Raw genomic sequence first — 72,089 nt, forward strand, 5'->3', positions numbered from 1 at the left:
CAGAGAATTCTCAACAGAAGGAATTCAAATGGCCAAGGGACCCTTAAGGTCATGCTCAACCAACCTCTTTAGCGATCAGGGAAATGCAAATCAAAACAACGTTGAGTATTTTCTTAAGCGTCTTTTGGTCATTTCTTCTGTTGAGAATTCTCTGTTTGAATCTTTATCCCATTTTTAAATTAGATTGTTTGGATTTTTGATGTCTAGTTTCTTGAGTTCTTTATATACTTTGGAGATCAGTCCTCTGATGTATGGTTGGCAAAGATTTTTTTTTCCCATTTGTAGGCTGCCTTTCTGTCTTATCGACTGTTTCCTTTGCACTACAGAAGTTTCTCAGTTTTAGAAGTCCCATTTATTTATTGTTGCTCTCAGTGTCTATGCTACTAGTTTTACATTTAGAAAGTGGTCACCTGTGCCCATGTATTGAAGGCTAACTCCCACTTTCTCTTTAATGAGATTCAGTATGGCTGGATGTATATTGAGGTCTTTGATCTATTTGGACCTGAGTTTAATGCATGGGGATAGATATGGGCCTTTTTGTATTCTTCTACATGCTGATATCCATTTATGACAGCACCATTTGTTGAAGATGCTTTCTTTTTCCCATTGTATAATTTTAGCTTTTTTGTCCAGAACTAACTGTTCATAGATGTGTGGATTAATATCCGGGTCTTTGATTTGATTCCATTGTTCCACCTATCTGTTTTTATGCTAATACCAAGTATTTTCATTACTTTAGCTCCATAATAGAGCTTGATGTTAGACATGGTGATGTCCCTGGGAGTTCTTTTAGTGTACAAGACTGTTTTGGTTATCTTGGCTTTTTTTGTTTCTCCATCTGAATTGAGTATTATTCTTTCAAGGCCTGGAAACAATTGTTTTGGGATTTTGATGAGTATTCAATTAAATCTATGTATTGCTTTTGGTAGGATTGTCATTTTTGTTATGTTTACCCTACATGTCCAAGACCATACTAGACCTTTCCATTTCCTGATATCTTCTTCAATTTCTTTCTTCAGAGACTTAATGTTCTTGTTGAATAGGTTTTTCAATTCTTTGGCTAGTGTTACCCCAAGATATTTTATGTTATTTGTGGCTATTGTAAATGGTAATGTTTCTCTGATTTCTTTCTCAACCCCTTTATCATTTGTTCATGGGAAGGATACTTATTTTTTTGAGTTGACCTTGTATGCTGACAAATTACTGAAGGCATTTATCATTTCTTCACTCATCTAATTTTTGGTGTTACTTATGTATACTATCATATCATCTTCAAATAGTGAAAGTTTTATCATTTATAATTTGTATGCCTTTAATCTCTTTCAAAAGTCAGAGAGAAAAATCCAAATTAACAAAATCAGAAATGAAAAGGGGACGTTTCCACAGACACTGTAGAAATCCAGAGAATCATTGGGTCATACTTTGGAAAGCTGTACTTCACAAAACTTGAAAATGTAAAAGGAAGGAACAATTTTCTGAATAGTTACCACATACTGAAATTAAATCAAAACCATATAAACAATTTAAATAGATGTATAACCTGTAAGGAAATAGAAGCAGTCACCAATAGCCTTCTAACAAAAAAAAAAAACCCAACCAACCAAACAAACAACAATAACAACAACAACAACAAAACCAGGGCTTGATGATTTCAATGCAGAATTCAAAAAACTTCAAAGAGCTAATACCTATACTTCTCAAATTGTTCCACACAATATAATCAGAAGGAACATTGCCAAACTCTTTCTATGATGCTACAGTTACCCTGATACTGAAACCACATAAAAACTCGACCATGAAAGGATTTACAGGAGAGTCTACATCATGTCCATGCAAAAATACTCAATCAAACATTGGCAAATCAGTTGAAAGAACATATAAAAATATTATCCACCAGGATCTAGTTGACTTCATCCCAGAGATGCAGGGATGTTCTACATACAAAAATCTATCAATGTAATCTACCATATAAAAAATTGTAGGAAGAAACATATAATTATCTTATTAGATGCTTAAAAATAATTTGACAAAATCTAACACCTTTTCATAATAAAGGTCTTAGAGAGATCAGGGATATAAGGAATGTATCTAAACATAATAAAAGCAGTATACAACAAGATGACAGCCAGCATCAAATTAAGTAGAGAAAAACTCAAAGTGATTCTATTAAAATCAGGAACAAGACAAGGTTTTCCATTCTCTTCATATCTTTTCAACATTATACTTGAAGTTCCAGATAGAGAAAATTATATTTTCTATTGACAGCACTTCATGACACTTAATCACCTGTGCTACTGTTAGTAATTTGATCATAGGTATCACCACACTCAAATAATGCATTAGTGTAGTTTCAGGTAGCATGATGTAGTATAGTACGTCTTTCTCTTCTTATAAGAACTCATTGCATGGGAGGAAGCATTCAGGTACGGTCAAGCTCAAGGCCTCTGGGCTCTGAGTCTTAAGTGAACGATGGCCTCAGCTCCAAACAATTAATTTCCTCTTGTGACCTCCAAGGACACCACCTCCACACACATAAACTTTCCTAAACATAAATAATAGCAATAATGTTAAAAAAGGGCCCAGCAGTCATAGTGTACAACTTTAATTCCAGCACTAAGGAGGCTGTAAGTTTGAGGCCATCCTGGTCTACAGAGTTAATTTCATGAAAGCCAGGGCTATACAGAGAAACCCTGTCTCTAAAAGCCTGATAATCCTCAGCTGCCCCAGGAACTAACTGAGGACCTTGCCTTGGGCACCTGGAAGCCCCTCTAGGTCCAAGTCTCTTGCCAACCCTAAGATGGCTCCCTTAATTAAGATATGTGCTTCCCTGCTCCCCTATCCAACCTTCATTTATCCCAATCATCGCGTTGCACCAAGTTCTCCCCATCCTACCCTTCTCACTTTTCTCTCCCCATCTCCCCTTACCCCCCTCCCACCCCACCCTTAAGATCCCGATTTTCGCCTGGCAATCTTGTCTACTTCCCATACCCAGGAGGATAGAGGCAGCTGAGGATAGGGAACCTGAAATGATCCTATCCTATAGCCATACTGATGAATATTTTGCATATCACCATAGAACCTTCATCTGGCGATGGATGGAGATAGAGACAGAGACCCACACTGGAGCACTGGACTGAGCTCCCAAAGTCCCAATGAGGAACAGAAGGAGGGAGAACATGAGCAAAGAAGTCAAGACCACAAGGGGTGCACCCACCCACGGAGACAGTGGGGCTGATCTATTGGAGCTCACCAAGGCCAGCTGGACTGTGACTGAAAAAGCATGGGATAAAACCGTACTCTCTGAATATGGCAGACAATGAGGGCTGCTGAGAAGCCAAGGACAATGGCACTGGGTTTTGATCCTACTTCATGTCCTGGCTTTGTGGGAGCCTAGCCAGTTTGGATGTTCTCCTTCCTAGACCAGGATGGAGGGGGAAGGACTTTGGACTTTCCACAGGGGAGGGAACCCTGACTGCTCTTTGGACTGGAGAGGGAGGGGGAGAGGAGTGGGGGGAGGGGGGAGGAGTGGGAGGCTGGGAGGAGGCAGAAATTTGTTTCCTCAATAAAAAAATATATAAATATTAAAAAAATAAAAAATAAAAGCCTGATAATGATTATTTTAAAAATATGTCATTTATTTCTTCTTTGAAAAATGTCTATTCAGTTCATTTGCTTACTTATTTTTATTACATTATTTTTTGTCTTTAGAGTTTAATTTTTTAGTTTTTTATATAGTATGCATAGTAATCCTTTATAGTATGAATTATGGTGAAGGCTTTTCTCTCACTCTATAGATATCTTTTCACTCTGTAAGCTCTTGCCTTTGCTTTGAAGAAGCTTTCAATTTCATGAAATCCCATTTGTCAATCCTTTCTCTTATTTCCTGCATTTAGGAATATGATTCGGAAAGTCCTTCTTTATGCCTATACTTGAAGAGTTTGCACTTCTTCAATAATTTCAAAGTTTCAGGTAATACAATACATAACTATTTAGTTCTATATGTTTAAGTTGTGTTTGTTGTAATTTTTTTGTTTGAACCATTCTGAATTGATTTTTGTATTGTGTAAGAACTATGGATTCATTGAGATTCATTCTTCCTAATTTACTAAAGATATTGCCCAATCCTCCACTGTATACTTTTGGCATGTTGCAAAAAGTTAAATAGCTTGGCTTTGTGAGCTTATTTCTAAGCCACATATCAGTCAACATTATTATTTTGGCCTGTCACATGCTGTTTGTAATCATGATTCTGTGGTATAATATTAAGTCAGGTGCTATAACATCTGACATTACTTCCTTTACGAAAGATTCGTTTGACTGTTTGGATTAACTTTTTTTTACCTATTAATGTTAGAATCATGTTTTTCTATGTCTGAAATCAATGTTAGCAGAATTCTAAGAGATGCTATGTTGAATGTTTGGCATTTGGTAAATATATATGAAACTAACTTAGCCTGAAGTTGCCTGATTGTAATTCCAGCTCCTGGAAGGCAGGAGTAGAAAAATTGCAGTCAAACACAACCTTAGTCCCTTAGTAGGATCATATTTCAAGCTTTCAATATAAACAAATAAATGGACTATATTGGGAATATATAGCTCAGTGTTAGGGAGAATCTCTAGCATACATAAAACCTTGGCCTTAACTCTTAATACCAAAGGATAAAAGAAACCAAAACAAAATAAAAGTCAATAGCAACACAAAAACAAATGAAAGAAAAGTTTGAAATTGTACATAACATTTTAGCATGGCTATCATCAAATGAACAAAAATATAGATCATGCTCAGTGAAATGGCACTGATTCAGGAGGACTTAAAATGAAAAACATTGTTTTATTGATACAAATTTATGTCCCCAGCTTGTTCCTTGGGCAGCAGAGGAGAGGGTGCCTGAACTGGCTTTATTCCATAGCCACACTGATGAATATCTTGCATATCACCATAGAACCTTCTTCTGGTGATGGATGGAGATAGAGATGGAGACCCACATTGGAGCACTGGACTGATATCCCAATGTCCAAATGAAGAGCAGAAGGAGGGAGAGCATGACCAAGGAAGTCAGGACCACGAGGGGTGCGTCCACCCACGGAGAAGGTGTGTGTGATCTAATGGGAGCTCACCAAGGACAGCTGGACTGGGACTGATGGAGCCTGTGATCAAACAGGACTCTCTGAATGTGGCTAACAATGAGGGCTGCTGACTGAGAAGCCAAGGACAACGGCACTGGGTTTTGATTCTACTGCATGTACTGGCTTTGTAGGAACCTAGTCTGTTTGGATGCTCACCTTCCTAGACCTGGATGGAGCAGAGAGGACCTTGGACTTCCCACAGGGCAGGGAACCCTGACTGCTCTTAGGACTGGAGAGGAAGGAGGAGAGGGATTGGAGGGAGGAGGACAGGGAGTGGCGGGAGGAGGAGGGAAATTGGAGGAGGGGAGGAGGTGAATTTTTTTAATAAATAAATAAATAAATTGTTTTTATAAATAAAAGTAGAAGAAAGTGTAACTGGGAAGAAGAAAGGCACCAGTGGATGCAGAAACAGGCAAATAAGTGACAGAAAGAAGGATGAGTCTGATTAGTATATATTATAGTTATATGAGCAACTTACAACCAAAATCACTACTTTTAACAATTAGTTAGTATACATTTTGCTAAACTGTGAGCCAATGGTGATTCTGGGACAGTGCCAGGCCTTTTCTTCAGTTGAGACCAACTGATGAGATCATAGTGCCCCAGGGATAGTTGCAATCAATGGACACACAGACGGCTATGGGTCATAGCAATGGATCAAAAAGCAAAACAAAAATACATGAATCTGTTTGTGTGTGTATTGTGTGAGTGTGATTTTGTGTGTGGAGAAGGGGCTTGTAAGTATGGGAGGGAAATAAGAGGTCATAGACTTTATCAGATATAATCAGCTTGTTATAGATATTGTCAAATAACATACTTAATAAAATTATTGTGACAGTATAGTTGAGAGTTAAATCTCTAAACACAGTGGAGATAATTTGTTTTGAAAGAGACCAGAACCTACATATATTTACATATCAAAATCTGTGGCCAGGCATGAGCCATTCTTCACTGTAATGTATGATTTTAGAAAAACATGATACAGATATTTGTGTTGTATTGTTGGATAATTTACATTATGACAACCACTTTAACTTATTAGAATATAGATACCATTTGATTTTAGCCATAATATTCAAGAAGTTCTGATTCTCATGTCTATTTAGAAATTAACTAGCCTCCCACCTATTGTAAACATATATACATATTGTAAGGTTAGCATCACATCAGATGATATATAGAATGAATTATAATGAATGCCATATTATCAAGTGTATAATGATTACCTAACTGGCCTTTTCAGTTATGTTACTTCATTATACAACATAAAATCATGATCATACAAATAATTTGTGAACTGAAGAAAGTATATTCAAATATTATAAATAGATTGTTCTTTTGGGTATAGATTAAATATTAAAATTTCTGAATTTATATGAATAGATATGACTTAAAAACTTAAAGAGGTTATAACAATATGAGGCAACTAACATTATGATTTGGTATTTTTAACATTTTAATTTCTAAGTGTATGCAATCTTCACAACAATCTTAAATATCTTCGGTTACAAATAATTAGGTTTAGGGAAGAATGACATATTTTAAAATTTTATGTAATTGATAAGCAATTCAAAGAGAATTTTGTTAATAACAATCTTATTAAGTTAAATCTAAATATAAATCTAACAATTTAATAAACAAAGCTCCATGTATTAATGTGATTGTTATTTTTTTCAACATATCTTCTAATCTTTAACATATACAAGTATTTTTCAGGACTCATTCTACATGGTAAACTATAAGTATTACAATTTCAAAAATATTTTCAAATGGTTATATTAATTACCATAAGCTAAATATAAATTATAGATTCCCAGAAAAAGTTATTGTACAATTAAATTTCCAATAAAATAGGCATAAAATCATGTTTACACAATGAACTTGCTAATTAGAAAAGATGTCAAAAATTAATCCAGAACTCACCTGTGATTTATCAACTTCTTTATGGCATTCTTTATATCTTTATTTCTTAGTGTATAAATGGCTGGATTCAGGAGAGGTGTGATGACTGAGTAAAATACAGCAAGAAACTTATCCAGCCATGTGATACTGACAGGCGACAGATAGATGAAAATGACAGGCACAAATAATAGCACAACCACTATGATATGGGAGGTACAGGTAGAGAGTGCCTTTGATGAACCATCTTTAGAATGAAGCTTAACAGTTATTAGAATGTAAGTGTAAGATATCAGCAAGAAAATGAAGCAAGCTGTTGCTACAACACTACTGTCAGCATTTATCATAATTCTCATAGTATCAGTATTGATGCAGGCTAATTTTATCACCAAAGGAATATCACAGAAAAAGCTGTCTATCACTCTAGGTCCACAAAAAGGTAGCTCCAAAATCAGGATCAGTTGACTAATGCCATGCACAAATCCAATGATCCATGATATCACAACCAGCCAGATGCACTTCTGTCTGTCCATGATGCTGGTGTAGTGGAGTGGCCTGCAGATGGCCACATAGCGGTCATAGGCCATTGTTACAAGAAGCACCATCTCACTCCCTACAAAGAAATGTGCAAAGAGGATCTGGCTCATGCAACCTCCATAGGAAATTATTTTATTTTCTTTAACAAGGTCTATGATCAGTTTGGGGGTAGTAACTGAGGAAATGCATAAGTCAATAAATGAGAGATTGGCTAACAGAAAGTACATGGGGAAATGAAGATGATGATCAGTGATGATTAATATGACCACAAAGATGTTTCCTACCACAGTCATCAGGTAGAGGGTGGAAAATGGCAGCAGGAGGAAGATCTGTAGTTCCCTTGAAGTACAAAGTCCTTGGAAAATGAACTCAGTAACCACAGATTGGTTTACTTCTTCCATTATTTCACTGTGCTCCAGTGGGTTGAGAGAGACAGAGCCTAACAAACCATTACTGAAACAGAAACAGTAACTTAATATTCACAGCCAAGGAAGAAGAAAAGAATACATTTTATATCAACATTGTATTTAGTAAGATTTACAAGAACTGTTTCATGTTGGTATACCCCTTCTAATCATTATATTTTTCTAAATATAGGAAAATTCTATACATCTCAATGATAATATGCATAGGGGTGTAAATGAGTATATTTTCTAAAAATACCAGCAGCTATTACTCTGTTTAAATTTTTAAACCCTTAAATTTATCTTTTTTTTGTGGGATCAGAGGTAATGTTCCTCAATTATTATCTGAGCCATATTTACAGCATCTTCATTGGATTGTCTTTATACCAAAATGATAAGCATTTCACAAATTTTTAACATAAACAGAAACTTTCCAGGTATAAAGTCAATTTTTGACTATGTCTATAGGCAGAATCAAATCCAGAACATTAAAATTTTTGAAAAAATAGTTCATCAAATAAATTGACAATCCACCTGCTGAACACATGTTTTCAGCATTTGAGCTTTGGACTTATCCATTGTAGTATATCTCTGAACAATCATGTATTACTAGGTCATATGCATACAGCCTTTCAACTATAAATCATGATACTTCATACAACAGTTTGAAATATTTGTTCATGAATGTTTTTTTCTCTGCCTCTCTACCTTTCTGTTTCATCTCTCCACTTTTCTGGTTTCTTTTATTGACTGTCTGATTTCAAAGCTTTCTCATAAGTTTTCTTTCCTAATTTTAATGTCTGTAAATTTTCATACTATTTTTAGGCTTAAAATGGGAAGGGTAAATGTTAACAAATTAGGGGATATTTTGTGAGTTTCTTGTTAAGAACTTAAAATATCATATGGTAATAATAATTTTCTGGGCCAATAAACTGCAGGCAGAAGTGATACTGTAGTGAAAAATGAGGTCGGTCTGATTTTGAATCCCCAACATTACTTTTAATTATCAAACAAATGATAGGAATTTCAATTTTGAGAAGTCCAATAAAATTAATGACATTTGTAAAACAAGAGACTTTGCTATTTAAATACAAATACAAATAAGGAAAAAAATGATTAATTTCAGTAGAAAAAATGGTCAGAATTATATAGAATTAATTTTATTGTGTTCAAAATTGAGCATATTTCTTGCTGAATATCAATATTTTTTACACATCTTTTTAAAAAATTTTGTGAATTCTTAGTAAATTATGATTCCTCTAATTTGTGTTACCCTAATTGTACTCAATTTCTAATAACTAATTTTCTAAGATATTGTCTGTATCTTGAGAAACTAGAGAATCTAAACTTCAAAAGTTAATCGGACAACATTAGAGTAAGTTTAGTGGCCTGTGAGAACAAATTTTTCTGTATTTGGAAATTTGGAACTTCTAAAGTTTACCCTAAGTGATCAATAGATGTGAGCATATAAAATTTCTTTATCTTTTCTGATGTCTCAAGGACTAGTTGGAAGAGAAACCTGCAGTATTTTTATCAAGCACAACAATTAAAAATTACACATGCAAGACTCATTGTAACTTGTGAAGGATTTAAAACAATGTGCTACTAAAACAAAAGCATATAAACAAGCAAAGATTAAATGAGTAATTGTGATGGCAATTTAAAACACAACAGTCATTTTGTGATGTACTCACGCTACAACAATCACTTTATTAAACAGCTCTTCCCTTTTGAATGATGTTTCCCTAGAATCTGAAACTCTTAATCATTGTTTCTACTATCACCAATGTCACTCAGTTGTTTCCTTTCAGTGTGGCTTATATACACTGACAAGAGTCATGTCTGCCTTGGAAAGATTCCTATTCTCCACATTAAATAGAACCATGAAATTGGAAAGCCTTTTGCTTTCATAGTCCTTGGGGATTCATAGACTTCAGCTTCTCTTGAATTGAATCCAAGAGCTAAAAAATAAGGAAAACTGATTCTTTAACTTTATAAATATTTTGTAATTATAAGAATATTTTATATATGTTATAACAAGTTACAAGCTAAGATAAATAACATGGGCAATGTGATACCTCAGCAGTGAATGTCATTTGTTGCCAAATCTGATGACTTGAGTTAATCCTAGGGATCCTCAAGGTGGAAGGATAGAAACCACTCACTCAGCTGTCTTCTGATCTCCATACATATGTTACAGGAGAACAAGTACAAATAAATACAGCTGCAGTCATAATACACGGAGCCACATGAATAATTGTAATAGTTAGTTGGAAAATGGATAAAACATAATCTGTAGTTCTAAAGTTCAAATGCTTATTTAGACAATTATCTCTACAACTAGAAATGCCCATGGAGTTATTCTTTCTTTCTCAATCTCTTTTGATACTTTATGACCAATGTCTACGACACCTATGATCAGGCACATGACCTTATTTTAGGTTATTCAGTTTGCCTTTATTTTCAAATATATTTTATTATATATACTTAAAGTGAACATCGTTATGTTTTGATAGACACACCAACAAATTACATATTAGTAGTTTATATAGAAACTGTATGTCGTAAAATAATTTCAAAACTTCTTTTGACTTTTTATCACAAGCTTTTGCTTCATTTCATACAATTTTTTATTTTTATATTATTTAATTAAAAATTTCCACCTCCTCACCTCCTCCCATTTACCTCCCTCTACCCCCATCCTCCTTCCCCTCCCTCTCCAGTCCAAAGAACAGTCAGGGTTCCCTTCCCTGTGGGAAGTCCAAGGTTCTCCCCCTTCCATCCAGTACTAGGAAGGTGGGCATCCTAACAGACTAGGCTCCCACAAAGTCAGTACATACAGTAGGATCAAAACCCAGTGCCATTGTCCTTGGTTTCTCAGTCGTTCCATATATTTTTAAAGGTATCTTTTTTGAACTCTGCATGCAGTTTTCTAGAGTAATATTATTTTATATGAAATTCAGTTTTATAAACAAAGTAATTATAAACTTAAATATGCTTCTAATCTTTCCCATAATAAATCTGTTGCTATAGTTGCTTCTCAAAGTACATTTATTAACTGCACCGTATTATACTTTTGTTATACTTGTAATAATATCAGAAGCCTTACATATATCCATCCATGTTCTCCTTCAATTCCCTGACTTATTTAATCATTAATTGTTATTGCATGCATATATATGTTACATACATACATACATATATACAATTATAATCTCCAATAATATGCTCTGTTTAACGCTATGTGAATGCATGACTTTTCACGTTTGGTTACTGAGAAACCATTAGTTGTACTCTTTCCTGGGAGGGGGTTATGCCTCTATCACTCTCAGATTTGCGCATTTGTGTATATTTTGTGTGTGTGTGTGGGGGGGGGGTGTAGGGATGAGTTAGATGTGGTAGTGCTTTATAGAGGTATCCATTGGGACCGGCCTCTCATGTTTAATGTGAAGTGCTTTTGCTGACCATGCAGCATACTGATAAGCAATAGAATGTGCCTCCGATTTTCTTCAAAAAACCAACATGAATGTTTTGAGAATCAAAGCTCATATATTTCCTCACGCATTAACAACACAAGGATAACGAACCATGGAGGATGTGAAGGAAGAATTCTTATACATGATTTGTTAATGGAAATCATCAAGAAAGATTCTGTCAAGACCACATCCCACAGAGAAGCTACTGCAGCCTTTTATATAAAATACCTCTACATTGACACCTGCCAAAAATCTATTAGTTCTACTTCAACCTGAAGTGATTCTGCAGTTAATCCCTTTAGTCAGAGTTATTGTTTTATATTAACCGATCGTTCTTCTTCAGTTTTGACTTGTAAAATTTTCTTCATACTGTAGATATCTTTGTTGGTAGAGTGTTTGTCTTAGAATGCATGAAGCCCCAAATTTAATCACCAGCAATGCAAAAAACAGAGTGAATGTGGAGACAAAACCAGAATCCTAACACTTGAGACACAGAGGTAGGAGGATGATAATTTTAAAGTCGTATCAGTGATATGATGAGTTTGAGGCTGCATTGGGTTACATGAGACCCTGTACAAAAATAAATGTCAAAGGGTGCCATGCCAGAAAAAATATATGTGTTAGCTAACTTTGTTCTTAAAATGTTGCATTACCATAAAGTAACAATATATATACCAAAACTAGTAGAAATACTCCTCAAAGAACAGCAATACTTCTTTTGAAATAACACTGCAAAAAGAATACAAGTTTAAATCTTAGATGTGCAAAGAATTGAGATCAGGATAAATTACTTTTGCTCTTGTTTGGTTTGTCTAGTATCTTTTGTTTTTTATGTTTGTTAGTCTTGTTCCATTTTAATTAATAATGGAATATCAGTTGTGAAGAAAAAGATAACCATGCAACAATTCACAGATTCACAGGCAAGGTAATTAGGAGGACCCAAGAGGTAACACATGGATCTCACAGAGAAGGGAAAAAGAAGAGCTCCTGTGTGGAAAAAGGCAGATTAGGACAAAAACTTGAGAGAGCCAGTTGCGGCGTGGGCAGAGGGTAGAGAACGTGAAAGAGATGAGTAGAAAGGAGTGCTTTTCAGTGGCAGGTAGAACCCTGATGCAAGGGAAACTGCTATACATCTGTAAAGGTAACCCACAGTAAGACTCCCACCAATAGTGGATATGTAATCTGAGCTTGCCATCTCCTGTGATCAGATTCGTGACAACCCGAATTTTTATCAGAGAGCCTACATCCAGTAACTGATGGAAACAGATGCAGAGATGTACAGCCAAACATAATGCCTAGCTCAGGGAATTCTGTTGAAGAATGGGAGAAAAGGTTATAAGAACCAGAGGGGTCAAGAACATTGTAAGAAAATCCAAAGAAATTAATCTAACTCATAGAAACTTACAAATTATGAACCAACAACTAGAAAGCCTGCATGGGAACTATCTAAGCCCTTACAGATACGTGACAATTGTATAGCTTGGTTTATTGATGTGACTTTTAAAAATGGGAGCAGGGACTGTCCCTCATGTCTTACTGGCTCCTGGGAACCCTTTCCTCATTCTGCATTTCCTTCCCCAGCCTAAATACAATGAGAGGAGAGTAGTCTTACTACAAATTTATATGCCATTCTTTGTTGATACCCAAGAGAAGACTGATCCTTTCTGAACAAAAATATTAGGAATGGACCTTGATGTGATGTAGGGAGGGGATGAGAGAAGAGTAAAAAGGAGAAACTGAAGTTGTGATATAAATAAATAAATAAATAAATAAATAAATAAATAGAAGAAAGAAATTGCAATGATCTCTCTTGATTTGTACTTTCTATAGTCAAATTATTTGTCAACTTATCTGATCTACTAGATACAAATGATAGAATCTCCTCTTTGTATTTTTTCAGGAGGAATTTGTTACCCACAGCAAGGAAAAATTCTCTTTACTTGATCAGTCATTTTTCCTAATGTATCTGCCTCTGAATCAGTCACTATGATATCATCCATATAATGATAAATTTTAGATTGAGGAAATTGTTTATAAATTATTTCTAATGACTATTGTACAAAATATGGATATAGTATTGAGTTGTTTACCTTCCTTGTGGAATAAATTTCTTGATATATTTTAAAAGGCTGAATATTATTATTTGGCACTGTAAAATCAAAATTTTCTTTTCCTTATTCTTGCACAGGTATAATATAAAAGCATATTTTAATCAACCACTGCAAAAGACCATTCCTTTTATCATAAAGAAGGCCAAGGAATTCAAGAATGCAAGATTAATGGCTGAATCACCTTATTTCTGGCTCTTAAATATGTAACAATTCCCCATTATCAGAATTCCTATTAATAAAAATAAAAGAAAAATATTTTAAATGACTTATTCTTCTACATGTTGATTTTAGCTGTTCCTATAGCAATTGTTCTATGACTTTATTTTTGTCTGTTATATTAGGATATTGTTCCAAACACCAAGGTTTATGCATCTTGAAACACAGATTACATAAAATTCTGTCACTGAATTGCTAAAATTTAAATGAATTTATATTCTTAAAAACTACACAGGAAGTAAGAGTTCATTTTATAGTTTAATTATATAGTTTAGCAAGGAGTCCTTACAGTGTTCTTTTGTCATAATGTGACTCTGAGCATGTGAACACAAGGTGTCTCTAGTTTTAAAATAATAAAATCATCCTGAAAAAGAGTGAGGAACAGGTAAGAAAGAATGCCAGAACTGTGAAATGTAATCTTGTAGACATGGGACAGCCATTGCAGTCATGATCCCAAAGTTACCTACTCTGGGCGCCACACAAGAAAATCGTCAGCAAGCAGTCAATCAAAGATCAGAGAGTACCTATGTACTTCTACATCTCCAAGCTAAACTGTGAGCCACTGGTGATTCTGGGACAGTGCCAGGCATTTTCTTCAGCTGACACCTACTGATGAGAGCCTAGTGCCCAAGGGATAGTTGTAGTCAATGGATACACAGATGGCTATGGGTCATAGCAATGAATCAAAAAGCAAAACAAAAATAAAATACATGAACGGAGTTATGTTTGTATGTGTGTTGTGTGAGTGTGATATTTTGTGAATGTACAAAGGGATAGTAAGACTGGGAAACAATAAGAGGGCACAGACTATATCAGATGTAATCATCTTATTGCAGATATTGTCAAATAACATACTTAATAAAAGAGGGTGACAGTATAGTTGAAAATTAAATCTATAAACACATTGGAGATAATTTGTTCTGAAAAAGATACCGGAACTGACACATATGTACACATCAAAGTCTGGCCAGACATGAGCCATCCTTTCCTGTAATCATATGATTTCAGGAGGACATGATACAGATATTTGTTTTGTATTGTAGATAATTTATGTTATGACAACCTCTTTAACTTATTAGAATATACATACCGGCGGATTTTAACCATCAGCTTAAGAAAGGTTGGCAAAAAGTTTGAATTCATATCTGTTTATAAATGAACTAGCCTCCCAGCTTTTGTAAACATGGTTACATACAGTTTATTCAGTAAAGGAAGTATTACATCAAATGATATATAGTATGAATTATAATGAATATCATATTATCAAGTGTTTAATGATTACCTAACTGGCCTCGACAGTTATGTTACTTCATTAAATAATATAAAATCATGATCATGAAAATAATTTGTGAACTGAGAAAAGTATATTTAAATATTATAAACATATTATTCTTTTGGGAGAACAATAAATAGAAAATATTTAGTAAAACATAAATAAAAATATTCTGAATATATAAGAATAGTTAAGACTTGAAAAGTAGAACAGATATAACCATATGAGGCAACTAATGTAACAATTTGATATTTTTAGAATTTTGAGTTCTAAGTGGATGCAATTTCACAAATATCTTTAATATCTTCTTTTATAAAGACAGAGTTAGTATTAACATATAAGTTCATATTTTAAAATATGATACAATTGATAAGCAATTCAAAGAGAATTTTTCTAATGAACATCTTAATAAAGTTAAATAAATTTAAAAGTTAACAATTTAAGAAACACAGCTATGTGTATTAATGTGATCATTATTTTTGAAACATATCTTCTAATCTTTAATATATACAAGTATATTTTGTATAACTCATTCTATGTGTTAAACAATAAGTATTACAATTTCAAATACATTTTCAAATGGTTATCTTAAAGCAAAATACTAATGTCAAATTATAGCTTCCTGGAACGAGTTATTATACAATTAACTTTACACTAAAATGTTCATAAAATCATGTGCATACAATGAATTTGCTGAATAGAGAAGATGTCACCTGGAAGAATCTCAGAAATTTGTTTGAGAACTCACATGTGATTTATCATCTTCTTTATGGCTTTCTTAATATCTTTATTTCTCAGTGTATAGATAGCTGGATTCAGGAGAGGTGTGATGACTGAGTAAAATATAGCAAGAAACTTGTCCATCCATGTGATGCTGACAGGCGACAGATAGATGAAAATGCCAGGAACAAAGAATAGTACAACTACTATGATATGGGAGGTACAGGTAGAGAGTGCCTTTGATGAACCATCTTTAGAGTGAAGCTGAACAGTTATTAGAATGTAAGTGTAAGATATCAGCAAGAAAATAAAGCAAGCTGTTGCAACAACGCCACTGTCAGCATTTATCATAATTACCAGAGTATCAGTATTGATGCAGGCTAATTTCATCACCAAAGGAATATCACAGAAAAAGCTGTCTATCACTCTAGGTCCACAAAAAGGTAGCCCCAAAATCAGGATCAGTTGACTAATGCCATGCACAAATCCAATGATCCATGATATCACAACCAGCCAGATGCACTTCTGTCTGTCCATGATGCTGGTGTAGTGGAGTGGCCTGCAGATGGCCACATAGCGGTCATAGGCCATTGTTACAAGAAGAACCATCTCATCCCCTACAAAGAAATGCACAAACAGGATTTGGCTCATGCAGCCTCCATAGGAAATTATTTTATTTTCTTTAACAAGGTCTATGATCAGTTTGGGGGTAGTAACTGAGGAAATGCATAAGTCAATAAATGAGAGATTGGCTAACAGAAAGTACATGGGAGAATGAAGATGATGATCAGAGATGATTAATATGACCACAAAGATGTTTCCTACCACAGTCATCAGGTAGAGGGTGGAAAATGGCAGCAGGAGGAAGATCTCTAGTTCCCTTGAAGTACAAAGTCCTTGGAAAATGAACTCAGTAACCACAGATTGGTTTACTTCTTCCATTATTTCACTGTGCTCCAATGGGTTGAGAGAGGCAGAGCCTAACAAACCATTACTGAAACAGAAACAGCAACTTAATATTCACAGCCAAGGAAGAAGAAAAGAATACATTTTATATCAACATTGTATTCAGTAAGATTTATAATAACTGTTTCATGTTAGTATATCCTTTCTAATCATTATATTTTTATAAATATAAAAAAATTCTATACATCGCAAAGATAATAATCATGGGGTTATAAATGAGTATATTGTCTAAAAATACCAGTAGCAATTATGCTGTTTACATTTTTCAACCATTTAATAAATCTTTTTGTCTTTGGATCAGTGGTAATATTACTCAATTATTATCCTAGGCATATTTACAGCCTCTTCAATTGATTGTCTTAATACCAGAATGATAAACCATTCATGTATTTTAAACATAAACAGAAAGTTTCTAGACACGAAGTCTTTTTTTGTCTATTTCTATAGGCAGAATCATATCTAGTGTATTAAAATTTGTGAGAAAAATAGCTCATCAAATAAATTGACAATTTATGTGCCAAAAACAAGTTTTTAGCATTGTGTCTTTCCTTGAACTTTGGACTCATCCATTTTATTGTACCTACCTCTGAACAATCATATATTACTAGGTTTCTTGATATTATTTACTGTTATATACTTACAGTCATTCAAATCTAAAACATGATACTTCATACAACAGTTTGAATAATGTGATCATGAATATTCCTTTCTCTGCCTCTCTAACTTTCTCTTTCATTCTCCTTTTTCTTCCTTTACTGTCTGATTTTAATGGTTTCTCAATAGTTTTTTTAATTAATTCAATGTCTGTACATTTTCATACTATTTTTACGTTTGAAATTGGAAGGTTAACATGTTAAGAAAATAGGGGACATTTTGTGAATTTCTTTTAAGAACTTAAAACATTGTATGGTAATAATTATCATGTTTATTGATGTACTAGACCAATAAACTCTATGCAGAAGAAAAACTATAGTGAAAATGAGGTCTGTTTGATTTCAAATCCCCCAAAACACTTCAGTATTATAAAAAGAACATATAAATTTCAATTCTGAGAATTCCAAGAAAATTAATAACATTTATAAAACAAGAGACTTTGCTACTTAAATGCAAGTACAAATAGGAAAAAATAAAAAATTTGAGCAGCAAAACCAGAATTATATAAAATTAATTTTATTATGTTCAAAATTGGGCATATTTCTTGCTTAATACCAATGTCTTTTACACATTTTTTTAAAAAATTTTGTGAATTCTTAGTAAATTATGATTCCTCTAATTTGTGTTACCCTAATTGTACTCAATTTCTAATAACTAATTTTCTAAGATATTGTCTGTATCTTGAGAAACTAGAGAATCTAAACTTCAAAAGTTAATCGGATAACATTAGAGTAAGTTTAGTGGCCTGTGAGTACAAATTTTTCTGTATTTGGAAATTTGGAACTTCTAAAGTTTACCCTAAGTGATCAATAGATGTGAGCATATAAAATTTCTTCATCTTTTCTGATGTCTCAAGGACTAGTTGGAAGAGAAACCTGCAGTATTTTTATCAAGCACAACAATTAAAAATTACACATGCAAGACTCATTGTAACTTGTGAAGGATTTAAAACAATGTGCTACTAAAACAAAAGCATATAAACAAGCAAAGATTAAATGAGTAATTGTGATGGCAATTTAAAACACAACAGTCATTTTGTGATGTACTCACGCTACAACAATCACTTTATTAAACAGATCTTCCCTTTTGAATGATGTTTCCCTAGAATCTGAAACTCTTAATCATTGTTTCTACTATCACCAATGTCACTCAGTTGTTTCCTTTCAGTGTGGCTTATATACACTGACAAGAGTCATGTCTGCCTTGGAAAGATTCCTATTCTCCACATTAAATAGAACCATGAAATTGGAAAGCCTTTTGCTTTCATAGTCCTTGGGGATTCATAGACTTCAGCTTCTCTTGAATTGATTCCAAGAGCTAAAAAATAAAGAAAATTGATTCTTTAACTTTATAAATATTTTGTCATTATGAGTTAATATTTTGTATGTGCTATGACAAGTTACAAGCTAAGATAAATAACATGGGTAATGTGATACCTTAGCAGTGAATGTCATTTGTTGCCAAATCTGATGACTTGAGTTAATCCTAGGGATCCATAGGGTGGAAGGATAGAAACTACTAACTCAGCTATCTTCTGATCTCCATACATATGTTGCAGGAGAACAAGTATATATAAATACAGCTGCAGTCATAATACACGGAGCCACATGAATAATTTGGTTGAAATAGGAATAAAACATATCATCTGTAGTCCTAAAGTTCACATGCTTATTTAGACAATTATCTCTACACCTAGAAATCCCCATAGATTTACTTATTCTTTCTCACTCTCTTTGATACTTTATCACCAATGCTTACCACACCTATGAATCAGGCACATGAACTTATTTTAGGTTGTTCAGTTTGTCTTTATTTTCAAATACATTTCATTATATATACCTAAAGTGAATATAGTTATTTTGATAGACACACGTACAGAGAAATTACATATTAGTAGTTTATATAGAAAGTGTATGTGTTAAAATAATTTCAAAACTTCTTTTGACTTTTCATCACAAGCTTTTGCTTCATTAAATATAGTTTTCATTTTATACAATTCTAAAAGTAATTTATTTTGAACTGTGCATGCATTTTTCCAGAGAAACATTATTGTATATGTAAAGCAATTTTATAAATGAAGTAATTATGGACTTAAATATGTTTCTAATATTTCATATAATAAATCTGTTGCTATAGTTACTTCTCCAAAGTACATTTATTAACTGCAATCTCTTATACTTTTGTTATACTTGTAATAATCTCAGAAGCCTTACATATATCCATTCACGATCTTCTTCAATTCCCTGACTTATTTGTTCATTAATTGCTATTGCAAGCATATGTATACATACATACATGCATGCATATATACAATTATAATCTCCAATAATATCTTCCCTCTCTGTTTAATGCTATGTGTATGCATGATTTTCCATATTTGGTTACTGAGCAACCAACTGGTGTACTCTTTCCTGGAAGGTGTTTATGTCCCTATCACTCCCATATTTGCCCATTTGTATTTATATATATACAAATATGATTTTATATATATATATATATATATATGTGTGTGTGTCTGTGTGTGTGTGTGTGTGTGTGTGTGTAAGACTGAGTTAGGTGTGGTAGTACTTTAGTACTTTATAGACTACCTGGCCTCTTGTATTTAATGTGGAGTGCTTTTGCTGCCCATGCAGCATACCGATAAGGAATAAAATGTGCCCCTGCTCTTCTTTACAAAACCAATATGAAAGTTGAGAGAATCAAAGCATATATGCTTCCTCAAGCATTAACAACACAAAGATAATGAAACAAGGAGATGTAAAGGAAGAATTCTTATACATTATTTGCTAATGGAAACCATCAAGAAAGACTCTGTTAAAACTACAACCCACAGAGATGCTACTGCAGCCTTTTACATAAAGTACCTCTACAGTGACACCTGCCAAAAAAAATATTAATTCCACTTCAACCTGGCATGATTCTGTAGTTAATGCCTTTAGTCAGAGTTATTGTTTTATGTTAAATGATGGCTCTTCCTCAGTTTTGACTTTTGAAATTTTCTTCATACTGAAGATACCTTGGTTGGTAGAGTGGTTGTCTTAGAATGCGTGAAGCCCCAAATTTAGTCACCAGCAATGCAGGAAACAGAGTGAATGTGGAGACAAAAACCAGAATCCTAACACTAGAGACACAGAGGTAGGAGGATGATAATTTCAAAATTGTATCAGCGATATGATGAGTTTGAGGCTGCAGTGGGTTATATGAGACCCTTTACAAAATTAAATGGCAAAAAATATATGTTAGCTAACTTTGTTCTTAAAATATTGCATTACCATAAAGTGACTATATATATATATATATATATATATATATATATATATATATATATATATATACTAGTAAAAATACTCCTCAAAGAACATAATACTTATTTTGAAATAACACTGCAGAGGGAATTCATGTTTAATCCTTAGTTGTAGGAATATTCAAAGAATTGAGGTCAGAATAAATTGCTTTTGTTATTGTTTAGTTTGTCTGTTATCTTTTATTTTTATGTTGGTTTGTTTTGTTTCATTTTAATTTATTATGGGCTATCAGTTGTGAAGAAAAAGATAACTATGCAACAATTCACAGAGTCACAGGCAAAGTCACTAGGAGGACCCAATAGGGAACACATTGATCTCACAGAGAAGGGGAAGAGGAGATCTCCTGGGTGGAAAAATTCAGATCCTGACAGAAACTTGAGAGAGCCAGTTGAGGAGTGAGTGGAGGGAAGTTGAAAGAGATGAGTAGAAAGGAGTGCTTTTCAGTGACAGGTAGAACCCTGATGCAAGGGAAACTGCTATAAGTCTGTAAAGGTAACCCACAGTAAGACTCCCATCAATAGAGGATATGTAATCTGAGCTTGCCATCTCCTGAGATCAGATTGGCAACTATCCAAATTTTTATCAGACAGCCTACATCCAGTAACTTATAGGAAGAGAAACAAAGACCTACAGACAAACATAAGGCTTAGCTCAGGGATTTCTTCTGAAGAGAGGGAGAAAGGGTCATAGGAACCAGAGGGGTTAAGAATTGTAAGAAAATCCACAGAAATTAATCTAACTCATAGAAACTCACAGATTCTGAACCAACAACTTGAGTGCTTGCATGGGACCTAGCTAAGCCCTTCACAGATAGGTGACAGTTGTGTAGATTGGTATATTGATGTGACTCCTAATAACGGGATCAGGGACTGTCTCTTATGCTTTACTGGCTCCTGGGAACCCATTCCTCATTCTGTATTGCCATCCCAAGCCTAAATACATTGAGAGGAGAATAGTCTTTCTTTTCTTGTTTTTTTTTAAATATTGCTTTATAAATAATACCATTCAAAATTTCCACTTCCTCCCCTTTTCCCATTGCATCTTGCTCCCCCACTCACTGTTCCCCCACCCCCTGCAGTCCTAAGATAAGGCACGGTACCCTGCCCTGTGGGAAGTCCAAGAGCAAGGAAGGTTGCATCCAAACAGACTAGGATCCCAAAAAAACCAGTACATGCAGTAGAGACAAATCCCAGTGCCATTAACATTGGCTTCTCAGTCAGCACCCATTGTCAGCTGCATTCAGAGAGTCCGGTTTGATAACATGATAGTCCAGTCCCAGTCCAGCTTTCTTTGCTGAGTTCCCATTAGATCAGACACACTGTCTCACTGGGTGGACACACCCCTCAAGGTCCTAACTTCCTTTTTCATCTTCTCCCTCCCTCTGTTCTTCAACTGAACCTTGGGATTTCAGTCCACTGCTCCCATGTGGTTCTCTGTCTCTATTTCCATCCATTGCCTGATGAAGGTTCTATAGTGATATTCAAGATTTTCATCAGTATGACTATGGGACTAATTCAGTCCAGGCACCCTCTCTTCTACTGCCCAGAGACCTAGCTGGGGACATCTCCATGGACTCCTGGGAACCTCTTTAGAGCCAAGACTCTTGACAACCCTAAAATGGCTTTCTTAATTATCTTCTTCCTTGCTCCTATATCCTCCCTTAATCCATCTCAACAGTCACATTCCCCCAAAATCTCCCCAATCCTCCCCTTCTCCCTTCTCTATCCTCCTGTCCCCTTTTCTTACCTCATTCCCACCCCAATGCTCCCAACTTTTGCCTAGTGATCTTGTCTGCCTCCAATTTCCAGGAGGATCTATATATGTTTTTCTTTGGGTTTACCTTATTATTTAGCTTCTCTAGGATCATGAACTATAAGCTCAATGTCTTTTGTTTATGGCTAGAGACCACTAATGAGTGAGTATATACAATATTCCTCTTTTTGGGTCTGGGTTATTTCACTCAGGATAGTGTTTTCTATTTCCAACCATTTGCATGCAAAATTCAAGATGTCATTGTTTTTACAGCTGAGTAGTACTCTAATGTGTATATGTGCCACACTTTCTTCATCCCTTCTCCATTGAGGTATATCTAGGTTGTTTCCAAATTCTAGCTAATACAAATAATGCTGCTATGAACATAGTTGAACAAATGCTTTTGTAGTATGATTGGGCATCTCTTGGGTATATTCCAAAGAGTGGTATTGGTGGATCTTGAGGTAGGTTTATCCCAATTTCCTGAGAAACCACCACACTGATTTCCAAAGTGGTTGCACAAGTTGCATTCCAACCAGAAATGGATGAATGTTCCCCTTACTCCACATCTTCTCCACCATAGGTTATCATTGTTTTTTTTTTAATTTTAGCCATTCTGACAGGTAATATAGTATCTCAAAGTTGTTTTGATTTGCATTTCCCTTATTGCTAAGGAAGTAGAACATGACTTTAAGTATCTTTTGGCCATTTGAACTTCTTCTGTTGAGAGTTCTCTGTTCAGTTTAGTATCCCACCCATCAAAATCCTAACAAAATTCTTCAGAGACCTTGAGAAAACAATAATCAACTTTATACGGAAAAACAAAAAACCCAGGATAGCTAAAATAATCCTATACAATAAAGGAATTTATGGAGGCATTACCATCCCTGACATCAAATTCTATTACAGAGATACAGTAATGAAAACAGCTTGGTATTGGCATAAAAACAGAGACGTTGACGAATGGAATTGAATCAAAGACCTGGATATTAATCCACAAACTTATGGACATATGATTTTTGACAAAGGAGCTAAAGTTTTAAAATGGAAGAAAAAAAAAGCATCTTTAACAAATGGTGCTGGCATGACTGGATTTCAACCTGAACTGAAGAATGAAAATAAATCCATATCTATCACTATGCACAAAATTCAAGTCCAAATGGATTAAAGACCTCAATGTAAATCCAACCACACTGATCCTGATAGAAGAGAAAGTGGGAAGTATCCTGAAATGCATGGATACAGGAGACCACTTCCTACGCATACCTCTTAGCAAAGACAATAAGAACAACAATGAATAAATGGACCTCCCGAAAGCAAAGAACAAAGTCACTAATACAAAAAGTCAGCCAATTGAATGGGAGAAGATCTTCACCAATCCCACATCAGACAAAGGTCTGATTTCCAAAATATATATAGAACTCAAGAAACTAGACATTAAAATTCTAAATAACCCAATTGAAAAATGAGAGTAGTCTTACCAGAGTTGATACGACATTTTTTGTTGATACCAGAGGGAAGAATGATTGTTCCTAAGCAGAAATAGTAGGAATGGACCTAAAAGCCTAGATGGAAGGTTGGGAGGGAATGAGAAAAGAGGAGGAAGAGAAACTGCAGTTGTGATGCAAATATATAAATAGAAAAAGAGGTTGTAATAGATCTCTCTAGATTTGTAGTTTCTGTGGTCAAATTCTGTCAAACTATCTGATATACTAGATACAATTGATAGAATCCCCTTTTTGTATTTTTTCAGGAGGAATTTGTAACCCACAGCAAGAACAAATTCTCTTCATCAATCATTTTTCCTAATGTATCTGTCCCTGCATCAGCCATTGTTAAATTATCCATATAATGATAAATTTTAGATTGAGGAAATTGTTTGTAAATTATTTCTACTAACTGTTGTACAAAATGTGGATACAGTATTGAGTTGTTTAATATTCCTTGTGGAATAACTTTCTACTGATACCTTTTAGGAATTGAATATTATTATTTGACACTGTAAAGTCAAAATTTTCCTTTCCTTGTTCTTGCACAGGTATAGTATAAAAGCATATTCTTAATCAATCACTGTAAAAGACCATTCCTTACATCATAAAGAAGGCAAGGGAATTCAGGAATGCAAGCTTAATGGTTGAATCACCTTATTTCTGGCTCTTAAATATGTAACCATTCCACATTATTAAAAATTACTATTAATAAAAATAAAGGGAAATTTTATGGAATTATTTATTCTTCTATATGGTTATTAATGCTGTTTCTATAACAATTGTTCTATGCCAGTACTTTTTCAGTTATAATATGATACTGTTCCACCTACGAAAGTTTATGCTTCTTAAAACACAGATTACATAGAATTCTGTCACTGAATTGCTAAAATTTAAATGAAATTTATATTCTTAAAAACTATACAGGAAGTAAGAGGTCATTTTATAGTTTAATTATATAGTTTAGCAAGGAGTCCTTATAGTGTTCTGTTGTCTTAATGTGACTCTGAGCATGTGAGCACAAGGTGTCTCTAGGTTTAAAATAACTTATAAAATAATCTTGAAAAAGAAAAAGGATAGGGTAAGAAAGAATGCAGGAACTGTGAGATGTAATCATGTAGGCATGGGACAGCCATTGCAGTCATGATCCCAAAGTTGCCTACTCTGTGCACCACACAAAAAAATATCGTTAGCAATCAATCAAAGATAAGAGAGTACATATGTACTTCTACACCTCTGTGCTAAAGTGTGAGCCACTGGGGATTCTGGGACAGAGCCAGGCATTTTTTTCAGTTGAGACCCACTGATGAGATCCTAGTGCCCCAGGGATAGTGCAATCACTGGACACACAGATGGCTATGGATCATAGCAATGGATCAAAAAGCAAAACAAAAATACGTGAATGGAGGTCTGTTTGTGTGTGTGTTGTGTGAGTGTGATATTTTGTGAATGTAGAAAGGGATAGTAAGGGTGGGAAACAATAAGAGGGCACAGACTATATCAGATGTAATCATCTTATTGCAGATATTGTAATAAAACATAATTAATAAAAAAGGGTGACTGTACAGTTGAGAGTTAAATCTATAAATATACTGGAGATAATTTGTTCTGAAAAAGATACCGGAACCTACACATATATACACGTTAAAATATGTGGTCACATATTAGCCATCCTTACCCGTAATCATATGATTTCAGGAGAACATGATACAGATATTTGTTTTGTATTGTAGATAATTTATGTTATGACAACCTCTTTAACTTATTAGAATATACATACTGGTGGATTTTAACCATCAGCTTAAGAAAGGTTGGCAAAAAGTTTGAATTCATATCTGTTTAGAAATGAACTAGCCTCCCAGCTTTTGTAAACATGGTTACATACAGTTTATTCAGTAAAGGAAGTATTACATCAAATGATATATAGTATGAATTATAATGAATATCATATTATCAAGTGTTTAATGATTACCTAACTGGCCTCGACAGCTTTGTTACTTCATTAAATAATATAAAATCATGATCATGAAAATAATTTGTAAACTGAGAAAAGTATATTCAAATATTATAAACAGATTGTTTTTAAAGAACAATAAATAGAAAGTACTTAGTAGAACATAAATAAAAATATTCTGAATTTGTATCAATAGTTAAGACTTGAAAAGTAAAAGAGATATAACAATACGAGATGACTAATATTACAATTTGATATTTTTAGAATTTAGAGTTCTAAGTGGATGCAATTTCACGAATGCGTTTAATATCTTCTGTTATAAAGACAGTTAGGATTAACATATAAGCTCATATTTTAAAATATGATACAATTGATAAGCAATTCAAAGAGAATGTTGCTAATAACAATCTTACTAAAGTTAAATAAATAAAAAAAGTTAACAATTTAAGAAACACAGCTTTGAGTTAATGTGATTGTTATTTTTGCAACATATCTTCTAATCTTTAATATATACAAGTATATTTTATAGAACTCATTCTAAGTGTTAAACTGTAAGTATTACAATTTCAAATATATTTTCAAATGGTTATCTTATTAACCATATACTAATTGCAAATTATAAATTCCTAGAACATGTTATTATACAATTAAATTTACACTAAATTGTACATAATATCATGTGTATTCAATGGATTTGCTGAGTAGAGAAGATATCAAAAATTGTTCCAGAACTCACATGTGATTTATCATCTTTTTTATGGCTTTCTGAATATCTTTATTTCTTAGTGTATAAATGGCTGGATTCAGGAGAGGTGTTATGACTGAGTAAAATACAGCAAGAAACTTGTCCAGCCATGTGATGCTGACAGGCGACAGATAGATGAAAATGATAGGCACAAATAATAGCACAACCACTATGATATGGGAGGTGCAGGTAGAGAGTGCCTTTGATGAACCATCTTTAGAGTGAAGCTGAACAGTTATTAGAATGTAAGTGTAAGATATCAGCAAGAAAATAAAACAAGCTGTTGCAACAACGCCACTGTCAGCATTTATCATAATTACCAGAGTATCAGTATTGATGCAGGCTAATTTCATCACCAAAGGAATATCACAGAAAAAGCTGTCTATCACTCTAGGTCCACAAAAAGGTAGCCCCAAAATCAGGATCAGTTGACTAATGCCATGCACAAATCCAATGATCCATGATATCACAACCAGCCAGATGCACTTCTGTCTGTCCATGATGCTGGTGTAGTGGAGTGGCCTGCAGATGGCCACATAGCGGTCATAGGCCATTGTTACAAGAAGAACCATCTCATCCCCTACAAAGAAATGCACAAACAGGATCTGGCTCATGCAACCTCTATAGGAAATTATTTTATTTTCTTTAACAAGGTCTATGATCAGTTTGGGGGTAGTAACTGAGGAAATGCATAAGTCAATAAATGAGAGATTGGCTAACAGAAAGTACATGGGGAAATGAAGATGATGATCAGAGATGATTAATATGACCACAGAGATGTTTCCTACCACAGTCATCAGGTAGAGGGTGGAAAATGGCAGCAGGAGGAAGATCTGTAGTTCCCTTGAGGTACAAAGTCCTTGGAAAGTAAATTCAGTAACCATAGAATGGTTTACTTCTTCCATTTATTTTCTGTGCTCCAATGGATTGAAAGAGATGAAGTCTAAAAAAGCATTGCTGTAACAGAAACAATAACTTATTTTTTTAGTCAAATAAGAAGCAAAGAATACAAACTGTATCAGCATTGTATTCAGTAATATTTATCATAACTATTTCATCTTAGTATATTCTTCCTAATCAAAAAAAATTTTTCTTAAATATAGGAAAATTCTATATATCACAAAGATAATATTCATGGGGTTATAAATGAGTAGATAATCTAAAAATACCAGTAGCAATGACTCTGTTTATATTTTAAACCCTAAAATAAATCTTTTTGTTATTTATTACCTCAGATCAGAGGTAATGTTCTACAATTCTTATCTGAGCCATATTTACAGCCTTTTCATTTGATTGTCTTAATACCAGAATGATAAGCCATTCATGAATTGTAAACATAAACAGAAAATTTCTAGACATAAAGTCTATTTTGTCTATTTCTATAGGCGGAATCAAATCCAGTGTATTAAAATTTGTGAGAAAAATAGTTCATCAAATAAATTGATAATTTATGTGTCAAAAACATGTTTTCAGTTTTATGACTTTCCTTGAACTTTGGACTCATCCGTTTGAGTGTACCTCTGAACAATCATATATCACTAGGTCTTGAGGATATTATTTATTGTCATATACTTACAGCCCTTCAACTCTAAAACATGATACTTCATATAATAGTTTTAATAATTTGTTCATGATTGTTGCTTTCTCTGACTCTCTACCTTTTCTGTTTTATTTTTCCTTTTTTTCTCAATAGTATTTTTTTAACTAATTTAATATCTGTACATCTTCATGCTATTTTTACGTTTGAAATTGGAAGGTTAAAATGTTCATAAATTAGGGAATATTTTTGATTTTCTGTTAAGGACTTAAAACATTATGTTGTAATAATAATCATGTTTATTGATGTCCTAGGTCAATAAACTCTATGTAGAAGTAAATCTATAGTGAAAATGAGGTCTGTTTGATTTCAAATTCCCCAAAACACTTCCAGATTATAAAACAAATTATATGAATTTCAATTCTGAGAAGTCCAAGAAAATTAATGACATTTTTAAAACAAGGTACTTTGCTACTTAAATGCAAGTACAAATAATAAAAAATGAAAAATTTAAGCAGCAAAAATAGATTTATATGGAATTAATTAATTGTGTTCAAAATTGAGTATATTTCTTGTTGAATACCAATGCCATTTTCACACATCTTTTTCAAAAATTTTGTGAAGTCTTAGTGAATTATGATTCTGCTGATATCTGTCACCCCAATTTCACTCCAATTACTACTAACTACTTTCCTAAGGTATTGTTTGTTTCATGAGGAACTGGAGAATCTAAAATTCAAAAGTTATCAGTTAACATTAGTGTAAGTTTGGTGGTTTGTATGTACAACGTTTTTCTGTGTGAGGAAAATTTGGAACTTTTAAAGTTTATACAAAGTGATCATTAGATGTGAGCTTATAAAACTGCTTTATGTTTTCAAATGTCTCAAGGGCTATTTGGAAGGAAAAACTATAGTCTTTTTTTGTCAAGTACAGCAATTAAAAATTACAAAAACATGATTAACTTGTGAATGATTTAAAACAATGTGCTACTAAAACAAAAGCATGTAATAAACAAAGCTTAAATTAATAATTGTGTTGACAATTTAAAGCTGAACAATCATTTTGTGATGTACTCACGCTACAACAATCACTTTATTAAACAGCTCTTCCCTTTTGAATGATGTTTTCCTAGAATCTGAAACATTTAATCAGTGTTTCTACTCTGACCGATGTCACTGAGTTGTTTCCTTTCAATATGGCTTATATACACTGACAAGAGTCATGTCTGCCTTGGAAAGATTCCCATTTTCCACAATCAACAGGACCATGAAATTGGATAACGTTTGGCATTCAGATTCCTTGGGGATTCATAGCCTCTAGCTTCCCTTGAATTGAATCCAAGAGCTCAATAATAAAGAAAATTGATTTTTAATTTTATAAATATTTTAAATATGAGTTAATATTTTGTATGTGCATGACAAGTTTCAAGCTAAGATAAATAACATGGGCAATGTGATACCTTAGCAATTAATGTCACTTGTTGCCAAGTCTGATGACTTGAGTTAATCCTAGGGATCCACAGGGTAGAAGGATAGAAACCACTCACTCAGCTGTCTTCTGATCTCCATATACATTTGTTGCAGGAAAACAAGTCCATATAAATAAAGCTGCATTCATAATATATGGACCCACATGAATAATTGTAATAGTTGGCTGAACAAGGGATAAAACATATCTGTAGTTTTAAATTTCACATGCTTATGTAGACAATTATCTCCACACCTAGAAATGCCAACAGAGATATTTTTCTTCTTTCTCACTCTCTTTTGATACTTTATGATCAACCCCTACAATACCTATGAATCAGGCACATGACTGATTTTAGATGGTTCAGTTTGTCTTTATTTTTAAATTCATTTCATTATATATACTTAAGGTGCATAATGTTATGTTTTGATAGACACACCAACAAACAAATTACATATTAGTAGTTTATATAGAAACTGTGTGTGTTAAAATAATTTTAAATATTCTTTTGATTTTCATCATAAGCTTTGCTTTTTAAATATAGTTTTCATATTATACAGTTCTAAAAGTAATTTATTTTGAATTCTGCATGCAGTTTTCTAGAGAAACATTATTGTATATGAAAATCATTTTTATAAATAAAGTAATTATAGACTTAAATATGCTCCTAATCTTTCATATAATAAATCTGTTGTTATAATTGCTTCTACAAAGTACATATATCAACTGTGCCCTATTATACTTTTGTTATACTTGTAACAACCTCAGAATGCTTACATATAACTATCCATGTTCTCCATCAATTCCCTGATTTTGTTGTTCTTCAATGTTTATTGCATGTATATATATATATATATATATATATATATATATATATATATATATATATACACACACATATATATATATGTACACACACATACACACATGTATATACCAGTAATATCTTACCTGACTGTTTATGGTTAAGTATATGCATATTTTTCACATTTGGTAACTAAGCAACTAATTCGTGTATTCCTTCCTGGATGGGGGGTTATGACTATAGCATTCCCAGATTTAACCATTTTTGTATATATATACAATATATATATATTTATGTGTGTATAGGCTGAGGTCTCATACACTTTTCCCATCTACTTTGACCTCTTTTATTATAGTATTGTAGTATTTTTTCAGCTTATCTTGGACAGTAATGATAAAAAGACGTTAAAGATAAAGGTTGTGATGTTACTTGAGGCACAATCTCATCACAAGTCCCGATTCCCCGGTTCTTGTGATATTTCTGCCCCTTTATTTGCAATTTTCCTTGAGACTTAAATGTAGAAGTGCTTCCTAAAGGTATCCACTGGGACTGACCTCTTCTGTTTAATGTGAAGTGCTTTTACTGCCCCTGAAGCATACTGATAAGCATTAGAATGTGTCCCTGCTGTTCTTCATAAAACCAACATGAAAGTTGTGAAAATCAAAGCAGATATGTTTCCTCCAACATTAACAACACAAAGAAATTGAAACAAGGTGATTGTTAAGGAAGAGTCCTTATACATGATTTGCTAATGAACACAATCAAGAAAGACTTTGTCAAGACCACAACCCACAGAGAAACTACTGCAGCCTTTTACATAAAGTATTGTCCAGTGACACCTGTCAATAAACTATTAGTTCTACTTAAGCCTGAGGTAATTCTGCAGTTAATCCCTTTAGTCAGAATTTTATATTAACTGGTGGCTCTTCCTCAGTTTTGACTTGTAAAATTTTCTTCATACTGTAGATACCTTTGTTGGTAGAGTGGTTGTCTTAGCATGCATGAAGCCCCAAGTTTAATCACCAGCAATACAAGAAACAGAGCGAATGTGGAGACAAAACTATAATCCTAAAACTTGAGAAACAGAGGTAGAAGGATGAGAATTTCAAAGTCGTATGATCAATATGATGAGTTTAAGGCTGCCATGAGTTACATGAGACCCTGTACAAAATTAAAATGAAACAAAACAAACAGCAAAATAAAGCAAAAGACACCAGACAAAGCAAACAATAACCAAAGCCATTTATCATGACCTCAATTCTTTGAATATCCCCACAACTAATGATTAAACATGAATTCCCTTTTCAGTGTTATTACAAAATAAGTTTTGCTGTTCTTTGTTTTGTTTTAGTATCTATAATGTCACTTTACGATAAGGCAACATTTTAAGAACAAATTTAGCTAACGTATATTTTTTGCATGGCACCCTTTGCTGAAGGGCTCACGCTCAAAAACAGGAAGCACAAGTTGAAGGCATGACTGGAAATTTTGCTATCAGGACTGTTTTTCATTAATGCATTAAATCCTTAGATTAATTAATGACAAACTACTGAAAATTTATAAACTCTATTCTGAAATTTCTCCCTCACATCTTCTACTTAAGATGACATTTCTAGTGATGCTCTGTTCATTCACCTTTTAAAATTTTGCAACTTAGTGCGAGCATGCATCATTGTGTGTGTGTGCTTGTGTGTGTATATATATATATATATGTGTGTGTGTTTGTGACTGTATGCTTTTATTTATGTTTGTGTGTCTCTCTGTGTGTTTGTTGTTTGTGTTTATTTTTACTGATTAAAATAGTAAAGTTAATTCTGAATCATCTGGAATAATTTCATGGTTTTCATAATGGAAAATAACTTTTTCTGCATATTGACAGCCAGTAACTATATTAAGAGATTCAGCAAAATTTATTATTACCATAAAAATAGCGTGCAGCTTTGATTTTTGAACTGGATCATGAAGGTTTTCAACTACTTTACTCACTTTTTATGATCTTAAGCTGCATTTCCTGATTTCTTTGCATCAGTATAGAATGTAAGAGCTCTAGAAAATGGTGTCCCCTTTACTATAAAAGGGAGAAACCAATTAGTTTTTTTTATAAACTGAATTCTCTTGCTTTTGGTATATTTGTTGTTAATCTCTCCCTCACAATTTATGCAAGCCGTTTGCTAGTGTTCATTTTTGCCCATAATGAGGCAATTTCAATATTAGTAAGAGTTACCAAAATTTCTGCTGGTACTATAACTGTTATTTTTCAAAGTCATTTTTCCTTTCAGAATCATTTCAGAATCCTTTTCTACATAGGTCTTTAAATTTTTACTCTGCTTGTGTGCTAAAAATAAATATCCATTTCAAAGTATTAACTTTTATCTGTATAATAATTCTTGTGGGAAAATGAATTGAGAGAAAATCAACTAAAATACTTTCAAGCTTTGGATCCAATTGATCAATATATGAATCCTGAATTTTCTTTTATATCAGAGCCAATTCTATTTAAGACTCAGCTAGTAATTTATTGAGTTACTCAATAACCAGAGCCTAGAAATAATCTAGATGTTCATGAACACAAAGAATGGATAAAGAAAATGTTGTATACTTCACAATAGAGTATTATTTAGCAGTTAAAATTAATTACATTCTGAAATTTGAAGGCAAATATATAGCACTAAAAAAATCATCCTGAGTGAGGTAATCTGACCAAGAAAATAAACATGGTATGAATTCATTCATAATGGGATTTCAGTTGTGAAGAAAAAGATAAACATGCAAAAATTCATAGAGTCACAGGCAAGGTAACTAGGAGGATCTAAGAGGGGAATACATGGATCTCACAGAAGAGAGAAAGAGGAGATCTCCTGGGTGGAAAAGGCAGATCAGGACAGAAACTTGAGAGAGACAGTTGGGGAGTGGGCAGACGGTAGAGTACTTGAAAAAGATGAGTAGAAAGGGGTGCTTTTCAGTGGCAGGTAGAACCCTGATGCAAGGGAAACTGCTATACATCTGTAAAGGTAACCCACAGTAAGACTCCCATCAATAGTGGATATGTAATCTGAGCTTGCCATCTCCTGTGATCAGATTCGTGACTACCCTAATTTTTATCAGAGAGCCTACATCCAGTAACTGATGGAAAGAGATGCAGAGATGTACAGCCAAACATAAGGCTTAGCTCAGGGAAGTCTGCTGTAGAGAGGGAGATAGGGTTATAGGAAACAGAGGGGTCAAGGACATTGTAAGAAATAGCTTGGTATATTGATGTGACTCCTAAAAATGGGAGCAAACTCTGTCCTTCATGCTTTCCTGGCTCCTGGGAACTCATTCATCACTCTGCATTGCCTTCCCCAGCCCTAAAACAATGAAAGGAGAGTAGTCTTTCTACAACTTTATATGCTATTCTTTTTTGATACCCAAGGGAAGCCTGATCCTATCTGAACAGAAATAATAGGAATGGACCTAAAAGCCTTGATGGGATGTTGGGAGGGAATAAGAGATGAGGAGGAAGGAGAAACTGCAGTTGTGATGTAAATAAATAAATAGAAAAAAGAGATTGTAATTGATCTGTCTTGATTTGTACTTTCTGTGGTCAAATTCTGTCAACCTATCTGATGTACTAAATACAATCGATAGAATCTCCTCTTATATTTTTTCAGGAGAAATATTTAACCCACAGCAAGGAAAAATTCTCTTTATTTCATCAATTATTTTTCTTAATGTATCTACCTCTGAATCAGCCAGTATGATATCTTCCATATAAGGATAAATTTTAGAATGAGGAAATTATTTCTAATGACTGTTGTACAAAAATGTATAAAGTATTGAGTTGTTTAATATTTAGTGGATTAACTTTCTAAAGATATCTTTTCTTTGTCTGAATATTGTTAGCTGTATCATTTTTTGCTAGTCTCTGCACAATTGGAAAGCGCAGGGCTTCTCTCAAATCCAGTTTCTTTGGCTGGATCTTCTCAACTAGCCACTTTGAAATTGTTCTGAGAAGTTTAGAGTCTAAAGCTCATATTTATGTGGGGTTTTTCAACTTAGTAATGTTATCACAGTCCTGGAAGCATCGTTGTTGTGGCATTCCATCTTCCCTTGGGAGATATCAAAGATCCTTCTTAGGTGTGCTCGTGGTTCACTGTAGACAACTGATAGAGACTCAAGCCCAAAATAATTCATGGGAAGGTGATAAATCCTTTTCAAGAGGTAGTTAGTACTCTATATGACCATTAATTCCATGACATAGTATATGTATATACATATTAATCTTAATAATCTTATACCTTGTATATATACATATATAGATTTATCCTATAAATCTTATACCTTGAGAAAAGGCATTAAAGAGTCAAGATATGAGCCAGGCAGTTGTGGTACATGCCGTTATTCCCAACACTTGAGAGGCAGAGGCAGGTGGATCTCTGTGAGTTTGAGGCTGGCCTGGTCTACAAGAGCTAGTTCTAGGACAAATTCCAAAGCTACAGAGAAACCCTGTCTCAAAAAACCATAAATAATGTGTCACTATAAAAACCAAAGGATTATGAGATTAGGAGCAATAAATTAGTCCTTAAATATTTGTTTTTCTTCTTTTCCATATTAGGTGGCTAACATATGAGAAAGTTTTTGGATTTTATTTTAATAAGCATGTTTGAGTTTAGAGAAAGAGAAAATCATATTCCAAATGCAAAGCTAGCTTCAATCTTAATGGGACTGGGACTACAGAAAGACCATTTATATTATATGTCTTTAGAAAATAGCAGAAACAAATAATTGGGAAGATTTATAGAATCTTAAACCTTTTGGAAATGTGATCTACCAAATAGGCTAATATACTCTTTTTCTTGAGACATTTTTCTGGGTGATTTGTTCTTTATCTTAACATGTCTCATTTGTCCAGTAGCCTTCAGATTCCTCTGCTGGATGTCTTCATTCTCCTGAAAAGCCAAAAACAAAGCCCTTACCCAACCCTAACTTTGGAAAATTTTCTGGAAGTTATGTCTGATCAAATGAAAAGCATTTGATAGTTGTTATTGGTCAGCTTAGATTAAATGGCACCAGTGCTTAATGGACTATCTCTCTTTTAATTAAGAGTCGTCTCTTGTTCAAATGAAATCTTTATCAATAATCTTAGTCTATTTGCTGAACCAAACCCTTCATTGTAATTGTATACCAGGCTCTAAAGCACCTCTGGCCAATTTTATCCAGTTTTTAGTGATAATTCTATGACCATGAGTTTAACATTTGCTACACAAAGTATAAATGCATGCCATATGAGACTATTGCTCCTTGAATTCTCTTAAATCTAACATTGGCACAGGAATCCATCCAGCTGTAAGAGAGTCTCTCATTTGGCAATTTCTGTAAGGTTAGTGGATATGTAAAAGTTGGTTGTTTGAAAACCTTAGGCTATTCTTCACTATTCCTATAATGCAACACTGAAATTAGTTCCTATTAAATTCTTCTTTCTGAATTTGAATATCTTCATGATCTGTTTATTAGATTCTTTTTAAGGTCCATATCTTAGTAGTCAGATTAACCTCCTTTTTTAGTGATAAGATAAAGCATGAAATAATCCCACACCAGTTTGCATTCAAAGGGTTATTTATTTGAGGGGAAAAAACTTACAGAACACTGTCCTACATGACAGCCAGGAAAGGAGTCTAGTCGCTGGAGCAAGAGAGCGAGAGACTGGAGGGCTGCCGCTGCTTTTTAAAGAGAAAGAGACTATGCCCCAGTAGGCTAGTATCTCAGTGGCTATTGGCTTAAGGAGTGGAAAGAGCTCCAGCAGTACACCACCCTTTTATTTAAGTAAGAGAGTTCTAAACCTACTATGAAATTATATACAATAAGAACAAATATCCTATGTGAACTAGCTTAAGTCTTGTATACTAAATAACTTGGCCAACTCTTGAGAGAAAAGTAGCTACATTTATCTAGTATTCAACCCCATCGAAGATCCGAAAAGGGAAATAATTTCACCTGAGTAATTAGGAAGTGCAATCAAACAACTTCCAAAACATGCAACAAATCACAGAGACAAATGGCTACCTGGTCAATCACCCAGAATCACATTTGCAGCATTGAAGCAACAAACTTTAGTTAAGGCCTAAAATAACTGACAGAGAATAAATTGTATGATAAAAATTCAATAAAACAAAAGAAAAAGAAACAAGCAAGCAATAAATTATTTCAATTCCTTGCTTTCTCTGTCCATTCTAATTAGTTCTTTCTTTCCAACTTCTTGTAGGTAAACCATCATTGCCCTTTATTATTTCAAGTATATTTTCTTTTTTACAGATATTTTAGAGAAAAATAATTATAATTCTCAGTAACCCATGAAATAATCACCTTCACTCTTATTTTTATTGACATTATTGCAGAATCTTTTGTTGTTTATCATTGTGATTTTGGTAACTGCTATGGGATAATGCTTTTGTACCTTGTTAAAATTTGTCACTCATATTGGGTCAATAAAATGTTGATTGATCAGGAGTCAGACAGGAAGTATAGGTGGGGTGACTAGACTTGGAAAATTCTGGGAAGAGGAAAACTCAGTCTGCTGTCACCACCCAGGTGCAGAGGAAGCAATATAAAAATGCTGCACTGAGTAAAGGCTAAACATAGATAAGGATTATGGGTTAAGTTGTAAGAGCCAGTTAATAATAATCCTGAGCTAAAAGCCCAAATAGTTTATAATTGATATGAGCCTTTGTGTGTGTCTTTGGGACTGAACAGCTCCAGGACCAGCGGAGACAGAAAAAAAAAGAAATTTCAATCTAGAGTTAACTCTTTAACATTTTTCTTCTTGGTAACTATAAGATTTGTGTCTCTCTTCTACCATCAGCAGAAATTAAAAATTTTCAGATTGTAAGCAGGATTATGTCAATATTTAGTGAATCAAACTTGATTTTTATTATTGAAACAACCTTATATTTTAATCAGGATCACATATTGTTCTTCTTAACAATTATCTATGAATTACATGTATTTACTTTCAAATAACAGTTAAACCAATTCCTTCCTCTGGATTTCAACAGTCAGTCTTTGATTCTCTCTCCATATTTTCTTGACTAACATGTGTGAATGGTATTGCTGTCTCCTATCATCTTGTGTTTATGTTGGTTTTTATGATGCTTAGAGATCAATCTGTATATGTAAATATCAAGGGTGTCAATGTGATTTTTCCACATAATCTTGGGTGTATGTATAATCTTTCTGAAATTCTACAGAATATTTTAAAAACTTCTGATGAAGCAAGGCTAAACGGGTTCCCTTAATTAAGATATATACTTCCCTGCTCCCATATCCATTCTTCCTTTATCACAACCATCCCATTCCCCCAAGCTCTCCCTATTCTCCCCTTCTCACTTTTCTCTCCCCATCTCCCCTTTCCCCCATTCCACCCCACCCCAAGTTCCCAATTTTTGCCTAGCAGTCTTGTTTACTTCCAATATCCAGTAGGATAACTATATGTTTTTCTTTAGGTTCACCTTCTTATTTAGCTTGTCAAGTATCATGAATTATAGGCTCAATGTCCTTTATTTATGGCTAAAAAACAATTATGAGTGAGTACATCCCATGTTCATCTTTTTGGGTCTGGGTTACCTCACTCAGGATAGTGTTTCCTATTTCCATCCATTTGCATGCAAAATTCAAGAAGTCATTGTTTTTTTACCACTAAGTAGTACTCTACAATGTATATATTCCATACTTTCTTCATCCATTCTTCCATTGAAGGGCATCTAGGTTGTTTCCAGGTTCTGGCTATTACATATAATGCTGCCATGAACATAGTTGAACAAATGCTTTTGTCATATGATAGGGCATCTCTTGGGTATATTCCCAAGAGTGGTAATGCTGGGTCCAGGGGTAGGTTGATCCCGAATTTCCTGAGAAACCATCACACTGCTTTCCAAAGTGGTTGCACAAGTTTGCATTCCCACCAGCAATGGATGAGTGTACCCCTTCCTCCACATCCTCTCCAGCAAAGGCTATCCTTGGTGTTTTTGATTTTAGACATTCTGACAGGTGTAAGATGGTATCTCAAAGTTGTTTTGATTTGCACTTTCCTGATCGCTAAGGAGGTTGAGCATGACCTTAAGCGTCATTTGGCCATTTGAACTTCTTCTGTTGAGAATTCTCTGTTCAGTTCCATGCCCCATTTTTTAATTGGGTTAATTAGCATTTTAAAGTCTAGTTTCTTGAGTTCTTTATATATTTTGGAGATCAGACCTTTGTCTGTTGCGGGGTTGGTGAAGATCTTCTCCCAGTCAGAGGGTTGCCTTTGTGTCTTAGTGACAGTGTCCTTTGTTTTACAGAAGCTTCTCAGTTTTAGTAGGTCCCATTTATTCAATGTTGCCCTTAATGTCTGTGCTTCTGGGGTTATACCTAAGAAGCGATCACCTGTGCCCATCTGTTGTAGGGTATTTCCCACTTTCTCTTCTATCAGGTTCAGTTTGTTCAGACTGATATTGAGGTCTTTAATCCATTTGGACTTGAGTTTTGTGCATGGTGATAGATATGGATCTATCTTCATTCTTCTACAGGTTGACAACCAGTTGTGCCAGCACCATTTGTTGAAAATGCTGTCTTTCTTCCATTGTATACTTTTAGCTCGTTTATCGAAAATCAGGTGTTCATAGGTTTGTGGGTTAAAACCCGGGTCTTCTATTCGATTCCATTGGTCAACTTCTCTGTTTTTATGCCAGTATCAAGCTGTTTTCAATACTGTAGCTCTGTAGTAGAGTTTGAAGTCAGGGATGGTAATGCCTCCAGACATTCCTTTTTTGTATAAGAATGTTTTGGCTATCCTGGGTTTTTTGTTTTTCATATAAAGTTGATTATTGTCCTCTCAAGGTCTGTGAAAAATTTCGATGGGATTTTGATGGGGATTGTATTGAATCTATAGATTGCTTTTGGGAGAATTTCTATTTTTACTATGTTGATCCTCCCAATCCAAGAGCAAGGGAGATCCTTCCATTTTCTGGTATCCTCTTCAATTTCTTTCTTCAAAGACTTAAAGTTCTTGTCAAATAGATCTTTCACTTCCTTGGTTAAAGTTACCCCAAGATATTTTATGCTATTTGTGGCTATTGTGAAAGGTGATGATTTTATGATTTCCCTCTCTGCATCCTTATTCTTAGTGTTAGGTGGGCAACTGATTTCTTGGAGTTGATCTTGTATCCTGCCACATTACTAAAGGTGTTTACCAGCCATAGGAGTTCTTTGGTAGAGTTTTTAGGGTCGCTTATGTATACTATCATATCATCTGCAAATAACAAAAGTTTAACTTCTTCCTTTCCAATTCTTATCCCCTTGATCCCTTTATGTTGTCTTATTGCAATTGCTAGAACTTCAAGCACTGTGTTGAAGAGGTATGAAGAGTGGACAGCTTTGTCGTGTTCCTGATTTTAGTGGGATGGCTTTGAGTTTCTCTCCATTTAATTTGATGATAGATGTCAGCTTGCTGTAAATAGCTTTTATTATATTTCAGTATGACCCTTGTATCCCTAATTTCTCCAAGACCTTTATCATAAGGGATGTTTGAATTTTGTCAAATGCTTTTCCAGCATGTAATGAAATGATCATATGGTTTTTTTTCTTTCAGTTTATTTATATGATGGATTGCATTGATAGATTTGCGATTGTTAAACCAGCCCTGCATCTCCGGGATGAATCCTACTTGGTCATAATGGATAATTTTTCTAATATGTTCTTGGATTCAGATTGCCAGTATTTTATTGAGAATTTTTGCATCAATGTTCATGAGTGAGATAGGCCTGTAATTCTCTTTCTTGGTTGGGTCTTTGTGTGGTTTTGATATCAGGGTAACTGTAGCTTCATAAAAGGAATTTGGCAATGACTCTTCTGTTTCTATATTGTGAAATACATTAAGGAGTATAGGTATTATCTCTTCTTGGAAGTTCTGGTAGAATTCTTCATTGAAACCATCTGGTCCTGGGCTTTTCTTTGGAAGGGAGGTTTTTGATAACAGTTTCTAATTCTTTGTGACTAACAGGTCTATTTAGATTATTCACCTGGTCTTGGTTTAACTTTGGTATATGGTACTTATCTAAAAAACATGTCCATTTCCTTTTCATTATCCAGTTTTATGGCATACAGGCTTTTGTAGTAAGATCTAATGATTCTCTGAATTTCCTCTGTGTCTGTAGTTATGTCCCCCTCTTCATTTCTGATCTTATTTGTTTGCATGTTCTCTCTCTGTCCTTTGATTAGTTTGGATAGGGGTTTGTTGATCTTGTTGATTTTCTCCAAAACCAACTTTTTGTTTCATTGATTTTTTGATGTTTTTTTGTGTTTCTATTTTGTTGATTTCAGCCCTCAGTTTGATTATTTCCAGTCTTCTACTCCTCCTGGGTGAGTCTGCTTCTTTTTTTTCTAGAGCTTTCAGGTGGGCTGTTAAGTCTCCGATGTGTGCTTTCTTCGTTTTCTTTATGTGGGCACTTAGTGTTATGAACTTTCCTTTTAGCACTGCTTTCATAGTGTCCCATTGGTTTGAATATGTTGTTTCTTTATTTTCATTGAATTCAAGAAAGACTTTAATTTCTTTCTTTATTTCTTCCTTGATCCTGGTGTGGTTCAGTAGTGAACTGTTCAGTTTTCATGGGTTTTTCGGCTTTCTGGGGGTAGCTTTGTTGTTGAATTCTAACTTTAATCTGTGGTGTTCAGATAAGACACAGGTGGTCACTAAAAATTTTTTGTATCTGTGAAGGTTTGCTTTGGTACCGAGCATGTGGTCAATTTTCAAGAAGGTTCCATGAGCTGAAGAGAAGAAGGTATATTTTTTTTTTCCTATTTGGGTGGAATGTTCTATAGATGTCTGCTAAGTCCATCTGATTCATTACCTCCATTTATTCTCTTATTTCTCTATTAGGTTTCTGTCTGATTGACATGTCCATTGGTGAGAGAGGTGTGTTGAAGTCTCCTACTATTAGTGTGTGTGGTTTGATGTCTGCCTTGAGTTTTAGTAATATTTCTTTTACATAAGTGGGTGCTTTTATATTAGGGGCATAGATATTCAGGATTGAGACTTCATCCTGATGAATTTTTCCTGTTATTAGTATAAAATTACCATCTCGATCTCTTCTGATTGATTTTAGTTTTAAGTCAGATTTGTTAGAAATTAGTATGGCCCACTTGTTTCTTAGGTCCATTTTCCTGAAAAACCTTTTCCCAACCCTTTACTCTAAGTAGATGTCTCTCTTTGTGGTTGAGGTGTGTTTCTTGTAAACAGCAGAATGTTGGATCCTGTTTTCGTATCCAATCTCTTAGCCTGTGCCTTTTTAATAGGTGAATTGAGTCCATTGATATTAACTGATATTAATGACCAGTGGTTGTTGACTCCGGTTGTTATTATTTTTTTTTGGTAGTAGTGTTTGTGTGTTTCTCTTCTTTGAGTTGTGCTGGTGAAGGGTGGCTAAATGTCTGAGTTATTATAGGCAGTGTTGGCAATGTTGGATTCCTTGAGTTGTGATTTTCCTTCTATTACTTTCTGTAAGGCTGGATTTGTGGCTACATATTGTTTAAATTTCTTCTTCTCCTGCAATATTTTGTTTTTTTCCATTGATAGTGAACAATAGCTTGGCTGGGTATAGTATTCTGGGCTTGCATCCATGGTCTCTTAGTTTCTGCAGTACCTCTATCCTTCTGGCTTTCATGGTTTCCATAGAGAAGTCCAGTGTAAGTCTGACAGGTTTACCTTCAAAAGTTACTTGACCCTTTTCCTCTGCAGCTCTTAATATCCTTTTTTTAATCTATATGTTTTGTGTTTTGATTATCATATGGCGAGGGGATTTTTTTTTTATCTAGTCTATTTGGTGTTCTGTATACTTCTTGAATATTCATAGGAATATCTTTCTCTATGTTGGGAAAGTTTTCTTCCATAATTTTGTTAAAAATATTTTCTGGGCCTTTGATCTGTGACTCTTCTCCTTCTTCTATCCCTATTATTCTTAGGTTTTGGTCTTTTTATTGTGTTGCATATTTCCTGAATGTTTTGTGACGAGAATTTGTTGGCTTTGCTGTTTTCTTTGATCAGTGTGCTTATTTTCTCTATGATGTCTTCAGAGTCTGAGATTCTTTCTTCTATCTCCTGTATTCTATTAGTTATGCTTGTTTCTGTAGTCTCTGTTCGTTGACCTAGATTTTCCATATCTAGCTGGCCCTTGGTTTGTGTTTTCTTCCTTACCTCCATTTCAGTTTTCAATTCTTGAACTGCTTCCCTTACCTGTTTGGTTGTTTTTTTTTTCTTGGTTTCACCGGGTATCATTTACGTATTTATTCATTTCTTCAAATTTTTTGTTATACTTCTCATCCATTTCTATAAGGGCATTTTTACATGCTGTTTAAGGGACTCTATCGATTTCAAAATGTCAATTTTTCCCCTTCTTCTGTATTTGGGTGTTCAATACCTTCTGTTGTAAGATGGTCTTCTGGTGTTTTCATGTTGTTTTTCAGATTGGTGGAGGAATTCTTGTTTTGGTGCCTGCCCATTTCTTCCTTCAAATGCTTTCCAATGGATCTTATGGAACAGGATCAGGTTCCCTTGCTGGTCAGGGACCTCGCTGACAAAAGGCCTACCTTGCTGCAGGCAGGCTATTGAAGCAAAGGAACTCCCGCCTACTTCTTGCCCTCAGCACCCAATCCCAGCGCCCAAAAAGGCTAAGCTGGCGGATCTTGTGGCCCCGCAGAAGGGAAGAAGAAGGGAAGAGGTTCCTGGGTGCAAACTGGGATGGATTAGGGAGAGGGAGGCCCCAGCAGAGGGGAGCAGCCCCTGCCAAATGACCGGGGATTGAAGGGGGATGTCCATGCTCTGTTTCTGGGCTCCTGGTGTGGGTCAAGAACACACTCACCACTCTGATGGGTCCCCCAGAACAGGATCAGGTTCCCTTGCTGGCCAGGAACCTCGCTGACAAAAGGCCTACCTTGCTGCAGGCAGGCTTTGGAAGCAAAGCAGCTCCTGCCCGTCCAGTTGCCCCCAGCGCCCAAACAGGCTGAGCTGGGGGATCCCGTGGTCTTGTGGAAGGGAGTAAGAAGGGAGGAGGTTCCTGGTTGCAAACTGGGATGGGTTCGGGAGAGAGAGGCCACAGCAGAGGGGAGCAGCCCCTGCCGAATGACCGAAGAGTCATGAAAGGAATTTTTTGTCAGCTTCTTATTACATGTGGAACATCATCTGGGGTCAGATTTATTGATTCCTGGGAATTTTCATTGCAGCATGTTTCTATTTGACCTTGATATGACTCCACTTTCAAGTTGTACTTTACAGTACTCTCTCTCCACGCCAGCCCTATTTATCCTTCATGTTCCTATGTGCCCACCTGCCCCCAGTCAACTCATGAAATCACTTTCCAGAGATATCTGTGTGTATCCCTTGACCTCTCCTTGTTATTAGGCCTCTTTGGGTCTGTTAGCATGGTTATCCTTCACTTTATAGCTATATCCACTAAAAAGTGAGTACATACCATTTTTGCCTTTCTGTGCCTCATTTAGGTCACCCAAGATGCTTTTTTTCTAGTTCCAATCATTTGTCTTTGAATTTTATGATGTTAATATTTTAAAAAGCTGAGTAATACTCCATTGTGTAAATGTAATGCATTTTCTTTATCCGTTCTACAGCTGAAGAACATCCAGGTTATTTCCAGTTTTTGGCTAATAACAATAAAGCGGTAAAGTGACTGTGAATATAGTTGAGCATGTGTCCTTGTGATATGAACGGAAATCTTTTGGGTATATACACAAGAGTGATATAGCTTGGTCTTGAGGTAGATTGAGTCCCAATTATCTGACAAACACCGTATTGGTTTCCATAGTGTCTTGTACAAGTTTGCACTCCCACTCACAAAGGAAAAGTGTTCCAACTGCTCAGCACAATGCGCTGTCACTTGCACTATTTATCTTAGCCATTATGAGAGGTTTAAGACAGAATTGGAATCTCAAAGTAACTTTGATATGTATTTTTCTGATGTCTAAGGTTGTTTAATATTTCTTTAGTCTTTCTTGGCCACTTGAGCCTCTTCTGTTGAAAATTATGTTCTGATCTGTACTCCAGGTTTTTATTCATATTTTATGTTTAGTTTCTTGAGTTCTTTGTATATTTGGGCAATCAGACCTTTGTCAGAAGTGAGGATAGTGAAGATCTTTTCTCTTTCTGTAGGCTACTTCTTTGTCCTAATAAGAGTTTCAGCTAAGACTCCTAGGAAAAATGAATAAGTAACCTGAACTGACCACTTCCTTTGACCAGGCAAGACTACCAGTGTGGGTATTGGTACACTGACTTAACCACATAACCTTCAACCTACTGTCTAGCCTATGGAATGTGTTCAGGTAAATGTGACATAGAGTTTGTGCTAGTGGTTAACCAATGACTGATTCAGAGTGCCAGGATCCTGAGGTTGAATGGCCCAGATACCTAGGATAGAATCAAACTCTACTGGAAAAAATGCCAATGTAATGATACCTAAAACTATTATTTTATGCTCGTAGATTAGTGCCTCGCCCAATAGTCTTCAGGTAGACTTCATCCAGAAACTAGTGGAAATAGATGCAGAGACTCACAATAACATTAGGTTGATTTTGGAGAATTCCATATAAGACAATGTGGACAGATTGTAGCAGCCAGTGGGATCAAGGACACTGCAAGAGATTACACAGAATCAGCTAACCTGGGCTCATAAGAGCTCACAGAGACGGAAACTACAACCAGGGAGTCAACATGGAGTAGGGCCTCTGCATATACGCAACTGTTGTATAGTTTGATCTTTTTCTGGATCTCCTATCAGTGAATCAAGAGCTGTCTTTGACTTTTTTTGCTGGCATTTGGGAACCTATTCCTCATATTTATTTGCCTTGCTCAGTATAATACAGGCAAAGTTCTAATCTTATTACAATTTGATATTCCATACTTTGTCAATATCAATGGTAGGTCTGCCATTTTGTAAAGAGAAAGAGGGGAAAGAAGGTGTTGGAGGGGGAGTAGGGGTAGAACTTAAGGAGGGGATGAAGGGGAAATTGTTGTCTGTATGTAAAATAAATAAATAAAGAAGAAAAACTAAACAAAACATAAAAAAGAAAACAAATCAAAAAAGTGAAACAGTAAATCAAAAAAGTAAGGTCTTTTTGAGCTATGGATTAACAGTATTTTGTCAAGCAGCCACCAACCTAAGTCATCAAATGCTGTTTAATAGGAAGTAATAAAATTTAGTCATGAACTATTAAATTATATAAATGCCTCCCAAATTAAGGCCAAGGAGAGATATTATAAGTAACAAAATAATTTAAATTACTGAGAAAAGTTTATAACAGTAGATTAGATATGAAAATGACAAACACAGATGAGGCATACATTCTTATAGTATTATAGTATATTTGAAGCTCTGAATAAACTAAGAAATCAAACCATAGTAATGAACACATATCAAAGTTAGGAAACTATCAATTCCCAGAGGACTAACCCGTGAACTAACAGTAGGATTCCTAAAAAGTCCAGGAGATGTGATGGAATAATACATTATGGACAATAAAAAATTTAAAGAAATAAATATTCAATGCTAGAGCAAGAAACAAGAATATATGCAATAGTTTAGAAAGAACCACAAATATGCAATGTTTAAACAATGATGAATTTGCCAAAAATAAAGAAGAATGCACTTGGACAACTTTTTAAAACACATTTCAAATTGTAGTCACACCAGGAAACACAAGGTTAGAAAAATCCCTTTACACACTGATCCATCTTGTCCTCCATATCTAAGGTGATGTACCATGATGGGTACATATAGTAGAGGTTTCGATGCCTTATTCAGAAAACTTTTACTCAGCTGTGCTGATTTAACTCTCAATATTTGAAGTCACCATACTTCTTTTATTTAAATTTGTTCATTGACAATATCTGCAAATATTGATGGATCTCTGATGGCTATACCTAACTTCTTAGTTCTTTCCTACTCATATTGCCCCCAACAGGAGTAACTTTCTACAGTTACGTATTTTTTTCTACATATCTGTGCACTGGGTTTAACCATAGCAATCTGTGTGCCCATTGGTTTGCAGTTATGCCTGGGGAATGGTGAGAACATCTTTAAATCACAAGGACAGAAAATATCTGGCCTTGCTCCAAAATCATCAGGAACTGACAGTTCAGTAAAGAGGTTTGGAGTACATAGGCTACTAATTTTTCTACAGTTGACTTCTATTATCTGTGGGGGGCCCATAGTAGGGAACCTTGAAATCATGACTACGTTGATGTCATGTCAACAAAATAGCATCTCACAGCACTTCTCACTTTTTTAGAGTTCTTTCTTTCTTCCACTTCCTCATAGCCCAAATCGCCATTATTTTATAAGTGATTTGAAACCTACACACTTGTGCTCATCTGTACACACATATAATATTGTTACAGAAAATCTTGAGGACTTCTTGATAAACTATATAATTAGACTATAAAATAAGTTCTTATTACTTATGTGATTTCTAATAACACAATTTCAATTAAATTTCAGCAATTCAATTGAATTTCTTTTAAGTCATTTGTCTTTGAAGAAGAAGCACAAGGGAGGGTGATGGTATTCCTCCTCAGATAAAGGAGCATGAAGCCGAGACAGAGGATCTGAATTCAATCCCCAAACTTCACATATTAAAAGAAGAAACCAACTTCCAATAGTTGATTTTGGAGTTGATTAAAATTGAGAGATTTTGGGGGGGGGTCTCAGAAGAGACTTTAGACTTTTAAACTGTGTTGGTTGAGATTGTGGAAGACTATGGGCGCTAAAGTTGGACTCTGTTTTTTTGCATTATCGTATTGCCAGAACCTATATCACCTTGCTTTTGGAATATCGTGGTTTGAATGAAAATGTCTAGCATAGTCTCCTATCTCAACATTTAGTCTTTAATTAGTAAAATTATTTAAAAAAAATTGGAAGCTATGGCCTAGTTGGAAGAGGTATGACTCTAGGGAGAAGCTTTGGGGTTTTAAAAGTCCATGTCATTTCCAGTTAGCTGTCTCTGTGCCTATTACTTATGGGCGACGTGAAAGTTCTCAAGCACAGCTCCAGTGTATTCCATTCCTGTCTTTCTGCTGCCATGCTTCCTGTCACAATAGCAATGAACTCAATCCTAAGGAACTGTAATATCCCAAAATAATCTCTCTCTTTTACATATTGCCTTGGTTATTGGTGCTTTGTTATGGCAATCGAATAGTAACTAAGAATATTAGAGAAGAATTTGTAAAGGTTGTGTTTATCTAAGCATACAATAAATAAGCTTTAAAAGACTATATTCTGGGTTATTATTTCCAGTCTATCAGCACAGTTGAGTACAAATTTTACACATGAGATATGCTTTCCTGTAGTCATCTGATTTCTGGACAACGCAATGGAGGTATTTTCATGTTTTGTTAGATAATTTGTGACAAGCCTATTTAGCTTATTTGAATACACATACAGATTTATTATAACCACTATCTCATAAATATTAGGACATGATAGTAAAGAAATAATGGCTTCAATATCTAGGCACAAACAAGATTTTCAAATTATTATAAACATGTAAACATATGGTTTTATTCCACAAATGAAATACATTACCAAATGGTACATAGCATGGTTATTACATATAATATTATTTGTAATATATATTATATAATACTTTCAAAACATAATATATATAAAATATATTCAAATATACATACAACATTTTCAATATATGTTTACCTAACTCACCTTGGCAGTTCTATTACTTCATCATACAAAGTAAAATAATGATCATGCCAATAAACTGATGGAAGTACATTAAAAAACTGTAAATACTTCGTTTTTTTCAGATAAGGAATAAAATAAATGGATATTCTTAATTTATATGAATATTTAGGAGTTAATTACAGAGGTTATGTTAAATTGAGACAGCTAGAATTATGATTTTGCTTTTTAATTGTTTTGATTTCTAAGAATATGTAGATTTTTCAAGTTTCTTCAGTATCTTCTGTAGTGAAATTAAAATCAATATTGCCACATAATGCTAAACATAGACATTTTAAAAAATGATATTCATAAGTAATAATAATAATGTATTGTTAATAATTTAGTGATTAATAATAATCTAGTGTTTGCATAGTGTTGGGAGCACTGATAATATCCAGTAAGTTTTTGTTATTACCCTGTTTGTATCATCCTCTAATAATCAGACACAAAAAGGTTTATTATGCAGAAGCATTATTATTTCTAATTTGCAAATCTATTAAGTGTTATACTTTGAATGTATGTTAATAATAGTTATTTTATAGCCATACATTAATATAAGAAAATATGTTGAAGAAATGAAATTGTAAGATTTAATTACTAGTTGAAAGTTGGCTAAATTGTTGAATAATCTGAAATTTCTTATTACATAACAATTCCAAATATTGTTCCTGAATTTACATGTAATTTATCTGCTTCTTTATGGCATTCTTAATGTCTTTATTTCTAAGTGTATAGATGGCTGGATTCAGAAAAGGTGTGATGACTGTATAAAACACACCAAGAAACTTGTCCACCCAAGGGATGCTGACTGGCCACAGATAGATAAAAATGATGGGCCCAAAGAATAGCACAACCACTGTGATATGGGAGGTACAGGTAGAGAGTGCCTTGGCTGAACCATCTTTAGAATAAAGTTGAACAGTTAATAGAATGTAAGTGTAAGATATCAGCAATGGAATGAAACAAGTTGTTGCTAAAATACCACTGTCAGCATTTATCACGATTTCCAGAGTATCAGTATTGGTGCAGGCTAATTTCATCACCAAAGGAATATCACAGAAAAAGCTGTCTATCATTCTAGGTCCACAGAAAGGTAGATCTACAATCAAGAGCAATTGACTAATGCCATGCACAAATCCAATGATCCATGATATCAAAACGAGCCAGATGCACTTCTGTCTGTCCATGATGCTGGTGTAGTGGAGTGGCCTGCAGATGGCCACATAGCGGTCATAGGCCATTGTTACAAGAAGCACCATCTCACTTCCTCCAATGAAATGCACGCAGAGGATCTGGCTCATGCAACCCCCAAAAGAAATAGTTTTATTATCTTTTACAAGGTCTGTGATCAGTTTGGGTGTATTTACTGAAGAAAGGCAGAAGTCAACAAATGAGAGATTGGCTAGAAGAAAGTACATGGGAGAATGGAGATGATGATCAGCGATGATTAATATCACCACAAAGAGGTTGCCTACCACAGTTATCACATAAAGGGTGGAAAATGGCAGCAGGAGAAAGATCTGCAGTTCCTTTGAGGTACAAAGTCCCTGAAAAAAAAACTCAGATACCACAGTCTGGTTATCATCTTCCATTTGGCAAACTTCACTAATGGCTTACACAAAGAGAGCTCAGCCAAGAAATCTTGGAATAGTAAAGATAACTTTCTTAATCAATCAAGTAAGCAGAAATAATGCAGATTGAAATCTCAACAATTTATCCAACCAAAGTTTGAAATACATGTTTCTATATTGTGTCTTAGCGGGGAAGATTCCTTAATGTAGAATGATAGATGGAGAAACAGCATTACACATCTGAAAGACAATATACAGAGTATCAAAATGAATATGTTGATTAAAAATATTAGTAGCAAATAGTATCCTTACATTTTTTAGACCTTAAATATATTTTGTCTTCAAGGAATCAAACATAAGTTTCTTCGGTTAATAACTGAGACATAGTTAGATCCTCTTTATTTGACCATAATACTTACAGATTGACAATCTATTGTCATATTTCAAACATAAACACAAAAGTTCCAGGCATAAGTCTAGTGTTGACTGTGTGTGAACTGACAGAATTGAGCTGATGCTATTAAAAAGTGTGAGAAAATCTTTTCATTGAGTAAACTGAGAACCAGGTGCTAAAGACACATTGTTAGCATTATGTATTTCTTTATTTTTTGACTAACCCTTCAAAGTGTAGTTCCTCACTTTCGTATATTTACATGCCTAAAGATGTTAATTATTGTCATATACTTACTGGTTTTCTAATCTAAATGGTGAGATTTCATGTCATACTTTGAATAATCTCTTCCTGAAAGCTTCTTTCCCTGCCTATAGTTTTTTCTTCCTTACTTTACATTCTTACTTTACTTATTCCTCATCTTAATTTCTCTACTTTCTCATTATATTTTTAGTTTTGAAGTTGGAAAACTAGAAACTCAAGTTAGCAGATATTTTGCAGTTTCTGTCTCAAGTGCTTTAAATACATTATATTTTATTGATTATAATATTATTGATTTTCCTTTGTCAATACGTTCAATCAAGTAGCAAAGTTGTAGTGTAAATGTGTAAACTATGGTCTTTCTCCAATATTTCTTCCAAACTTGAATGTAACTGATAAGAAACTTGATATTAAGTGTTCAAGGCAAAGTGACAATATTTATTAAGCAAGGCACTTTACTCTTCATGATGAAATAAAAATACAGTGTTTACATAAAAGTTAGTGCAATTTCATTGTGTTCACAATTCAATGCTATTAACCTTGAATATCAGTGGCATTTTCACATACCTTTTACTGATTCTGTGAATTAATAAAGAACTATGCTTTCATTAAACCCAATTGTTCTCATCTCCCTTCAATCTCTATTAACTATTTCTTACTGCATTACATATAGCTTGAGAAAATACAGAGTAAGTTTAGTGATCTGTGAACACCATACTTCTCAAAGTTGAGAGATTTAGAACTTGTAAGAATACAGTAAGAAGTCATTAGATATGACCACATAAAACTGTTTTAAGTTCCCAGAAGTCTCAAGTATTTGTTGGAAGGGAAAACATGTACTTTTTTGTCAAACACAGCAATTAAAAATGCAATACTCTGTATAAAATTATAAAGGAGGAAAAAATATACACCACCAAAACAAGCAAACAGACAAATCTTTGATGAGTATTTGAGATTAAAAAAAGGTTGCAACAATCATTTTTGGAAGCACTCACTATACAAGAAACAGGTCTTCCCTTTAGGATGATGTTTCCTCTAAATCTTCCTTGAATCCAAAACCATTCCACTGTAGTTTCTGCTATAACCAGTAATGATTAGGGTATTTCAGCTCAGTGTGGTTTATATACACTGAAAAAAGTTGTGCCTGTCTTGGAAAGTTGCCCATAAACAGGACCTAGTAGTTGCAAAGAGTTTTGCTTTCATTGTCCTTGGGGACCTCTAGCCTTCAACTTTTCTTGAACTGAACAGCTCAATAATAAACAAAATAGTTCCTTTGATTTTATAAATATTTTGTAATTTTACATTGGTATTTTATGTGTTCTGATAACATACATGCTATAGGATAAATCACATAGGCCAGTGAGATTCCATAGCAGATAAAGTCACTTGTTGTCAGGAAAATGATGCATGTTAGTCTCTGTTAGTGGAGAGAGAGACCAAGTCTTTCAAGTTGTCTTCTGACCTCCAGATATTTGCTGTTACATGGTTGAATGTACATATATAGATATGCATATATATGTGTATACATATGCACATATATAAATAAATGTAATACTTTTATTTTTATTTTATTTAATTTATTGTTCATTTCAGAAGCAAATTACACAGTAACATGACAATTCCACCTTGTTCCCAAAGTTATTACTGACTTTTTCCCTTCAGTTATGGCTCATTTCACCACTCATGGCCAGATTCCTGAGATCTAGAATAAATATTCACAAAGGCACATGTGTACCATGACAGACGCAGTACATTCAATACTTCAGAAGCTTCAAATTCAAGAAAATGTCCTCAAAATCAGAGTCATGTGTCATCCTTCCCATACTTGTCATTTTAGGGATTTTGGCTGATTTTGTTTAGCAAGAATTGTCTGAAACTTACTAGTAATGTGGTAACTACATTTTTATAAACTAAGTGGTTTGAAAAAAAAAAATCTCAAACCACTCATTTGATATTACATACTAAGTAAGTTTCACATTTTAAATTTATTTTTTATTAAATTTAGTATTAGTACTCTGCATGCTATTTAGTTTTTATTCTGTATTCTGTATAGAAGTGATTTTTCCAGTTTCTGTCACAGGATAGCAAAAGTTACTTTATCAATTTGTTGTTGTTTTGTTCTTTATAGATTTGCACTACATTAGATTATACAAACCTCATTCTTCACTGGACAACCTGAAGGCTTTCATCTATTTTAAGTTAAATATAAAGATGCATATGTCTTTGGCATTCCATCAACTCTCACATGTACTAACACTCTGCTTGAAGAGGCCAAGACTAATAATGTTTTTAAAAGAGAAAGAATCTTGTTTGTAATTTTACAGTGCAAATAGATATTTAGACAACCATATTAACACCTTCAAATGACACCTGAACCACATTTAATTACTGACAATCTTTAAAACTTTATGATCAACCCATAGCATACTTACAACTAAGGGGAACAATCTTATTATAATTTGTGCAATATGACTTTAGTTTTATATATATTTTATTGATGATAATTATAGTGAACATATTTACACATACATATACATATATATATATACAAATAGTGAAAGTACATAGTAGTACTTTACATAGATACTATGTGTACATTAATGCATCTAAAATTTATTTCAATTTTTCATCCATAATAATTTATTAAGTATACTTTCAATCTGTAAAATAATTACTAGGAATTGTTAGTCATATATAACTGAAAATTTTAAAATTAATATTCTATTTTTTCACCCAGTGTTTCACTTGTGATTACAATTCTATCACTTTCTGTTTAACAACATTTTTAAAGTCTGCATATAACTGAGAGCGTACATCATTGTGTGTAGGGGGCTTCTGGGTATCTGGCTTTCTTCATTTAGCATAATATCTTCCACATTCAACACTGACATTATAGTCTTCTTTTTAAAAATAGTGAAAAAAGCATGATCACGAGTGAAAAAATATATTGACAAGATATAGAGTCCCAGCAACTCAAACTCAAAAATGATGGAGTAATTTATTTGGTTCGTTGACTGAAACAGAGGAGTGGACTTTAAAGCACCTGTTGATAAAACATGACAAAAATCATATTTCATGATGGTAATGTATATCCACATTGATCATAATACTTTGTTCTTGGCCAGAAACATGAAAGTAGACATACTTGAGTTGAATAACAATAAGAAAGTGAAGTGTAGTGATGAGGAGATTATACAAGAAAGAATGGGAAACAGCAGGGTAAAGTCTTTCATGTCTTTAGTCATAGTTTGCACAATGGCGATGCAGGAAACTCATAAGTCAAAAAAACTTCTTGTCTTACAAAATGAGCCTTTAATAAATTATTGAATAAGTAAAGAATGAAAACTACTAATACACTGGATTGAATAAATGCAATGGGCTAATTTTGTTGATATTCTAGAAGCTGATATTCTAGAAGCAGCTGTTTTGTGCTTTATTTACTTTTGATAAACAAAGATGCATTTGCTTCTTTTATGATTTCTTCCTATGAGTTCTCCCACATATATTACAGTAATTTCTGTTATATTTGATATTAATGCTGTTCTTGACCAACTGAACATTTAGCTCGGTTTTCTATGTTTTGTCTTTTGTTTATGTAAGTTACTGTGGATGTCAGATACACATATTGAGGTCTTTCACAACACTTAAATAATGACTTAATAATACAGCCATGAAGTTGTTTATTAATTCATTATTCCGAACAAAGATATAGTATACATACCGAAGTCAAATGTGACACACAATATTAATATCAATATATATCTTCTATTAAATTTTTTTTGCAAAAGGCACTGTTTTTAGTACATTATCTCACTTAAACTTCACAAAATACCCTGTGTTGTATTTTACATACATTTTATGGATTGAGAAATTGAATTTTAGAGGGATTAAGCATCAAAATTAGGTTTTGTATTTGTATAAATAGAATATTATAATTTATACTCCTAATCACTAAACTCTGTTCACAAATGGAAGCCCCTAAATATCTGCTGTGGATCTTCCAAGATCATCAGCTAAATATTACACAATTTCTACTTTACTTAACACTATCCTGAGTGAAGTATCTCAGACCCAAAAAGATGAACATGGGATGTACTCACTCATAATTGGTTTCTAGCCATAAATAGGGGACACGGAGTCTACAATAAGCGAATCTAAAGAAGCTAAGTAAGAAGGTGAACCCAAGGAAAAACATATAGTTATCCTCTTGGATAAGGGAAGTAGACAAAATTGCCGGGGAGAAAAGTGGGATGTTGGGGGTGGGGTGGGATGGGGGTAAGGGGAGATGGGGAGAGAAAAGGTAGAAGGAAAGGAGGGGGGACTTGGGGAAACAGGAGGATCGGGATAAAGGAAGGTTGGAAAGGGGAGCACGGAACCCCATTTCTTAGTTAAAGGACCCACTTTAGGATGGGCAGGAGACTTGACCCTAGAGGGGCTCCCAGGTGCCCAAGCGGAGGCCCCCAGTTAGTTCCTTGGGCAGCTGAGGATAGGGAACCTGAAATGACCCTATCCTAGAGCAATGCTGACGAATATCATGCATATCATCCTAGAACTTTCATCTGGCGATGGATGGAGATGGAGACAGAGACCCACACTGGAGCGCTGGATAGAGCTCCCAAGGTCCCAGGGAGGAGCGGAAGGAGGGAGAACATGAGCAAAGAAGTCGGGACCACGAGGGGTGCACCCACCCACTGAGACAGTGGAGCTGATCTACTGGGAGCTCACCAAGGCCAGCTGGACTGTTACCAAAAAAAGCATGGGATGAAGCTGGACTCTCTGAACATGACGAACAATGAGGGCTGATGAGACGCCAAGGACAATGGCACGCGGTTTTGATCCTACGCAATGTACTGGCTTGGTGGGAGCCTAGCCAGTTTGGATGTTCACCTTCCTGGATATGGACGGAGTGGGGAGGACCTAGGACTTACCACAGGGCAGAAAACCCTGACTGCTCTTTGGACTGGAGAGGGAGGGGGAGAAAAGTGGGGGGAGGGGGAGAGGTGTGGGAGGAGGGGGAGAAGAATGGGAGGAGGGGGAGGGAAATGGGAGGAGGGGGAGGGAAATGGGAGGCTGGGAGGAGGTGGAAATTTGTTTTTTTTTTCCTTTCTTTTCTTTATTCTCCTTTTATCAATAAAAAAAAGATAGTAATATAATGGCTTCTTTTCTGTTGTTTCCATTTGTTGTTATTGCTATTTCTATTTTTAAATCTACATAATTTTTGTTTTACTACTTGGGCAGTGGCAACTGATGATCATAAATTTAGGGTCATTTTTGGATAGATATTGTATTGGAGATCAGCCTTAGTTACAGGAGAAGCAATCCCATTTCTGTATACATGTACCTACAGATTTGTTCATTGCTTAATTATTGTCATAGAAGCTTCGTCTTACAGTAGATAGGAACAATCACAGAGATACATAGCTGGGCAATGTGTGGAAAGCGAGAGACTTTGGAGCACTCAGTCCTAACTGGAAGGTCTTCATCAAGCTTCTCCCCGCAGAGCTTGGAATGGTGTGTGGAAGAGGATACAGAAAGATTTTAATGAATAGAGAGTGGATGGAACCAAGGAAACAGTGTTTTCCAGATAGTATAACTAATACAATATTAACTCAAATAGACTGCAGCAGGCACAGAGCCTACACATTCATTTATATTTTGATATCATCAGGTTCTGATTACAAGTGAAATACTAAAAACAAAAAGTAAAGAAAAGACTTTTGGAACTATGTATTAATAACATTTGTCAAGTAACATGAATCTAAATCATACCAAGCTGTTTTTAAAACGTACCAAAATTTGAGTTATTAATTGCCAAATGACACATTTGCCCCCCAAATTAAGATAAATGAAGAATATTATATATAATAAGATAATTCAAAAAATGTGAAAAGTCTCTAACACTCCATTAGAAATGGAAAATGACATCAAGAACATATAAGATACATGAATTCTCTTAAAATATCTATTTTCTTATATATTTGATGCTCTGAATAAATGAAAAATCAAGTCACTGTAGTAAAAATATCTTATAGTTATAAAACTATCAATTTCCAGTGGAATAGCCCATGGATTAACAGTGAAATTCCAGGACACTATTTTGTGAACGGTGATGTTATTTAATAAAAGAAAATGGACAACATGAAATTTGAAAATAAAAATAATGAACGGTTAAGAAAATATAGTTATATGCCTAGATTGGAATGTGCTTAAACCTTGTAATATTTAAACAATGATAATTTAACTTAAATACAAAATAAGCTACAGACTATGTTTCAAAACATTTTAAATATTGAATGTAACAGGAAACAATGTATCAAAAATTTATTTACCCAATGATTTATCTTGGGTAGTAGAAATTTAATGAAATTCAATTTACCTATATTTTTAAGAAATAAGAAACTGTATTCCTATAGTTTTGTTGTAAAAGTGATGCATTTTTTTCCCCATAGAAGTATTTAGTTCTGCCAGGCTGTGGTGGTGTTTGTCTTTAATCCCAGTAGTTGGGAAACAGAGGTTGGCAGGTGTCTGTGAGTTCAAAGCCAGTCTGGTCTACAAGAGCTAGTTACAGGTTAGGCTCCAAAGCAACAGAGAAACCCTGTCTCAAAAAAATAAGAAAAAGAAAAAGAAATATTTAGTTATTCATGTCCTTCTAACATGGACCATAAGGACCATTTCATCTACTACCACTTTTACACTTTAAACCGTTCCAAGATCATTAAATTTTGTTTCAGGTTTTATCTTACTAGCAGAAGATGAAGACATCCCTCTACAGTTCACAGTAGGGTCTATATCCCAGATGTGCTGACTGAGAGTTTTTAGTCATGCTAGCAAGAAGGCTGATTGTAAGCTGAGAGAAATAGGGTTAGTGGAGGTCTTATGGCTGTTTAGGAGAGATGCAGATCACATAATTAACATATTTCATAATTTGAGATGGACTATCTGAGGTTCATTACATTTTAAACTGAACAGACATCAGTCTGGAGTTACTTGCGCCCCATTTTTTTTCTAAAATTATTTTCAGTTTCTTGCTCTGTTATTATCATTATACATGCTATAGCCTTCCTGCATTAGGAAAGGGTACTTCCTAATGCAAGATAAAATTTATGACCCATAATAAATTGAATTTACTTTCATCTGATTTAGATCTAGGTTTTCAAATTGCAAGATCTGAAATATTTACAAAATGTCTATGAAGCTAATATCTAGTATTCATATGTAATCACAATGTTCTCATTCCAGTTTCACTGTCTTAGTTACCTTTCTATTACTATGACAATACACCATAATAAAAGCAACTCGTAAATAAAAGCATTTAATTTAGACTCATGATTCTAGAGGATTATAGTTCATGGATTTCATGGCAGAGAGTGGAGCAGCAGGGAATCAGACAGTTATGATCCTGGAACAGTAGATGAGAACTCTTATCCAAAAACATGAGGCAGAGGACAGAAAGAACTGGGGAGAGAGAACTGGGAATGGTATTGGATATTGAAAGTTAAAAGTCTATCCCAACTGACACACTTTCTACAACAAAGTCATGCCTAAAACTTCTCAAGCAATTCAACCAACTGCAGAACAATATTTTAAATACATGAACTTATGGAACTATACTTATTAAACAACCACATTCCACTCTCAGAGGTTGGAGCCATATCAAATCCAATGCATTGAGATCAACCTCAAAAGTACTTCTTTCTCCACTATCTCAACACAGTTTAAAACTACAGTCTCTCTCTTCTGAACTCAAGGCAGTCTTTCAATTTTAACCCTCTCAAAAATCAGCCTAAAGAGGATCTATTCTACTTCAAGAAACTGCCATATTGAATTTCAAAGTGCTCTACAAGTTTGCACTTCCACCAGGAATGGAGGGGTGTTCCCCTTGCTCCACATTCTCACAAGTATTAGCTGTCACTTGTACTTTTAATCATAGGCCTTCAGACAGGAATAAGATGGAATCTCAAAATCATTTTGATTTGCATTTCCATGAGGTCTAAGGATATTGAGCATTTCTTTAAGTGTTTCTCAGTAAATTTTGTTTTCCTCTGTTGAGAATTCTCTGCTTAGATCTAAACCCCATTTTAAGTAGTATTATTTAGTTTGTTGGTGTCTAGAAGACACAGCTATACCACTTCAGGGCATATATCCAAAGGATGCTCTGCCCCTACCACAAGAACACTTGCTCAACTATGTTCATAGAATCTTTACTCAAAATAACTATATCTGGAAAAAAATAGATGTCCCTCAACCAAAAAAATGGATAAAGGAAATCTGATATATATATATATATATGATATATATAATGGAGTATCAGTCAACTATTAAAAAATGATATGAAATTTACATGCAAATGAATAAAACTTGAAAAAGTCATCCTGAGTGAAGTAACCCAGACTCAGAAAGACAAATATTTATGTTCTATGATAGGAGTCTACCAGTATTGCCATCAAAGAGAGTATAGAGACTTCATTTAGCAAGTGATGGGTGTAGGTGCAGAGTCCTACAGATAAATATTAGGCACAGCTTAGGGAGTCCTGCACAAAGGTGGTGGTGGGAAAAAGGTTCAGAGGAACTAGAGGGTACAGGGCACCATAAGCACAGAATCAACTGACTGGAACTCATGGGGACTCTCAGAGATCAGGGGGCCTATAGGACTTTGAACCAGATCCTTCGCATGTATGTTTTGACTGAGTAGCATCGCGTTTTATGGAAATCCTAAGCGTGGGAATGGGGTTGTATCTGACTCCTTTTTTCTGCTTGTGGGCTGCTTTTCCTCATACTGGGTTTTCCCGTTCATATCCATTTTGATATGATGGCATTTGCCCAGTATTGTTGTATCATATTATGTCATGCTAATTTTATGTCCTGGGAGGTCTGATATTTTCTCATTACTGAGAAAAATCAATCTGCAGGAGAGGGAAAGTGGGGAAGAGAGACTGGAGTGATGGGACAGGGGAAAAACTGCAGTAAGAATTTAGTATAAGTGAGAAGAATATAAAAGCAACAATAACAATAAAAGAAAAAAATAGCTTAAGGTAGTTGATTTTCTTCCTCTAATATGTAGATTTGGTGCATTGAAGTGAGGTAATTAGGCTTGGCAGCAAACTCCTTTACCCAATGAACTGTCCCACCGGCCTCCATTGTGCTTCTTCTTGAAGCATCAGTTATGTAGAAGTAATATCACTGAATTGCTAAAATAAAATTGAAATCATATCCTTAGAAATCACACAGGCAATAAGCACGTATTTTCCAGTCTAATTATAGTTTAGCAAAAAGTTCTCTTTTGTTCTATATAATGGTATGCCTACAGGCAGCTGAAAGTAAGTTGTGTGTAGGTCTCAAATAGCTTGTAAAATGGCAGTGATTTGAAAAATGAGGAAAGGGGGCAGAAAGAATGCATGCATGATCTCTTCAATCATGAGAGGCATTGTGAAATACAATCTAGTGGGCATGGCACAGCCAATGCAGTCATGATTTGAAGCCTGTCTAGTATTGGTCATGCCCAGTTAACTGTCAATAGTCAATTATAGGTCAGAGTGTAGTCGGTGTTCTCACCTCCTTGCTGAACTCTGAGCTCCTGACAATTCTGTTGCAGGCCTGGATATTTTCTTCAGGTGTGCCCCAATGATGAGCTCACCATGGATAGTTCCAAACCAACACACACAGACACAGAGATAGCTCTGGTTAATCCAAGTGGGCCACAGAGAAAAAAAAAGTAATGTTGAAAGGCACTGGTGTGCATGTGAATGTGGAGGTGGGTAATAGAAGTAGGAGAGAAAGTGGGAAATAAGAGGACAGGGAAATTAGACACATGCAATCAGCTTATTGCAGATATTACCAAAGAACAAATTTCAAAAAAGAAAAAATGGTGTCTTTAAATGGTAGATAGTTAAATCTATAAACACACCTGAGATAATACATTAGAAAAAAAGATACGAAAACTTCCCAATATATTTCCCAAAATCTCAAGGTATGTGGAAAAATATGAGCCTTGCTTATTGCTAATCTGATTTCAGGGAATCATGATACAGGTATTTAAATGTTGTTTTTAGTTTATGAATATATATTTAACTTATTCGAATACACATACAGAGTGATTGCAACCATAATTCATGAAATATTAAGACAGGATAGTCAAGAAATTATGACTTAAATCTCTTTTTAGGATTATACTAGATATCAAACTATTGTAAATGTGTATATGTGGAGCTTCATACAGCAAATGACACGCATTATCAAATGGTAGCTAATATTAAGTCTATACACATACATATAAAAGTAAATGTATATGCATATATACATTATATGTAATATTCTAAACATTTTTTACCAAGCTCTTCTACTTACAGAATATAGAGTAAAATCAAGTTCATAAAAGTAATTGTGAACTGAGGGAATTGTATTCTAATATCATGAACACTGTTGTTTCAATTGTTGTAAAAATAAAGGGGAAAATTATGATTTCATTCGAATAGGTACAAATTGGAAAATGGCAGAGATCATGTCAATGTGAGGCAACTAGCATTAGAATTTGTAAATCATTTTGATCTCTAAGAGGATGCAAAGCTTGAAAATATCTTCAGTATTTTCTATAGTGAAGTTAAAATTAGGATTGGAAGACAATGACATATTTTTAAATTATAATTCTGATAGGTAATTCAATGGGAACTTTGTACATAATAGTCTATCTAAAGTGATATGCACAGTCTTGCGACAATCGTAATGATTAGAAATGATGGTGATTATTATTTTCATAACATTATCTACATCTTCTACTCTTCAGACACAAAGATGTATATGATGCAGTTATTATTCTTTCTAAGTGGTAACAACCTAAGTATTAGACTTTTGAATGTACTTTCATAATAGTTATTTTAAAAACCATATGTTCATGAACTAATACCATGAGGAAATTACTTATATATGCAATTTCATGGTCAAATACAGCTAAAATAGTATGCATACAATACGTTTTTTAATTAGAAAAGTAGTCTAAAAATTATACCCCAATTTACTTGTGATCTTTGAGTTTTTTAATGGCATTTTTAATATCTTTATTTCTTAATGTATAGATTGCTGGATTCAGGAGAGGTGTGATAACTGTATAAAACACAGCAAGAAACTTATCCACCCACATGATGCTGACAGGCCACAGATAGATGAAAATACAGGGTCCAAAGAATAGCACAACCACTATGATATGGGAGGTGCAGGTAGAGAGTGCCTTTGATGAAATATCTTTGGAGTGAAGCTGAACAGTTAGTAGAATGTAAGTGTAAGATATCAGCAACAGAATGAAGCAAGTTGTTGCTAAAACACCACTGTCAGCGTTTATCACGATTCCCAGAGTATCAGTATTGATGCAGGCTAATTTCATCACCAAAGGAATATCACAGAAAAAGCTGTCTATCACTCTAGGTCCACAGAAAGGTAACTCCAAAATCAGAATCAGTTGACTCATGGCATGCACGAATCCAATGATCCATGATATCAAAACAAGCCAGATGCACTTCTGTCTGTCCATGATGCTGGTGTAGTGGAGTGGCCTGCAGATGGCCACATAGCGGTCATAGGCCATTGTTACAAGAAGCACCATCTCACCCCCTCCAAAGAAATGCACGCAGAGGATCTGGCTCATGCAACCTCCAAAGGAAATAGTTTTAATATCTTTTACAAGGTCTGTGATCATTTTGGGGGTAGTAACTGAGGAAAGGCAGAAGTCAACAAATGAGAGATTGGCTAACAGAAAGTACATGGGAGAATGGAGGTGATGATCAGTGATGATTAATATCACCACAAAGAGGTTGCCTACCACAGTCATCAGGTAGAGGATGGAAAATGGCAACAGGAGGAAGATCTGTAGTTCTCTTGAGTTACAAAGTCCCTGAAAAATAAACTCAGACACCACAGTCTGATTAGTTTCTTCCATTTAAATACTGTGCTCTAATGGGTGTTAGAGACAAAGTCTTATAAAGAGTTCCTGAAACAGAAGCAATAACATAATATTCAGAGTTAAGTAAGAAGAAATACAAATATATATTAGCCTGGTATCCAGTCAAATTTTAAAAAAGGAGTCTTGTATTTGTACATTGGTCTAATTAGAAAGGTTTCTAGATGTAGAATGATTGGTTAAAATCTTTGTACATCTAAATGACAATATTTATAGACATGATTTTATCTATATTGTTTAAAAATCACAATTTCACATCTTCTCTTTGAGGTTTTCCAAGCATTAACCTTGTCTTTCTGAATGGAATGAGAAATAATTTTTGATTAAATATCAGAGACATAGCTACAGCCTCTCTATCTGGCAACTTTATTCAAGAATGTGAATTTATTGACATATTTCAAACATGAACAAAAAATTCTCCTGCATAAATCTCTTATTGGCTGTATATAAAAATACAGTATAAAACAAGTCTACTATAAAATGTGAGAAAAATCATTCATCAAATAATTGGAAAAGCCAGGTGCTAAAGATAGATTGTTAATATTATGTTTTTCCTTGAATTTTGACTTATCCATTAGAGTATTTCTGTAAACAATCCTATATTCAGAGACCTTCAATATGTTACTTATTGCCCTATCCTGGCTGGTTTTTGATTTTAAACGGTGATATTTCATTTGCCATTTTGAAACTGATAAATGAAAGCCAGTTTCCCACCTTTTCTACCTTATGTCTCATTCATTCATTCCTTCCTTATATAAAATGTCATTTCAGATCATTTATATTGAATTGTGGGATTTGCAGTGAACTATTATTATTCAAAGCCCCCAGCATTCTCATGTCCATCCCACTCTTTTTACCTGCTTCTCTACTTTATTGTCTCTCAAAAATAGACATAAAAAATTCTAAGATATTAAGACAATTTTAGAGTAATGTAATTTGCCTATCAACAGCATACTTTTTCAGTAGAGTCTTGTAACTTGTCATGTTACATAAATAAGAGTTTATTTTATGTTAACACTACAAAACTGCTTAAAATTTCCAGAAGTCTCAAATCTTATTAGAAGGGTAAACTTATATATTTTGGAAAATAGAACAATTAAAAATGCAGATACAAGATTCTCTGAAGGTCACTAATGAAAAAAAAATGTGCTGCCATTGCAGAAAAAAAGCTTTATAAATGAGTATTTGTGATAAAAATGATAGGAAAACTATTATTTGGGGATGTACTTACACAATAGCAGTCATCTCATTAAACAACTTCTCCCAAGTTGATAATGTTCCCTCTAAATGCTGCTTGAATCTGACACCACGGTATATGGCAATAATGTGATTACTATTGTGAACAGTTTGGGCAAGAATTTCATCTCAGTGTGGCTTATATACACTGACAAAGAATGACTGCATTGGAAATGCTCCTCTTATGTACTTTAAATGCATCCAAACCCTTGGGGATCCTGAATTGGAAGTATCTTCAAATGATGCCCCATTTTTAACACCACGTTCATGTTAAAATTGTAAAATGTAAGAAAAAAATTAAACAAAAGATAAAATATGTTGGCTTAGGTGTGGAAGAACAGAAGTATTGTATATTGTTGTTGACAGTATACAGTGGTATTATACCAAAAAATGATGAGAGATTTCACAAAAAATTAAAACTAATCTAAGCCTACTAGCCAATCATTAGAGATAAATATTAGATGAAAACCATATATCAAGGAACACTTCATTTTCATGGTCTTTGATGTATTATTTATAGCATACATTATCTACTGAAGCATTTAGGGACAGACAGACAAATAGAAAAACTCATATATCACTATCATACAATGGACATGCATGTCCACATATGCACATATACATATATATCCATGTTAATATTATTTAGTTATCAAAAATGTTGTCTTAATAAAAAACACAATGATGTTATTTGTGTCAATGTAAATAAACACTATATATATTCTTCCATAGAAAATAAATGTGTAATTTCTACTTAGGTGAGGAATTTAAAGCAATGACATCGGAAGTAGAGTAAACAATTGTTGTTTCCTGGGACTAGAGTAGGAAGAAAAGAAGACATTCAGTGATAATGTAATTATTTTAAATGAATTAATTTCTACAGATATGTTTCACAACAGAGTGACAATGGCTTATTATGACCTCACTATATAGTAGATCTAGGTAGGGTTGTGTAGTGTTCAGGACTAAAGTGTTTTTACTTAATGAGGAGGAACTGAATTTATACCCCAGAACATACATATATTGTCAACATTGCTATGACAAATGGGAGTTGAAAACAAGGGAATCTTGAGAAGCTAAGGCCAGCTACATCAGGATACATAATAATCAAGAACTAGAGACCCTGTCTCAGTGGGATGGAAAGCAAGGACTGATACCAAATGTTGTCCTTCGTTTCTCACACATGTGTGATGTGGAATGTTCTCTCTCTCTCTCTCTCTCTCTCTCTCTCTCTCTCTCTCTCTCTCTCTCTCTCTCCATCTCTTTGCCTCTCTATCTTTCTCAAAAATGTAAAAAGTAAAAAGAAAATGGAAACTTAGGGAAGGAAATGGAATTTCACATGGAATTTTAGATTTGAAGCTATATCATTGTATACATTAAATGCATGGTTATTGAATATCCATTGTGCCTGAACAATGTTGCTATGTTTAGGAAAGCTGTTAAATAAAAAAATATGTTATTATTGTCCTAAAGAAGAATACAGTGCTCTTTTCTTAGATTTTTATCTTTCATATGGTAAAATTATTTTCAAGATATTTTATTTGTCTCAGCAAATGTTACTTGTTATGTACACATGTAAGTGAAAACCACATTAACATTAGCACACCTTATGATTTTTTTTATTTTTTATTTTTTTTTAATTTTTTTATTAATTTATTTATTTATTAAAGATTTCTGTCTCTTCCCCGCCACCGCCTCCCATTTCCCTCCCCTCCCCCAATTAAGTCTCCCCCCAGCCCGAAAAGCAATCAGGGTTCCCTGTCCTGTGGGAAGTCCAAGGAACCCCCACCTCCATCCAGGTCTAGTAAGTTGAGCATCCAAACTGCCTAGGCTCCCACAAAGCCAGTGCATGCAGTAGGATCAGAAACCCATTGCCATTGTTCTTGAGTTCTCAGTAGTCCTCATTGTCCGCTATGTTCAGAGAGTCCGGTTTTATCCCAGGCTTTTCCAGACCCAGGCCAGCTGGCCTTGGTGAGTTCCCAATAGAACATCCCCATTGTCTCAGTGTGTGGGTGCACCCCTCGCGGTCCTGAGTTCCATGCTCGTGCTAATTGAAGAACTTATGTGACCTATTTCTTCATTTGACTCAAAGGAACATTGTAGTATCACATCATGGTCATAGCTTCCTTCAGTTGAGTTCAGAAAATCAAGTTTAATGTAAAAGTATACTATGGTCATTTCTCTAAATGATTAGAGAATGCTTTCTATTGTATATTAAATAAATAACCTCTTAAAACAAAAAAACACTACGATGATGCCAATAGTTATAAAAATAATTATTTTTATTATTTATATTTATTTTGTAATTGAGCTATCATATCTATATGTGTCATGACAACAAACATGCTATATGTGGAATAACATATTATTGTCATTGAGATGTATTGTTATAGAGATATCATTGAGATGTATTAGATGGTAACATCACTTGTGGCCAAATTTGATAACCCATGTTTGTTGCGGGAGGTCCTCCCACTCCTCCAGCCTATCATCACTGAGATACCAGCCCATTGAGGCGTGGTCTCTCTCCCTTTAAAAAAGCAGCCACTTCCCTCTCCTCTCTCTCTTCACTTCCTGCTCCGCCAGCGACTAGACTCCTTTCCTGGTTGCGTAGAGGGCTGTTGCCTGGGACAGTGATCTGTAAGTTTTTTCCCCTTTAAATAAATACCACCCTATTAATCATAATCCCAAATTGGTGTGGCATTGTTTGTGACTGGGTCCCACATGATGGAGTGCTGTAGGAAGACATTCAGAATGTAAGTACCTGCCTACTGGGGGGTGGCCTCTTATACTATATACGTAAATGAAAAATCCGGGTTCATCCCTTTTCTCCTACCCCTTGCTCCTTTCTGCCCACCGCTCTTTTTGGATTGCGTGATTCAACCAGTCAAGCGACAAATTCTGATTTGTGCCTTTACCCCTAAATAAATATCTGTTTCTCAATTGTGAGTTAGCGTGGGATTTCTTTTAAGCATAAGTTCACCACCTTAATGGAGGGAGAAAACTGACTCCATCATGTTGTCTTCTAATCTGCACACATGTATTGTTGCATGAATACAGGAAAACATGCACACACATGTGTGTGAATGCATACATGAATGCCGGCATATACATATATACGTGTGTGTCAATGCATATGTATATATATAGGCATATGTATATTAATTTATGTCACATATATAAATATAATTTTTATTGAAAAATAAAAAAATCACCTTGTCTGTAGCCCTTACAGTTGTACACACATAATTATGACAGCTGAAAATGCCAATGGAGTAATTTATTTTCTCCCACACTCTCTTTTGGCACTCTATGATCAACCCATATCACACCCAGGATTCAGGAAAAAAAATAATTTATTTTAGTTAGCATGATATTGCTTTAATTTTTAAGTCCATTTATTATATATACTTAAGTTGAACACTATTATATTTTGATATACAGACATATTGGAAAATTGCATATCAGTACTTTACATAGATACTGTGTGTTCATTAAAACATCTAAAAATCTCTTCAATTTTCCATCATTAAGTACCAATCTACTAACTGTAGTTTTAATTTAGTTAGTTAATTTTATAGAATTATTAGACACATATAACTGAACTTAAACATCTTCTATTTTCTTTCTGATATAATATGACTACAGCTCTTTTATTTTCCTGTTAATCCAAATTTTATATCTTTGCCTATACGTGAAAACACATCTTAAATTTCTTGTGTCTGGCTTTTCTTTAGCATAATGTTCTCTATATTCTTCAATGGCATTATATCCCTCTTTTTAGTATTAACAGCATGGCATTGAACTTATTGAACTATACACTATATGCTCCACATATTTGTTTTGTATGTAATAGGATGCATTTCATCCATCACATGTATTTCACCAATTGCCTTTACCTGTTAGTCATTTAAAAAATATTGACACAAGAATTTGCTTTGAATGTTGCCCAGTGTTAAATTAGACTATCTAGCACACGTTTATTTGAAACACATGATCTTGCTTCAACATCCAGAATGTTGAAATCATCTATATTATTACCAACATTGGCTTTACAAGTTTCTATTTATATCAACAATTTAATAATTTTTTCTCCAAATTTTACCATAAAATAGTATATAATTTTTGATACATATCTGAGATGTAAATAACTGAGAAGTTATAAGGTGTCATGTCTTCATGGTTCAGTTGTCATAGTCACATATTATGTTCCCTTTTGATTCAAGGTTTATTCTCTTTGTGCTAGGGATTAAGCCATGCTGTCATATCAGTAATTTAATATTACCACTTTTATTTTACTGTATGCATGTATATTTATTTACTCCCCACTTCAGTATATTAAGGTTGTATCTAATCTATAGCTATTAGGAATACAACAGTGTAAATGTTTCTATGCTTGTCATACACACATATTTATTTTATTCCGGTAAATAGTTAATAGTGAGATTGCTGTGTAAAATGGCTTATTATATACTTAATATTATTTGTCTTTTTATGAATTAGGCTTAGTTCCATGATCCACTTTGTACCAAGCAGCTCAGGCAGGTGAAAGACATCCACAGGGCAGCCTTATGATGAACAAGTATATGGTGGAGAAATGTGAGAGAAAGAGAAGCAGAAAGATTTGTGTGTTATAGTAAGAAGCAGATCTGGTCGAGCGGTGGTGGTGCATGCCTTTAATCCTAGCACTTGGAAGGCAGAGCCGGGGTGATTTCTGGGAGTTCAAGGCAAGTCTTGAATACAGAGCTAGTTCCAGGACAGGTTCCAAAGCTACACAGAAGAACCCTGCCTCAAAAACCAAAAGAAAAGAAAAGAAAAGAATGAAAAGAAAAGAAAAAGGCAGATCTGCAGAAATGAGGGTGGTAAGGAACTGGATAATCTTTGTTAACAGTAGCTGTGAGTACACTTCTCAAGACTACTTCCAGAGTTCAGGTCAGAAGCAGTAGCATGATACAAAGTATTTAGGGATATTTCTAATGTGAGGAGTTAGGGAATAATTCACATACATGTTGTTCAAGTCATGTTCTTTCTTATTCTGTTGGCTCTAATTCTACCTTTGCAGCTTCTAGCTCTCCTTTGTTTCAAATCTCTGCTCAAATTCTCTGTTTCAAATCATTTTACTTCTTTTATTTAGCTAGTCTCAAAAGAACTTTTTACAGGATGTTTAAGGCAATAAAAAAATTACCAGGGTCACATCTCCTTGGTCATAGCACATTCTTTCGGTAAGTGATATGGGCAGAACTGAACCATTTTATATGACAATGAAAAATTTCAAAGTTTCTGGTGTTGCACTGTTACTAGAAGCTCAGAACACTGTGCCTAGTGAGACAAGCTCAGAGACTTGGCAAGGGAAAAATTGGCATTGTTTTCTTAGGCTTCTTTGTGTTAATAACCTTGGTTAGACATCTACAACTCTGACCTTGTACATAACTGTAAAGATTTTTTTTTAATTTTTTTCTTTTTTTATTGATAAAAGGAGAATAAAGAAAAGAAACAAACAAACAAAAAAATTTCCACCTCCTCCCAGCCTCCCATTTCCCTCCACCTCCTCCCACTCTTCTTCCTCTCCTCCCTACCTTCTCCCCCTCCCCCCACTCCTTTCCCCCTCCCTCTCCAGTCCAAAGAGCAGTCAAGGTTCCCTGCCCTGTGGTAAGTCCTAGGTCCTCCCCCCTCCGTCCATATCTAGGAAGGTGAACATCCAAACTGGCTAGGCTCCCACAAAGCCAGCACATTGCGTAGGATCAAAACCCCGTGCCATTGTCCTTGGCGTCTCATCAGCTCTCATTGTTCGCCATGTTCAGAGAGTCCGGTTTTATCCCATGCTTTTTCAGTCACAGTCCAGCTGGCCTTGGTGAGCTCCCAGTAGATCAGCTCCACTGTCTCTGTGGGTGGGTGCATCCCTCGTGGTCCCGACTTCTTTGCTCATGTTCTCCCTCCTTCTGCTCCTCATTGGGACCTTGGGAGCTCAGTCCAGTGCTCCAGTGTGGGTCTCTGTCTCTATCTCCATCCATCGCCAGATGAAAGTTCTAGGATGATATGCAAGATATTCGTCAGTATTGCTCTAGGATAGGGTCATTTCAGGTTCCCTATCCTCAGCTGCCCAAGGAACTAACTGGGGACCTCAGCTTGGGCACCTGGCAGCCCCTCTAGGGTCAAGTCTCCTGCCCACCCTAAAGTGGGTCCCTTAACTAAGAATTGTGGTTCCGTGCTCCCCTATCCAACCTTCCTTTATCCCGATCCTCCTGTTTCCCCAAGTCCCCCCTCCTTCCCTTCTACCTTTTCTCTCCCCATCTCTCCTTACCCCCATCCCACACCACCCCCAAGATCCCACTTTTTTCCCCGACAATTTTGTCTACTTCCCTTATCCAAGAGGATAACTATATGTTTTTCCTTGGGTTCACCTTCTTACTTAGCTTCTTTAGATTCGCCTATTGTAGACTCCGTGACCCCTATTTATGGCTAGAAACCAATTATAAGTGAGTACATCCCATGTTCATCTTTTTGGGTCTGGGATACCTCACTCAGGATAGTGTTTTCTATTTCCATCCATTTGCATGCAAAATTCGAGAAGTCGTTGTTTTTTACCGCAGCGTAGTACTCTAGTGTGTATATATTCCATACTTTCTTCATCCATTCTTCCATTGAAGGGCATCTAGGTTGTTTCCAGGTTCTGGCTATTACAAATAATACTACTATGAACATAGTTGAACAAATGCTTTTGACATGTGATAGAGCATCTCTTGGGTAAATTCCCAAGAGTGGTATTGCTGGGTCCAGGGGTAGGTTGATCCCGAATTTCCTGAGAAACCGAAACACTGACTTCCACAGTGGTTGCACAAGATTGCATTCCCACCAGCAATGGATGAGGGTACCCCTTCCTCCACAGCCTCTCCAGCAAAGGTTATCCTTGTTGTTTTTGACTTTAGCCATTCTGACAGGTGTAAGATGGTATCTCAAAGTTGTTTTGATTTGCATTTCCCTGATTGCTAAGGAAATTGAGCACGACCTTAAGTGTCTTTTGGCGATTTGAACTTCTTCTGTTGAGAATTCTCTGTTCAGATCAGTGCCCCATTTTTTAATTGGGTTAATTAGCATTTTAAAGTCTAGTTTCTTGAGTTCTCTATATATTTTGGAGATCAGACCTTTGTCTGTTGCGGGGTTGGTGAAGATCTTCTCCCAGTCAGTAGGTTGCCTTTGTGTCTTAGTGACAGTGTCCTTTACTTTACAGAAGCTTCTCAGTTTTAGTAGGTCCCATTTATTCAATGTTGCCCTTAATGTCTGGGCTTCTGGGGTTATACCTAAGAAGCGATCACCTGTGCCCATCTGTTGTAGGGTATTTCCCACTTTCTCTTCTATCAGGTTCTTTTTAATTGAATTTTTTTGAGCTATACATTTTCTCTGCTCTTCTCCCTGCCTCTCCCGTCCCACCTACAGTCCTCCACCAAGGTCCCCATGCTTCCAATTTACTCAGGAGATCTTGACAGTTTCTACTTCCCATGTAGATTAGATCTATGTAAGTCTCTCTTAGTATCCTCATTGTTGTCTAAGTTCTCTGGGATTGTGGTTTGTAGGCTGGTTTTCATTGCTTTATATTTAAAAACCACATATGAGTGAGTGCATGTGATAATTGTTTTTCTGTGTCTGGGTTATCTCACTCAAAATAATGTTTTCTAGTTCCATGCAATTTTCTGCATAATTCAAGATGCTGTTATGTTTTTTCTGCTGTGTAGAAAAAAACCTAACTCCATTGTGTAAATGCACCACATTTTCCTCATCCATTGTTTAGTTGAGGATCATTTAGGTTGTTTCCAGGTTGTAGCTATGACAAACACTGCTGCTATGAACATATCTTTGTGGCATTATATCCTTTGGATATATATCCAAAAGTTATATTACTGGGTCTTGAGAAAGATTACCAGGCCTTGAGGAAGGTTGTTTCCTAATTTTCTGAAAAATCACCAGCTGACATCCAAAGGGGTTGTACCAGCTTGCATTCCCACCAGCAATGCAGGAGTGTTCTCTTTCCCCCACAACCACTTCAGCATAAGATGTCATCAGTTTTTTTTTTTGTTGTTGTTTTGTTTTTTATCTTGGCCATTCTTATAGGTGTAAGATGTAATCTCAGAATTGTTTTGATTTGCATTTCTCTGATCAATAAGGATGTTGGACACTTCCTTAAATGTCTTTTGGCAATTTTAGATTCTTCTGTTGAGAGTTCTTTGTTGAGATCTGTAGTCCATTTTTTATTGCATTGTTTCTTCTTTTGATGACCAATTTCTTGAGTTCTTTTTATATTTTTGAGATCAGATCTCTGTTTGATGTGGGGTAAGTGATGATTTTTTCCCATTGTGTATGCTGCCATTTTGTCTTGTTGGTCATGTCCTTTGCTTTTCAGTTTCAGGAGGATCCATTTATTAATTGTTTCTCTCGGTGGCTGTGCTGCTGGGGTTATATTTAGGAAGGAGTATCCTGTAGTAATGTATCAAGTGTACTTCCCACTT

General features: G+C 34.7%; 5 protein-coding genes across 5 annotated transcripts; all 5 read right to left on the reverse strand.

Moving 5' to 3' along the window:
• Positions 1–7,046: 7,046 nt before the first annotated feature.
• LOC142845000 (olfactory receptor 4K3-like) lies at positions 7,047–7,964 on the reverse strand. The gene has a single exon (XM_075963765.1). It carries the CDS (start codon positions 7,962–7,964, stop codon positions 7,047–7,049), a length of 918 nt encoding a protein of 305 aa, XP_075819880.1.
• Positions 7,965–15,787: 7,823 nt separating this feature from the next.
• LOC142845001 (olfactory receptor 4K3-like) lies at positions 15,788–16,705 on the reverse strand. Its single transcript, XM_075963766.1, has one exon. The coding sequence runs from the start codon at positions 16,703–16,705 to the stop codon at positions 15,788–15,790; it is 918 nt and encodes a 305-aa protein (XP_075819881.1).
• A 9,908-nt stretch (positions 16,706–26,613) lies between these two features.
• LOC142845002 (olfactory receptor 4K15-like) lies at positions 26,614–27,531 on the reverse strand. The gene has a single exon (XM_075963767.1). It carries the CDS (start codon positions 27,529–27,531, stop codon positions 26,614–26,616), a length of 918 nt encoding a protein of 305 aa, XP_075819882.1.
• A 21,325-nt stretch (positions 27,532–48,856) lies between these two features.
• LOC142845003 (olfactory receptor 4K3-like) lies at positions 48,857–49,774 on the reverse strand. The gene has a single exon (XM_075963768.1). It carries the CDS (start codon positions 49,772–49,774, stop codon positions 48,857–48,859), a length of 918 nt encoding a protein of 305 aa, XP_075819883.1.
• An 11,639-nt stretch (positions 49,775–61,413) lies between these two features.
• Positions 61,414–62,331, reverse strand: LOC142845004 (olfactory receptor 4K3-like). Its single transcript, XM_075963769.1, has one exon. The coding sequence runs from the start codon at positions 62,329–62,331 to the stop codon at positions 61,414–61,416; it is 918 nt and encodes a 305-aa protein (XP_075819884.1).
• Positions 62,332–72,089: the final 9,758 nt, after the last annotated feature.

The sequence above is a fragment of the Microtus pennsylvanicus genome, chromosome 2 (genome assembly GCF_037038515.1).
Source record: "Microtus pennsylvanicus isolate mMicPen1 chromosome 2, mMicPen1.hap1, whole genome shotgun sequence".
Taxonomy (NCBI): Eukaryota; Metazoa; Chordata; class Mammalia; order Rodentia; family Cricetidae; genus Microtus; species Microtus pennsylvanicus.

Excerpts from the sequence above, each read along its gene's own strand:
- LOC142845000 (XM_075963765.1), bottom strand. The coding sequence starts at position 7,964 with ATGGAAGAAGTAAACCAATCTGTGGTTACTGAGTTCATTTTCCAAGGA.
- LOC142845001 (XM_075963766.1), bottom strand. The coding sequence starts at position 16,705 with ATGGAAGAAGTAAACCAATCTGTGGTTACTGAGTTCATTTTCCAAGGA.
- LOC142845002 (XM_075963767.1), bottom strand. The coding sequence starts at position 27,531 with ATGGAAGAAGTAAACCATTCTATGGTTACTGAATTTACTTTCCAAGGA.
- LOC142845003 (XM_075963768.1), bottom strand. The coding sequence starts at position 49,774 with ATGGAAGATGATAACCAGACTGTGGTATCTGAGTTTTTTTTTCAGGGA.
- LOC142845004 (XM_075963769.1), bottom strand. The coding sequence starts at position 62,331 with ATGGAAGAAACTAATCAGACTGTGGTGTCTGAGTTTATTTTTCAGGGA.